The 72,089-nt window shown below is 29.0% G+C and overlaps 5 protein-coding genes and 2 long non-coding RNA genes across 10 annotated transcripts in view; 3 read left to right on the plus strand and 4 right to left on the minus strand.

Annotated features, from left to right (window-relative positions):
* Positions 1-8,925: 8,925 nt before the first annotated feature.
* On the plus strand, positions 8,926-10,506 carry LOC149056315 (uncharacterized). Its single transcript, XM_089228021.1, has 3 exons — positions 8,926-9,107; positions 9,197-9,294; positions 10,337-10,506. The coding sequence occupies exons 1-3, from the start codon at positions 8,997-8,999 to the stop codon at positions 10,458-10,460; spliced, it is 333 nt and encodes a 110-aa protein (XP_089084147.1). The 5' UTR covers positions 8,926-8,996; the 3' UTR covers positions 10,461-10,506.
* Positions 10,507-15,212: 4,706 nt separating this feature from the next.
* On the minus strand, positions 15,213-24,775 carry Dsp1 (Dorsal switch protein 1). The gene is made up of 5 exons (XM_015521066.2): positions 23,677-24,775; positions 19,484-19,651; positions 16,515-16,675; positions 16,261-16,435; positions 15,213-16,173 (listed from the first exon to the last, which is right to left on the minus strand). The coding sequence occupies exons 1-5, from the start codon at positions 24,220-24,222 to the stop codon at positions 15,991-15,993; spliced, it is 1,233 nt and encodes a 410-aa protein (XP_015376552.2). The 5' UTR covers positions 24,223-24,775; the 3' UTR covers positions 15,213-15,990.
* A 13,911-nt stretch (positions 24,776-38,686) lies between these two features.
* Positions 38,687-39,926, minus strand: LOC149056316 (uncharacterized). The gene is made up of 2 exons (XR_016191614.1): positions 39,766-39,926; positions 38,687-39,697 (listed from the first exon to the last, which is right to left on the minus strand). It is a non-coding gene; the product is annotated as an uncharacterized LOC149056316 (long non-coding RNA).
* A 316-nt stretch (positions 39,927-40,242) lies between these two features.
* On the minus strand, positions 40,243-42,617 carry Sap30 (SIN3-associated polypeptide 30). Of its 2 annotated transcripts, none has more exons than XM_089227159.1 (4): positions 42,352-42,617; positions 41,443-41,628; positions 41,176-41,364; positions 40,243-40,672 (listed from the first exon to the last, which is right to left on the minus strand). In XM_089227159.1, the coding sequence occupies exons 2-4, from the start codon at positions 41,611-41,613 to the stop codon at positions 40,538-40,540; spliced, it is 495 nt and encodes a 164-aa protein (XP_089083285.1). In that variant the 5' UTR covers positions 41,614-41,628; positions 42,352-42,617; the 3' UTR covers positions 40,243-40,537. The 2 variants fall into 2 exon arrangements, with proteins under 2 accessions (XP_089083285.1, XP_015376070.1); XM_015520584.2 differs by having other exon boundaries at positions 41,443-41,616; positions 42,352-42,615.
* A 5,117-nt stretch (positions 42,618-47,734) lies between these two features.
* On the minus strand, positions 47,735-54,685 carry LOC107170455 (N-acetylgalactosaminyltransferase 6-like). Its single transcript, XM_015520582.2, has 10 exons — positions 54,036-54,685; positions 53,817-53,961; positions 53,281-53,447; positions 52,723-52,914; positions 52,416-52,593; positions 49,957-50,185; positions 49,406-49,627; positions 49,046-49,141; positions 48,842-48,982; positions 47,735-48,780 (listed from the first exon to the last, which is right to left on the minus strand). Exons 1-10 carry the CDS (start codon positions 54,283-54,285, stop codon positions 48,619-48,621), a joined length of 1,782 nt encoding a protein of 593 aa, XP_015376068.2. The 5' UTR covers positions 54,286-54,685; the 3' UTR covers positions 47,735-48,618.
* A 4,233-nt stretch (positions 54,686-58,918) lies between these two features.
* Positions 58,919-59,577, plus strand: LOC149056317 (uncharacterized). The gene is made up of 3 exons (XR_016191305.1): positions 58,919-58,982; positions 59,108-59,267; positions 59,389-59,577. It is a non-coding gene; the product is annotated as an uncharacterized LOC149056317 (long non-coding RNA).
* Positions 59,578-65,023: 5,446 nt separating this feature from the next.
* LOC107169665 (uncharacterized) overlaps positions 65,024-72,089 on the plus strand; it is a 12,018-nt gene continuing 4,952 nt past the window's right edge. For 2 of the 3 annotated variants that reach the window (XM_015519472.2, XM_015519474.2), the window contains exons 1-9: positions 65,024-65,208; positions 66,879-66,936; positions 67,118-69,727; positions 69,790-70,146; positions 70,247-70,564; positions 70,669-70,829; positions 70,897-71,098; positions 71,178-71,258; positions 72,073-72,089. The exon at positions 72,073-72,089 is cut by the window's right edge. In XM_015519472.2, coding sequence (XP_015374958.1) covers positions 66,898-66,936; positions 67,118-69,727; positions 69,790-70,146; positions 70,247-70,564; positions 70,669-70,829; positions 70,897-71,098; positions 71,178-71,258; positions 72,073-72,089 — 3,785 coding nt within the window. In that variant the 5' untranslated portion in view covers positions 65,024-65,208; positions 66,879-66,897. Of the gene's footprint in view, positions 65,209-65,244; positions 65,714-66,878; positions 66,937-67,117; positions 69,728-69,789; positions 70,147-70,246; positions 70,565-70,668; positions 70,830-70,896; positions 71,099-71,177; positions 71,259-72,072 lie in introns of those variants that run through there. The other variant, XM_015519473.2, reaches the window with a different exon arrangement.

Raw genomic sequence — 72,089 nt, forward strand, 5'->3', positions numbered from 1 at the left:
AGGTTGAAAGATGCTATAAAAAATGATTTTCAAAATTCAAATTCTATAGAGTTACCTACACCCACAAGAATTTTGAGATTCTCAACGATGAAAATCGGGACCATGCGTAAAATTATCGTATTTATGGTCTATTGACTCAAATAATGAGCATTAAAACTGATCTGTATACTTAACTATTTACATATTAAACACTTATTCAAAATCTATTTTATTTATAATTTAGAAGTATAATGTATATATGTGTAGGTATGTCTGTATACTTTAAAGCCATTTCTAAGCAGAGCAATAATAATAAATGTATTGATTTTACAATGATAATGTGTGCTTTTTTAAAAATTTTATTTGTATTTGAAAACACTTTTTAAAGTAAAAAATTTTAATTTTCAACTTTAGTATCTTTTCTGATAGAAAAGTGAATCTAGTTGGTACTTCAGGAGTTGAAAGTAAAATATCCAATGATTGGAATATAGAATTTCCATGAATGAATAAAAAAAATTGGTGAAAAAGCCTGACAATTTAATACGAGGTTCATCATAAGTAGTTTTTTGTTTAATTATTATTATTATTTAAAATTTTTCTAATATATTTTCCTCATCTTAACTAAAAGCTGTTTTAATAGTTTTAAAGCTCTTTAAAAATATTAAAGATACATAAGCAAGATTTTTTTAGAAATATTTGAAATTCAAATTATGATGTAACTTGTTAAAATCATGAAAATTTACAAATTATTTTACAGTTAAAAATCTGTAAAATATTAAATTTGTATAAGGCTTGAACATTTAATACAAGGTTTCTCATAAAAAGCAGTTAATACTTTATTTTATAACCAAAAACCCTAAAATAGAATATGTATGCACGATTTTTTTTTACAGACATTTGAATTTCAAACTTGGACGAAATTAGATTTTTAAAAGAAGAATATAAATTTTTGTTAGTTTGTTGTAAATTGTAGTTCAAAAATATTACCCGCGTAGGACTTTATATTTTATAAAATATTCGATGAATTAAAAAAAAAAAAAACATTTTGATGAATTCTAAACTATTGTCTGTTTTTACCACAATGCTATTCTTCCATTCTTCGACATTAAAAAATGTGATGTTTTCAGAAAATACTAAACTTACCTATATATTATTGTAATACTATTATACTAATAGTGATATAAATTACATTAATATAATTATTAAAAAACATATCATGAAATATCGTGCTCAGTAATATTACAGTAGTTAAAAATGTATTTTCATTACTTACTGTGATGGATAGATATGTTAAAAGAGTAGGAAAATAAAAAATAGTAAAATTTAATATTAAAATTTAGCATGTTTTCATGTTTATTAATTTTTATTGTTTTAAAAATGCATTCACAGCTTAAAATTGCATGATATTTTACTATGAATACCTAATTGAATAGTTCATTATTAGAATTATTAAATAATTTTTACGTTTGATTCAAAATTTAAAAGTAAAAAGTCATTACTTTATATAGATAATTTAATTTTTATGATAATAATCCATTATGCTATGGTTAATATTAATGATATAAACATTTACGAACATTTTTCAAAGAAAACAAAGTGTGTAAAAACTGTGCTGTTTACTGATTCGATATTTTAATGAATTGTATAGGCAAATAGTTTATGATATGCATGTCAATAACAATTAAAATTTACGATTTTAATATTAATATGATTCCCTTAACTCATAAAATGGTTTTAACTATTATTTCAACTGTTTGAGTTTTTATATTACAATTGATTAAATATTTATTTTAAAATAAGGTGCTAGGAAACGCTCATTTCCAATTTGAATAATTGTTAAAACTTGCTTGCGAAATTCACTGAATGAAGATAAATTAGAAAAAATATACAAAAATACAGATGGCCTGTAAGTAAAATTCATTGAAATAATCCTAATCCTTGTATAAGACAGTAATGCATTACTGTAAGTATTTAATATAATGAAATTAGAAGTTTTGAATAAATGTGTTGTACATATATTATTACTTAAATATTTAAGGCCAAATGTATAATGAAATATTATTTTAGGTAGGTATCTAGTTTGGTATGTTGTTGCCTGTTAGTGTTTATAAAAAAAAGAAACAGAAAAGGTATATATTCCGTACCTATATATAAAGTCGCACGGATAATATATATATAGCATAGTGCATACAATATACCTACATGTATTATAATTGTAGGTACCTACAGGATTTTAAAATTATATTTATCAAGTGTACAAAAAACATAATTCAAAAGACGTGACTGACGACCATCTACCTATATATAATAACAAAACATAATAACTGAAACATTTTTAATTTTTTTCGATTTTTTCGTATTTGCAAAAATATTTCTTTCCAGGATTGTGCCAAGGAATTTCCATGATGAGCGCCTGTATACGGACCAAAAGTTGTCCACACATAATCAGATCTCACTTTTTCACGATGTACCGACTTAATAAGACGATTTTTAATAATATCGAAAATCGTAATACTACCCTACATATAGTTTTTGGTACACTATAACAATACAATAAATTTAATGTGAAATATTATTATTTAACATATAAAAATGAAAAATGTTTTGTGCATTTTTTGTCTATTTTAACTCCAATATATATATATATCACTTTCGAGACCTAAATGGATACGCGTATATATTTTGTATTAGTATTATTATATACAAAATACTTATAAGTCAAATCATTATATCATAATATACGCGTTCGACTATCGGACTATAATATATATATAGTAACGGTTTATCAAGCGCTTAAATGATCTTCTGTACTTAAACACTCTGGTTCAGTGTAATACAGGGCGTTCGACTGGAGCACGAGGACTGCTGCGAAGGGTCCGTAAAACGATATGCGATCGACGACGACGGTGGAATAAAAACGCCGAACCGACGAGATTTCCTAACGTTTCCCATTGTGCGGCGCGACCGTGTTAAAGGTCGTTACGCGTTTCATACAATTTATCATCTCTTCAATTCAGAACGGAATTAGGGACAATGATGCGATGTCCGCGTTCAGTATAATAATATAATATGTGACGTATACACACAGATACAATATAATAGTATATTATAATATACACATCATGATGGCAGTCGTAGCGAGCAATACGTATAAATAATAACTATATATAAAATGCAACAGCACATGATGTATATTATAATAATGCGTCATTTTTCGGTCGACAACAATTCGACGAACGCCTCCAGAAACGACGACTTTATGATGTGGCACGTCAATTTTTTTCATTTTTATCCACCGACGCCACTAGAATCCTACTATATTTTGTCCTGCGTGATGAACGACTACACCTTTAAATTACTATATAGCTATTATAGGACAATATTATACCAATATACCCACAGCCCCCTAAACTCATATAACTATTATAAGTCATTAAATGTTGTATCATATATGCATATGGAAGGTGCAGGGGTGGGGAAAATACATCTCTCAAAAAATTAACCGAAACACTGTTCCTCTCGATATTTTGTAATTATAATAAGTTAAATATAATCAAAACTGCATCATAAATTGTACAGGACATTTAATCCAAAAAAATATGTTTTAAACGAAAAAATAAATTTCTTATATTTACACTAATCATTAAAATATTGTTTTCGATCATTTTAGAGAATCGCACTTTTTATTCTAGTAAATGTTTAAGCATATGAGTCGTATGACTTTTTTGAAAATGTTGATATTACCCATCAAAAATGAAACTAAAGCAATTAGTTTGATTATAGATTGATGATCACGACACTCATTAGTTTAAGGAGCCTAACTTCCCAAACTCTCCCTATACATTTTATTTTAAAGCACATTCAAGATAAATTTCAAAAACTAAAGTAAAAAAGTGGGTAAGTGGGTAAAGCTCTTCAGTATTACATTACGTGTCTAAGGAGTCACTCTAATGTATGTATTTTTTAAATTCAAAATAATACAAAATAATTCTGAGCTAAGGCGGTCGATCAGCCTATAATATTTATTTGATTGTATTATATATATATATATATGGTAATATACTTTATTTATATAGATTTTAGATTTTTTGGTTGAAGGATGAACTGTATTTCTATATTTTATGGAAATCGATATTTTAAATTTCAAATTTTTAGTTATGAAAATTGAACATTCTATAGTTTTTTAGCTACAAAATAATTTGAAAGTTGTCGAGATTTTAAATAATTTTGTCAGTCTAAAAGTCTAAATCTTGTATTAAATTTTCAAGCTTTTTAACTCAACAAACGCTCAACAAAATTTATTATAGATTTACTCTCAACTATTTTATTTTTGAAATCCATTAACAACAACTTTACTTATGAAGAATATTTTATTACATTTTCAAGTTTTTTGATTGAACGAAAGATTTTGTATCGACGATAATCTACAAAGAAAACTAATAAAACTACAAAACTACATTTTTCTTATGCCTATGAATAGCTCAAAAAGTCGCAATATTTAAAAAATTTCATAAATCGTTTATAAAAATATCAGTTTTTCCTTGATTTTTGTTTGTTTTACCTGCCATTTTTAAAAACTTTCGACTCTTCAAAGTACCGATTAAATTCACTTTCTTGCCAGAAAGATGCTGTAGAAGAAAATCTAAGCTATATTACTGTCTCAAAAGCTGATAAGAGACACAAAAAACACCCATTATCGAAAAATCAATGCATTCATCGTTCCGCTCAGAATCTAAAGTGTTCGTATCACGATTCACAAGTAATTATTATTTGCGAAATTGATATTTTATAACACTTATTATAAAATATGTATGCAGTTCGTCAATTAGAGAAAATAAGAGTTCTGAACAATAAATACATTATTAGCATGTGATATGTTATGATAATTAATACACTATATTAACATAATAACTTATTCATTATTCAACTGTCAATAATTAATTGAAATGTTTGTTATTTTTGACCTATACTAGTGCAATTAGTTACTGAGTTTAAGCCTTAAAATATAATGTATTACTGCAGGGCTAGTGGTAGCAATCATGAACCTATTATAATTTATAATAGGGCAATAGTGGAAACTAAATTATGGCAATATATGTCAGGTCTCAGGTACATTTGTTTAAATATTTTATGATTTTGAATAAGATCACATCAGGAAAGTTATTTTGTTAATTTTAATAACACAAAGTTATAAAATTATAAAAGTAGTAATTAAAATGTTTTTAGTGTGAAGAATCGAAATTATGAGATTTTAACCCGTGAATAATTGGCAGAAGAAATCACTGAACAGGATGAGTGTTCGCAACTATTTTATTGTAAAATGCATTATTTTGCCAGCAAAAAAAAAAAAAAAACAAACATGCGCAAATGTACCTACTTTAAATTAGATGTTTTGTTAGAATTTCGTATCTTTTTTTATTTATCAAATTTATTTTTGATACGTGCTTGGCAATTGGCCTACTATACAAGGGGGAAATCGTCATTAGTAATAATATAAGTATATTATAAAAAAAAAACAATTAATAACAATACAAATGTTTTGAACTAAAAGTCCAAATTGCTAAATCGAAATGATTGTAATAAACCACTATAATTGAAAATTTCAATCAAAGTTCCAAAAATAAAAAGCAAGTCTAAATATTGCATTCCCTGCAGTATACACCACAATAACCTATCTAATATAAATCTACTCTTTATGACTTAACATTATAAATATTATTTTAATATTATGTTGGCCTGAACGGCTGGATGACGTCTGGTAATGATTTAGAAGTGGTCTGCAAACAACGTCTGGATTGCCTGGATTCCATTGGATCTTTAACCCGATCGTGTGAATGTAACGTATGGACTACCTATAACATATATTATAATTTCTTAGGTAGCTCCAGCCACCCCCCCCCCCCACCCCCTCAAACAGGTCATAATAACTAGACCCACGCCAACATTAACAAAGAAATAAAAATATGATTCATCAACTATATAAAAAATATATTTTTTGACAGTGTCAACAACGGTTTGAACTTTTAACTTGAGGAAAAGTTGGCTTTTTAGGAATATTTTGCTGTGTTCTTAATGAATTTTGAACCGACAATAATTCAAATTTTGAAAAATTATTTAGAAAAATTGTCATGATATTTATGTAATTTATTATTAATACGTACCTATACAGTATACTAGCCGTATTGCCCAACTTAAAATTAATCTTTTTATAGCTTTCTGTTTTACTTCAGTTGACATATTATATGATATGAATACATAATTGCGAATTATGATTTTCTATTTCTTAATTCTGGTCAAATTTTTTATAGTGAATACATAAAGGCGCGCCGTCTAGAAGAAGCTATTTTTGAGTATGAATACAAACAAATTTTCCGGGACTTTATTTGATACCGCATGACAAAATTTCCGATCGACCAAGTAGGCGGTCCACATCGAAGGAAAGTCACGTGACTTGTTCCGCTCTCCTATTCCGCCTGTTTGTGGACGTATTTTCAACGGCTACCATTGAATTGGCTCCCAATTTTGGGTAAATATAAATATTCGATCCTTGAATTGGCTCTTGAAAAATGTATATTCAAATTGGCTCCTTAAATTGTTAAATATTATTTTTTAACCAGGGGTTCTCATATTATTATTATATTATATTATATTAGGCGTTTACTTTTACGACGTAAAATCCAAATATATATTTAACTTTCTAAATATAATATATAGTATTCAATCTGATACAAAAATTATTATAAGGAGTTCCAATACAACAAAACCATACAGGAAAGAAATTAAAGATAAAATAAAAATTTTTGAAAATTAAATTAGTAAATATGATGCTGGTGTAAGTCCGAGGTTTCAATACATAAAAAATAAATTTTGGCCAATAAGTATAGACCCCGAAAAATAGTCTAATATAATATTTTTATTTAACTTATTAATTTGTATGTATAAATTTTATAATGACGCACTTTGCTAAAATACTGTCTGTTTTTTTAATTTTTTAATTTAATTTTGTGTAACTACGATGTAAAATATACGAATTACGAATTATAGGTACTTTAAATTATTAACATTTTGGCAGCCAATAAATTTTTGAAAAAAAACGATAGGGAGCCAATTCAACAGTAAATTCTTGGGAGCCAATTCAAAGGTATTTAGTAAGGGTAAAATATTGACTGCCTGTATTGGGGAGCCAATTCAATTGCTCCGATTTTCGACAAAGCCGCGCGGCAACAGTACTAATTTTTTAAGTATTTTAAATGCCCGCGCCGTGTGGACGTGTATTTGTCACACGGAAAAAGCTACTTCGTCTCGACGTGCCTATGAACACTGATATACTTAAAAGCTAATGGAAATTTAATATCGATAAAATCAGTATACGTCGTTGTGTCTATGATGATAGTTATGTCATAATTGTAATTGTTTATTTTTTTAGACATATTTGTAAAAATAATTGTAATTGACATATCAGGTATTAAAACATAATAAATACTCATACTAAATATATTAAGGGAATTCAATACCGACCGTTTTTTCGACTAAAACATACCTATCTTTTGTCCATCAGTCCGATGGACCTAATAATGCGATAAGACTTTTAAAAACTGATTTGAATTTGTTATTATGTCTTCTTGAGATCGGCCACGCCACTTTTTAAAATTTCGGCCCCTAATCTTTATAATATGGATTTAGAAATTGTGAAATTTAAAAAATTGTAAGTTTTAATTATACTGAATTAAAATTGTAAATTCGAAAAAGTGGCTCGGCCGATCTCAAGAAGACATGATAACGAATTCAAATCAGTTTTTAAAAGTTGTATTGCATTATTAGGTCCATCGGAATGATGGACAAAAGATTGGATGTTTTAGTCGAAAAAACGGTCGATTTAATTTCCTCGCGCGCGCGACGTTGTACGCGTTGACATGTGTATGAGCGTGCGTGAGTGCTTATTTCTACTAACACCGTCATAAGAGAAATAACTATTTATAAGTTTACAACCGGTCCTAATATTTAATAATAAACTATAAACGATTAGGGGAGAATGGGGGAATGATGGTCAAGGGGTAATCGTGGTCACCTTGATAATCACGAAACTATGATAACTAAAAATCAGCTGACTACGTGGAATGATTAATTTTGTTATCAAAACCTTAAAATTTAAATATGGTAGTTATCAGTTAAGTTTTACCGCCAAAAAATTGTTATAAATGTTTTTTTCCCATTATCCTGTTAAAAATTGTGTTCGAAAAACGCTTTTCAAGGCAAGTTTATTTTATTATATTTTCCTTTGGATGTAACTTACATAACAAGTAATTTGTGAGGATTACGAATCTGTAATCGCAAATTTAATTAAACTAATCACCAATAAAAAAAATATTATTTTGTTAAAAATTGCAAAATGGGGTATTCGCAGTCAGTACTTATGGAGTAATGAGAGTCATTTATAAAATGACTACCATTACCCCAGATTGTCATGGTAATCTAACATGCAAAATTAACAAACTAACTTTGAATCTTAAATATAAATAAAAGTATTTTCATGTTTTTTTATGAAATTATGAGTAAAATAAAAAAATTATTATTTTCCCTATTAATTTGCATGGGGTTTTGAGTGACTATCATTACCCCTACATAGGGGGAATGGTGGTCATTTTCACTTTTTTTTAAAAAATTAAAAAAAAATATTTACATTTGTTTTAAAAATCTGAAATGTAAGTATGTTGTACCTAACAAGTTAATACTTCTTTTAATATTATTTAATAGTGTTTTTGACCAACCATTTGCCAGAAATTGAAGATCTTGCTTAGGTGACTGCCATTCCCCCATTCTCCCCTACGATTTCGCGATTACAATCTAATTGTATATTATAATATTATTAGTATATTATATTACCTACTTTGTCTATGATCACTGATCCTATCCTATAATACTGCAGGTTTATAATGTTATATTAGTTACAACTTATTCGTTTTCTTTGTACTATCATTATATTGTTTTATATATTTAAATTATACGTGCTTTAAAAAATGAACGACATATCGACAAGAAAAAAAAAAGTAAGATTGTCAAAAAGAAAAAAGAATAAAGGATTTATTGAATCGCTTACTAAATGGCGAACAAATCGTATAAACCAAACGGTAAGTCAGATATAGTTTGAAATTTGTAAAATGCGGTATACAATTCAGAAAAAATGTACTTTTGTGTTTTTATGGTTTTTTTTTTGTAGGAAAACACTGATTCTGTAACTTGTCCGAATGAAAATCAAAATAATATTGACGAAAATCAAATAAATGATTTGCACTCCGATGAATCTTCGATTGCTGAGTAAGACTAATTATTAATAAGTATTATTTTCCAATTTATGTGAATATCATTTTTTTTGCCAATAGTGGTAAATTGACCACATTATCATTGGTTACATTTTTAGATTCTGAGTGGAACGAAGAATGTATTGATTTTACAATGATGTGTTTTTTTATTTTTTTTATTTTTTATTTTATTTTTTTGTGTCTGTCATCACCTTTTAGGACAGTAGGTAAAAGTGGTTGGATTTTCTTAAATAGTATCTTTTCTGATAGGAAAGTGAATCTAGTTGGTACTTTGGGGGATCAAAAATGTTCCAGTAGTTTTCAAAAGCGCCGTGAAAAACAAAAGAAAAATTAAGGAAAAACGGGAATCTTTACACAAAATCTGTTTTCGGAAATATCGATTTTGGTTTTTGACGTAACTCTTAAAAAAATGACCGTAGGTACATGAAATTTTGACTGAATGTTTATATTAGCATATTCTATACACCATTTAATTTTCAAAATAATTTGACTCTTTTTGAGCTGTTTACAGACAAAATCGTCAATTTTCAATATTTTTAGTTTTTTTTTTCTATAAAATTTTATTTGTTGGGCGAAAAAGCTTGAAAATTTAATACGAGGCTCCTGATTCATTGTTATAATAGCAATCGTAAAATATTAAAAATACATAGGCATACATTTTTTTTATAGGCATTTGAAGTTCAAATTTTGACAAAATTTATCAAAATATCGAAAATTATCAATCACTGTAATTAAAAAATTATAAAATGTTCAGTTATTATAACTAAGGATTACAAATTTAAAACAAAGATTCTCATAAATAGTTCATACTGTAACCAAAAAATCTAAAAAATACATAAATAAAGTTTTTTTTTACAGACATTTTAAATTCATATTTGGACGAAATGTTTAATATTTATATTATTATATTATATTATAATAACTTTTTTGTTTATGTTTAAAATAGCTTGAAAAATGAAACAAAATGATTTCATTTATTTTATTATGTTAGGCATACGTTTTAGTTTTACCAATAAAATTTTTTATGATAATTAAAGGGTAAATTCTGATAGCATAAGTATGGACTTTTATCCACTATCGCCAGAAGCTTCACAGCATATACTAAAACCAACATTCAGCCTCAGTACCGTAACGTCAAATAACGATTCGACTTTAAGGTAAATAAAACATGAAATAGTGTGTTTAATATTATAAGTAACTATAGTCAGTAATCTAAATATTTAATTATTTTTTAGAGTTCAAAATAATGATAACATATTAAGTGGTCGAAGAATAGTCGACATAAGTTATCTTTTTAAATCTATTTCAGCAGTTTACCACACACCATTTAATTGTTCATTTAAAGATCTAATTTTTACACATGAAATTTGCAAAGGATATTTGTCTGAATTTTATTTTGAATGTTCAATGTGTAATAAAAAAGAAATAATTTATTCCGAATCTCCAACCTTAAATGACAAATTAACCGTTAATGACGCAGTTGTTACTGCTACATTAAATACAGGACAAGGTCACTCCCAATTGGAACAATTTTCTGCGATTTTAGATATGCCTTGTATGTCTAATACAAAATACCAAAGAGTGCATTAATATGTAGCAAATAAAACAGAAATGATAGCATGGGAATCAATTGTAGCGGCTGGTAAGGAAGAAGCTCGACTAGCGATAGAAAATGGGGATGTAAATAGCGACGGTATACCCTTGATAACTGTCGTTGCAGATGGTGCGTGGTCAAAAAGATCCTACAAACATAATTATAACGCATTATCTGGTGTGGTAAGCTATTATTTTAATAATTTATCTAAAATGACAAAATAAAATTGACAAATATATAAAAATTATAGTAATATATAATATTATTTTATAACAATTGACAATATTATATAATTGTATATTTATTATTTAATAACATAAACATAATATTTATAGAAACGCAAATAAAAAGAAAATTATTTCACAAGGGCCTGATGAAGACTATGGTGCAGTTCAAACTGAAAATCAAATTGTAGACATGCCATTCACTGAATTTTAAAAAAAAAAAAGTAGATTTTCTAAGTAAATTAAAGCTCACTTCAGATGAAATTCATGTATTAGAAAGGAGAACTGTAGATCAATCTAGTAGTGACGAATGGCGGAGACAACGTAAAATGCGTCTCACAGCATCAAATTTCGGAAAAATTTCAAAACTTAGAGCTACTACTTCTCGGGCAAATACTGTCAAGTATATATTGTATGAGCTATTTTCCGGCAATGTTGCTACAAGGTTATTTATTTTTTATTTAATTTATCAATTATAAATACGAGTACATGATAATAAATAAATAAAGTTAAATATTATTTATTTATTATTTACTTCTAAATAATAATTATTAATTGACACCTAGCTTTTTCGTTTAGATATGGAATTGAAAATGAGCCGATTGCGAAAAAATGTTTAGAAATTAAACTAGGTGTAAATATTCAGCCTTGTGGTCTTTTTGTACATCAAAAATTAACATTTTTGGCAGCTAGCCCCGATGGTTTAATTGATAAAGATGGAATAGTGGAGATTAAATGTCCAGCCTCCATTAAAGATATGACACCAGAAGAAGCTTTTGAAAATAAAAAATTAAATTTTATGAGTCTTAAAAATGGAATTTTGAAATTGAAAACCACACATAATTATTATTTTCAAGTACAGGGGCAATTGGAAATATCAGAAAGAAACTACTGTTACTTTGTTGTGTGGACACCTAAATGTATTGTTTTAATAAATTAACTATTTCTAATAAATAATATTTTATTTATATTGATGATTCTAATGTTGGTATATAGGGATGGTAATTGATAAAATATATAAAAATTATGATTTCTGGAAAAAAATTGAACCTCAGTTAGAGAAATTTTACATGGAATGTTTACTTCCTGAACTTATCGACTCCCGGTTTGACCGAGGACTTCCCCTAAGAACTGGGCTGAATTTATAAAAATGTAATTTTTTATTTTAGTTTTATATTATGACTATTGTTTGACTCCAGCCCTACTACAATAGATTATTTTTTTATATATATGTATACTATATTTTAAATGAAAATATTAAAAATAAAAATAATTATTTTTCTCTACAGCCAACTATTTTGATTGTTTTATTGTTTATGTAATGTTTAACAGGTTCCTTATCGTTATCGAATTATTATTGACATCAATCGTGTCGTATGCTCCGGGCTACCCAATTACTCATGTCGCCGATAATACATATTCGTAATTACCCACATATACAATACACTTATATGAGATGAGTGGTGGTGCGGGAGTCACTCACACTAATAATCAGTTACTACACACACATAACCATGTCTTGCACGCACGTATTATAGAAATTGCCTATATTTAACTCCTTAAAACAGGTCGGTATCGAATCCCCTTAAAAGGTATGTTATATTTAGCCATGTTTTAAAATAAAAATAAAAATGATAGTAATATAATATATTAATATTGTAATAAGCAATAGCTACCATATAAAAGAATATTCAATTTTTGTGAACCACTATATATGTAAACTACCCATAGGCTTATAGCAACTGAGTAACCTATTATTATTGTCACAAGAGGTTGAAAAATAAACTATAAACACCATCCTTCTTATGCTATAGAAAACTATTGACACAATTTTATTGAAAACGGTGCAGTATTTTCAGAGTCCATAAAGAACTACCTATTTATAAAGTAGAGTATATTTAATAATCCAACTTTTTTTTTTTTAATTTTAATGTTTAGATAATCAGCAACCAAATTATTATTTTGTAGATTACCTATCCAAAATTGTAAATTTTTTTTTACCTATTAAACAATGTACATGGGCACATATATACATATACACGGCTATATAATATTTGTTTTAAAAATTTAAACCTACGTTTATACCATTTAGTTGTCTACAATATAACATATTATCTTTCGCATTTTATAATACAAATTAATCGATTAGCATATATAAGATAGATATAACCCAAATAAAATGTTTTCCACGATATTTAAATGTATTTTAAAACTTTAAATTTACCGATTTATTAAATTAAGTAGTAATCAGGATAGCCGCTACTGGTAAAAGCTTAGAATTGATGGAATTGGCGGCACCAGACAAATTTGAAACGGTCACCTACAAAATAAATGCCCAGCGGCAGCTGCATAATAATATACTACCATTAATAATATTGCTAACCGGGTACATGGTATTTTCGTTGACGGTTGTTTTAATATTTTTTATGTAATGTAAACCTATACCGCACGAATATTATATTCTACATTTCTTAATTATTTTAGTAGTTGGACGGTAATCCGCGGCGATGATGTAATTGCTTTTTATGAGTACCAGCCGGCCCTAAGAACGTGTAACGATGATGATGATAATAATAATAATTTTTATTATTGTTATTACGATTTACATGTACAGGTATGCATTACGCAAACGAAATAGATTTTCTTCGTAATGCGATCGGCGTTTAATTACAATAAATTATTATTCACTGCAATAGGGAATGAGTTAATATTATTATTAATTTATTATTCTACACACGAATGGCGGCGCCCAAAAATTGCTGCAGATTTATATTCAACATCATCGCATCATTCACTTGACATTGACCAAACCAACACGAGTTTTCATACTCCGTTGCTGCACTAAACACTATTAATATTTTGAATTGACGCTCACAATCATCTGTTAGACCACGGACTAAAGATACTTGATATCATCGACTGACCGCGTGTACGATAGGTCGTCTGGTGCGTCAGCAACACGAAAACTTAAGTTTTCATACGACGTTATATGCGAGGTATTTTTGATCTGCTACACAGAGAAGCTCAGAACAGAGCAATACAATTAATAGCGATGATATCATAATTACCTACAAAAAAATCAAACCCTGGAGTTTGTATTTAAGCAACATGAACGTTTAAAATACAACTCTAGAAAATACATTTACATTTTCATCTAATGTACATACCATTAATTTCATTAATATTTAAATCCGAAGTATTCACCGACTATTCTATAATTAATAGTAGCACATTTAGAAACAAATACAACCATGTTACTATGTTTTATTGGTACAACAATATTTATTATTGAATGAAAAAGAATAGTTTAAAAAATGTGTGACGGGATTTTACGCAACTGTTTATAATATTAATTTTCAATCGGTTCTTGGTCATCGAATAATCAACAAAGATTTTATAACAATAAATTTTGAACCTCTAAGCTCGTTTTTTATACAAATAAAAAATAATTGTTTTCGTTTTCGAAATGATTATATTATATTCTATTAAAATAATAATTTTAAATACAAGTTAGCAACTGCTGTATGTTGGGTATATTGATTAAAAAAATAATAATTATAATAAATTTAAAACACAAGTTAGCAACTGCTGTATGTTGCGTATACTGATTAAAAAAATAATAATTATAAATTATAATAAATGATGTTTAATATTTTTAAATTGTTCAAATTAGTTCTATTTTTAATAAAAATGTAGCATTTGTCTCAGTCAAAAAATACATCAATAAATTTATCTATACAAATTATAACATAAATTGAGCATATTTAATATTGAAGACAATACAAAATATGGTCAATAAATAAGCTAAATCTAAAAATTGATTTCATTATCATTCTTTAAATTTAACCAAATCGTAATTTACCATTAAAATTAAATGAAAACATACAATGAACATTAATTGTAAATTGATTTAAAATGAATTGCTGAAATTGGAATAGAATTGATTGCTTAAAACTGATATTATGATATATCTAATACAAATGAGTATAAATAAAAACTATTTTAAACCAATGAATTGATGAAATTCTTCAACCATAAATTATTTGATGAGTTTATCAGAATATCATCAACTTATAAAAATAAAAGTCGAAACAATCTTGTTTAAATTTTTTATTATTTAATTTTTTTTTTTTGCGAGAATATTTGTCACACAGCACGAAAGTGCATTTCTTTCATAGCGTACATATAAATATCCTTATTGACAGTATTAAGTTTGTATGTTATGGACTATATCCATTTTTTTTTTATCTGATTACAAATACAAAAAGTGGTTTTCGTCATAACAAAAAAATCAAACTTAACTGTAAAATAAAAATCAATTTAGACAACATATGAATCTCCTATATGAAAATAATGAAATGGTAAAGATCTCGCAATTTATTTCCGCATGCGGTTTTCTCTCTAATATTAAAATTACAAATTAAAAAAAAAAAATTAAAATAAACAAAAAAATTGTATGTACAAAAAATAAAATTACATTTGTATTTAACAGGAGGTAATTTTCAGTTAAAACCTTAATTAAATAAAAAATCCAATGGCATAATTTAATTATTATACTCCTGGAAAATTAAAATGTAATTTTAAAATTCATCATAATATATCAGTCTGTAAAGAAATATTTTTACGGTAAATTTTGTAAAGTTTTAGTAAAAATATAGGAATCTCTAATATAAAAATTAAAAATTTGAATCCAATATTTATTATTATTATTTTTTTTTTTGTTGAGACAAAACCAATTTTCTACAGTTCTTCTGTACAAAATTACTTTTTAATCTATAACTTAAAAATTAACTTATTTGTATTTACAAATTTTAAAATTAATATTTTCGAGGTACGAAAAGAAAAAAAGATTCTGATGTGAATCTGAAAGAGATCACTCGTCATCATCTTCATCATCATCATCTTCGTCACTTTCATCTTTTACTGCCATCATTTGTTGTTGTTGCTGTTGTTGTTGTGCAAGTATTTGTTGTTGTTGCTGTACCAACATCTGATGTTGTTGTTGTTGTTGTTGTAACAAGGTAGGCTTGCCCTTGTTTTTGTACTCGGTCATTTCCTGTTGAGGAATACGAGAATTAAAATTTATATTCAAAGAATGAAAACTGATCTCATGTTAAATAAATTTAATTTAAATATAACATACCCTTTCATATCTGGCTTTATCTTTTTCTGCCATTGCTTCATACTTCTGTTTCACTGTAATATCAGCATCAGACCATTTTTTGCCCAATTCTTTGGCTACATCACCTACACCATATTCTGGGTTCACAGCCTTAACTTTTCCACGTTCATCATTACAGAACCAGAAGAAAGCAGACCTTTAATAACACAATAATGTATTAATTACAAATGTTTTATTAATTGCTTCAAAATAATAATAAAAAAAAAAATACTAACAAGGAACGTTTTGGTGCATTAGGGTCCTTGATTTGCTTCCTCTTTTTACCACGTACTTTTTCACCCTTGGGTGGAATATAGCTTTGCATTTCAGTATCATATCTTAACTTGTCCTTATCAGCCATCTCATGGAATCTTTTCTTTTCCTTCTCATTCATAGTCTACAAAAAAAAAAAAAAAGATAGATATAGTAATAATAATACAATTTGAATATTCTTTTTATTTTAATGTATTGTTATTGTTTGTATTTAAATGTATGTGCTGTTGAAATTAAAATGTAACGTTTTATTATGTTAAGGACAAGTGCATCAATATCCGATGTAAATAATATACATCATTTAAAATAATTGTTCACTAATAGCTCATTATTTAATTACTGTTTGCATTATTATAAATTAATAATTGATTTAAAATTAATTATTAGATTAACATATTAAAATTTCTGGCCTTCCAGACCTTCTCCCCCCCACGACACAAATCACATGGTCTGAAAGCAAGCCAATAGATTTTTTGTGGAACATTCAAAATACACAAAACCCACGGGATACTGAAAATTTAAAACTCAACAATATATAATTCTATTAATTCTAAAAGTAGACAGAATGGTGGGCAGAACTTGCCAACTGGGGACGACCACATTTAAATTAACGCGAATTTATACAGGGACATGACGTAAAGACTCTCAAACCACAAATTCAGAACACGATATATGTGGAGAGAGAAAGGGGAACATGGCAACAGCAGCAGAATTCACAGCGAATTATAATAGAGATTCGTCGATATTATACAACTCGTAACCCTCTACGTATCGCCGCACTACCTCACCCTGCCATAGCTGATGTATCTTTGAAAAGAGCTTAATGTGCGAGAACAGCGTACGCGCGTGTGTGCAGGCTGGCTATTACCGCGCTGCGAGGGTGCGGCGAACACAGAGTTGTATTTAAGTGGGAGAAGAGGGGGGTTAATTTTAATAATTGCGCCAGCGCTCTCAGTTTTAAACTCCGCCGCCATGTTATCCCCGCACCCTCCAGAAAACAACCCCAGCATTTTACACACAAAAAATCGATGGTAGAACCCCCGAGCTCATTCCTACACACACAACACACACACGCATAGCAGTTTTCCTCCCTCTACACCCCCTGTTGGACAACACCAGCAGGCAAATAACCGGGCTACTACGATTCCTGCAGCTTAATTTATTTTTTACGTTTTTAATAACAAATAATAACTCGTACAATAATATTTATAGCAAACTTGACGAAACAACAATAATATTTCATATACGTATAAACATATTAACATTACTACTATGATGTTAAATGAAAAATAAATGATTGAAAATTCGTCTTCCGCGTTACATATTAACTTGCTTATAATATATATTATTTTAAATAAAACGAATTTGTCGCCGCCACTGCCACCACTACCCCCCTTACTACCATCTGTCTTTTTAACTACCACTGAATGGCATTTAATTTGTCTGGTGTGTGTCCCGAGGTTGCGTGTTCTAAGTTCTAACCGAAATGGACGAATAACATATTAAGTACCTGCTTATATAATAATAATAAATAAATGCATGCCCGTGTACAAATTTTATACAGAAAATATATACGTAACGTGCGCATGCGTCACCACGACTACGGGAATGGTTGTGAAACAATATTTATACGGACCAGAAAATATATTAATAAATATTATAATATCGTTTTGTTTTATATACGAAAAACACGGCGGTGGCTGCAACAATAACGCAAGACGACTGTTGAAATATTTATTTTTTTATTTCGATATTATTGTTGGCAGCAGTGGGTGCCGGTTAATCGTGCTTGTGTGCTCGTTCCTCGTTTGTGAGCGCACGACAAGGCCGGGAACGGATCGAGCGCGCGGGGTAACGACGATCCATCGTACAAAAACTGGTTCCCTGGTATGTGCTGGATGGCTGCTGACCCATCCTCTCACCCCCTTAACGGAAAACCAGTCCTACGAAACCCCAGCCGGCCGGCGACTGTAACAGCAACCGCACACGGTCACATAAAGACATGGTGCTGGCGCAACAAACGCGCGCGCGCACATACACACCATACCAACCATTTTGTTTCGACAGAAAAATTAAAACATTAAATTTTCAATATCAAAAAATATATTATTATAACGCACGCAGGAAACGAGTGCAATAATATACGGAAGGCGTTGCTTATAATAATCGAATAGAAACGACATACACGCCGACGCAAAACGTAACATTATAACGTCGGACGGTATACATATAATATTATTTTAGTAGTGAACAGTCTTGGAAATTATTACGAAATCGTTACAATAATTTCTTGTACAACAGTAGTAGAGAGCAGGTGGTGCGCGCAATCGCTTTTTGTGTCTACCTATATATTATATTATTTTGTTATGGGTGTTATAACGACGACGGCGGGCCTAGTATTTTCTTCCAAAAAGAAACGGTTTTGGTTTTTTTTTTTTTTACAGTTCGAATTTTAATGAATTCCAGCTGCGGCAGCGAATCGTACATAAGTTAAATTCACGCGTCATATTTGACTTTTTAATTTGGATTTTAAAACGAATTAAATACAGCCTTCGTGTACTCGTCGTAATCTCGATAATAATCGAGACGGAAAAATTTGGCGAGCAGATTAGGTCGGAAACAGAAAATTTACTGGATTTTGTTTTTAATCATGACATACCTTGGTGGTTTATAGTTAGTTGTTCGCAAGAGAGGCTCGATTTGGGTCTGGGAGAAAGGAAAAATTACGAATTTTTATATTTTTTGTCGGTCATCAGAAACGTGTAATATAATTTGCTGTCGTCATTGTGGGACAACGACGGCACCGTGATGACGACTCGTATGTTTTTTATTTTTATAATTATGCGTGCGGGCAATTAGCCGTAATAGCGCGTGTGTCTGTGTCTCTGTTTAAATAAAAACGTAAATATAAAATGAGTTTTGTGACACTGACCTTCCACCTTTCGGCGCATTTCTTCGAGAACTCGGCGAAAATGACATTCTCATCAGGGTGTTTCTTTTTGTGCTCTTCGCGGCACGTTTGTACGAAGAACGCGTACGCGGTCATACGACCTCTGGGTTTCGCATCTGTCCCTTTTCCTCTAGGCATTTTCCCTCGGTTCTGAAAAACAATAAGCATTTACATTAATATTGTATAGCGCGCAAGATGAACACAAAAAAACATTGGTTGATGTCCTTCCTACTCGTTGCATAGCAGAATTCCATTTTTAAATATACCCAACTGCACACGATAGTCACAGCTCGATTATTTTCATTTACCAACGGTAAAAATTAAACTTATCTTCAGGTTAACCGCTTCACAATACGTTCTTACAAAACATGTGCTTATTAGTTGTTACACAAAACGCATTTACAGAACAACACCTGAAAACTCGTGGGGTTTGTTCACGCTACAATAATAAACATCTGCCTTTAATACACGTTTGTCATACTCACACATATCAGAATAATATATAAACTACAAAAACAATAAAGATTAATATAACCGTACAACAATTTTTAAATAAAAAAATCTGGACACTTACAATAAAAAAACCTGCTCCTTGTTGTCTGAATTCAACAATGTACATAAAAAATGACGAATGTTCAAAGGTCATTAAGAAATACATAATTATTAAATTATAAATAGCGTTGTTGCATCATTAGAGCATAGTTGAGTGCTGTTCCCCAAAATCGCTATGTTCAAATTTATCGGTAAAAATAGTGATATCATTATCAACTGTTCAATTGAACCAATCGTTAACTTATTTATGGATTATTTCTCAAGTAATTTTGGTAAGGTTCTGAAAAATATGTTAACCACTTTTTAAGTTAAACTTTTTTAATATAAATTACTACTTTTAGCCGAGTAATAAGATGACCAATGATACTGAAGATGACTTGTAGGTATTAAATCGCGTCAGTGTTCAGGCTTTAGAAAGGTATGAGGAGAAATAAAAACAGGTTTATTACTTTAAAGTTCTACTACATAAAATACTATAGTTTGAGTGCCTTATAACAAAAACTGAAAACACACATTTTAAAATATTTAAATAATTGTATACATTTACTTGAAATAATTAATAATTATACGAAGGAAAATTATATCCGACATTTTTTAAGTGGTATAAATAATATTTTAAGGACAGATGAAATAGCACAAGAAAATTACTTGTATTAGTTAGTGTTATAGGTCATCAAATGTTGAATTTAAGAAGCGAAAGTTTGAACGTCTTAACGACTTAATTGTTGTATGGATGAAAACAAATAATATTAGTGAAAAACAATTAGTACTTGAGTATTTTTTTGAAAAAACAACAAGTTACGTTTGAGGATACTACTAGCATATTTTAAAAATCTTTAATAATTTGTACGATTGCTATATTATTATATTTTACTATATAAATAGGATTATTATGAAATATACCGAGTCATCAAAATCTATTTCGATTCTTATAATTTTGGGAATATCAAATTAAATGATAACAATATACTCCTACGATGGAAGATGTATTAAATCAGTGGTGTATGGTTGTATGGAAATACCAAGATATGAATAATTCAAATTCTATGTTAAATGAGCATAATAATTTAGACAAATTAAGAAGCGCAAGTGCGTTACATAATTTAATATAATGTAAAACACTACAATGATTCTCTTCTTTTCATTCATTAGTAGTGTTTTAACGTGTTACGTGATTTCGCATTGTTCTAAATAATAAAGTGAAACAGTTTTATTGTAAATCGACAATTATTGAAAGTGAAGGCTAATGACCTGGGCCAATCAATATAAAACTAAAAATCATTCTTCACATTACAGCCATATTATAGACAACGCGCAAATAGTTTGATCAATGGTATAATACTTTTATCAATGGTTTCCACAATTTTATGATAATTCGAGAATAGCTTATCGTTAAATTATAACAGACAACTACTGTGTAATAAATGTTGTGTATGAAAATAATTTATCGTTTTTTTCGTTCATTCCTTATAACTGAAGTTAATAAGCAAATATATTATCAATTATACCTGCTTATCTTATATGTAATAGATAATTAAGTATAACTTTTGACACAATCAATTAGTTAGTTAAAACATAAAATAAAGCACCAACTTTTAGGCCAAATTCGATAAAACCGAAAAAACTGGTTTAACTGGCAGTAAAATAGTTATTAAAATGAAAAATAACAGTAAAACCTGTAACTACTCTAACAAAAGAAACAGGTTCTTGTTCAATCCTTTCCCTGGCAGTAAATTATTTGAAGTTCTTAAAATATTATTTACTAATTAATGTATGATGTCAAAACCACGAGCGGAAGGTAATAACATTTATTAACATATACAATCGATTGTACCTATTTAAAATCAATAAGTTTTGGCAAAAATAGATTTGCCCAAGTATAATTTATCGTACCTTTAATTAATAATAATGAAATTTTATTTTGAACAAAAAACACAACCAATAATATTTAGTTATACAGAATAGTATTTAAAATTTAAAACGCGAATGCAAACGACTAGCAGTGAATAATAACTCATTTTCTTGGAACTGCTGGACCAGAAATAATAATCCATGAAGGCTATAGAACCCTAAAAAACCTTGGCATTGGTCTGTCTTTGTGAACAATTAACATCTGTTTTGATATCATTGGTACTCAAAATATACAACAGTAATTTATAAAAATATTAACTAAATGAATTCGATTAGTTAATTTATAATAGTTATTTCAATTTTGAAACACACTGTAGGAAAAGTAGAAAAATACATGGCCTCTTAGAAGTGAAAACTGAATACACCGAAAACAGGCATAGGAACCGAATCGTAAATTTGTTTCTAATTATTGTGCATTGAAACGGCAACTAAAATTACATAATATTATTGTCCAACTATTTATAAAAACAATAAAGTCTATTTTTGGGAACAAAACTAACACAACAAGAATTAATATAGGACAACATGCCTGGTCATTAACCACATGCAGTCGGAATTTGTTGGTTTCCTCGAGGTAAATCAATGGGTCTCGGTTAATAACCGTTGGCAGACGATACCTACTACACAATTTTACAACCATCACATAATCGACGGATAATATTGGAAAAAAACAGAAAAAATCATAATCCGATCACATTGACCACTATCACGGTTTTACAAGAACAATGTCATAATATAATAGTAATAGTAATAATAATAATATAATGTGGGTAACTCGTGCGTTGTTCTAAGGCCACATAACTTTCTATTTATCTACTCAATGACAAATTTATCAGTAGGAATTGCAAGAAAAATGCGTACGTTTCGACGTTTTACGCGATAGATTATGTGAACACGAAAATACAACGTAGACAGAATATAAAATAAAATACCGACCTGATCGGGTTTAGCTAAATCGTGGAACTTGGGACGGACAGGCGCGAAAATACATCGTTGCCCACGCGTGGACGGGTGGGCTCATTCAAAGAAAAAGTGGAAAACAACAAACAAAAACCGAAAATGCATTCTACGAACATGCATTGTCGTCGTCAACACGGTTAGGCAGCAGAAAAACAACATGTGGACTCAATATTGTGAATGAAATCATCAAAATGTACAATGCACAACATATAAGAGATAAGGTTAAGCGGCATCGCTCGCTCACACGACTCAGCGTCACGCACGCGGTCAGTGATAATTAACCGACGAACGTCGGGACGTACACACAACAATAATTATTGTTGTTATTATTGTCGTCATTTGATCAAAATATCAACGGGCAGAGATCCGCGGTAACGGCGTTAACATCGGCCTGAACGAAAATAAAAAGCGATGGTCGTCGACAACGACACAACGGTGCTGCTGCCGAGATTATCGACTTCTACTAACCAACCGGCAATACGAATAACCCTGACCGGAAGCGAAAATACGTTACATACGCGCAAAATAATATTACTATTTATCAGCTCTCTACAGACAAACGCGCGTAATATACAATATACACTGCGATGAATACATTTTGCTGTAAACACAAATGATGATAAATAATCGTGTGGCGCGCGCGCGCGTCGTCGCGTTATCAGACACACGCATACGATGTATGTGCCCACGTACGTACGTGCATGGGGATAATAAACGCAAACGGCTAACACGTAAACAAGACCACCAATTACCATGATCGAGTTTGGCGATGGAACGTTGTGCACATTTTGAATGTTGTTGTCCATGGCTCCCGGGTACGACCACCATTGAGCCGCGGCGGCGGCGGCGATACCGTAGCTGTCCGCGTAGTTGGCCATCGGGTTCCTGGAGCTGCTCGTGACCGTCGTCGACACGTTGCTGTTGCTGTTGCTGGTCGACACGCCGCCGGTGTTGTTCAGCTGCTGTTGCTGTTGCTGCTGCTGCAACTGCTGGTGCTGCTGATGGCTGAACGACGACGCCATCTTATAGAACTGCTGGGCCGCGGACACCGCGGCAGCCGCCTGCTGCTGTTGCTGCTGCGCGGCCGCTGCCACGGCGGCCAATTGCTGCTGGTGATGCTGGTTCAGCAAATGCTGCTGCTGCTGCTGTTGCTGTTGCTGCTGCTGCTGCTGCTGCATGTGCTGTTGTTGCTGTTGCTGCTGTTCCTGGCTGCTGCCCCACCACAGGTTGGCCGCAGCGGCCGCGTGGTCGTCTCGGTTGCCCCAGCCGACATTGTTGCCCGCGCGGTTTTCGGACATGCCGCCGGACTGCGAATGGTGCAGGTTTTTTCACACGGATAATACACTCGGCACACGATCGGACACCAGACGTGACGCACACACGCGCGTACACTGGGCACTGTTGGTCGCGGTGTGTGTTTGATACGCGGCGGGTGTCGGTAGTCAAATTATGTGTATATATTATAATATTATATTAAACGAACGCGGCGCACACGTTACGTGGTCGGCGTGTGCGTGTGTATGTATGTATATAATCGGACGGCTCGGGTACGTACGTATGTGGTGTGCCGCCGAGTGCGTAGCGGGGCGAAATCGAATGTATATATGTGTGTGCACCACGCGAGTATGTGCGGAAAAAAAAACAAAGGGAACGACGGACGCGTGTGTATAGTATATAATATCTCACTGTAAACGCGCGGCCGACGGTTAAAACTGCGGTGGAAAAGGCGGAGAGAAGGAGAAAAAAATAACGAGGCAGACCTGCGTGTTGCCCGCCACTAGCCGAACGACGACGACGTCGGCGACAACGGATGTTACCCCCACCGCCCGTTTCGTAAAAACCCAATGGCGCGGCCGGCCCCTCCGATCGTGGTGTAGCTACCGGTAACCGGCATTGCCAACCTCATCTCTAGAAATCGTGAGCGGCCGAACAAAGAACATTTATATGCGCGCGTACCGAGGGAGGGAGGGCGGGCGACCGACCCGGCTGGCTGGCAGGCAAACGGACGGGCGCGCGCGCAAGCGAGCGAGAGAGAGGAAAGAGACGCGGCAAGAGAAACGAAATAAAAACCGCGCTCGCGCAGCCAAGGCCACCGGTCGTTCAAGGTTTCCGCAGTTCACCACCGCCGACGTAAGGCGCGCTCGGACGGCGGCAAACGCACCAACGACGCACGGTGGTGGCGGCAGCGTCCTTTCCCTTTTTTCGCTCCAGCGACACACGCACTCGCACGAAATATTCTCTCGGAGGAAACGCGGTTGTTGTTGATAGTGGCGAGGGGCACAATAAAAGACGTTTAAAACGAAAAATTACCGTATCAACGAGTAACGAAAAAACACCACCACCAACATTACCGTACACACTGCCGCCACCACTCGCACAGACTGATGAAATTACGTCGGATTAATAATAATAATAATATGTATATATATATTATATATACTAAACTATGCGCAACCGTGATATTGTTTTTGATACAAAACGTACGTACACGACGGTTAAAAAAGGCGGGATTTTTGGTTAGGAAATTATTTTTTGTTCTTCCCGCACCTTGCCCGCCAATTTATCGTTTTTGAATACAACAATCGATACACGGTGACCGAACCGTCCGGCATCGTGGTTAGTGGTTATGTTCTTCGGATATTTTGCGCCGTACGACGCTCGGTGCGCAAACTGGGAAACACGCGGTTCGGCGTCGAATTGGCGACTGTCGCGGGCGCCCGCCGGCGTAGAGTACGCTTGTACACGGCTATGGCTGCGCGACGGCGTCCTCTCGGTCAATAATAATAATAATAATAACGTATTTTAAGGCATAGGGAGATAATATAAGTGTAATATGTTCTTGGTGTGTTTGCGCGCGCGCGCGTGCGTTTCGCCACCGCCGACGCCATAATAATCGACGAAAACAGGGGTTTTCCGAAACTCCAGACCGAGAATAATCCCCTTAGAACAAAATAATAAAATATAACGAGTTCACAGCAAAACAGCAAAACAGCAAATAGACCTCCACACAAACGACGCATGACGCAGACTTCATATTTAGACCTTTATAAACGTTTTGCGACGTCGGCGTTTACACCAAATCTTAACAATTCCAAAGAACGATAAAAAAAAACCGTTATCCGATACCGAGTAACAATATGTCTTCACAGCACACAACAAATCGTGCCACAAAATGATAAAATATTACTGTGCGTGACATAACATGTGCCATACTTAAAATATTTTTTTTATTTTTAATCTAGATTTTAAACAATCTGTACATAAAAAAAAGTACAATATGCATAAGTGATAATATATTTTTTTTAATTATATACATGTATTAGCTTGAGTGTCTAGAGGGAAGAACCAACCAGCGAAGGTACTTCGGCGTGAATATTAAATTATTATTTCGCGGGAGGGAGGTTGTGGCTGCAGGTTCGAATCCCTACATGGGCTCGTTCGTCATCTACAGACGACAAAAGAATACCATATTTTAGGCAAAGAACAAATTCCAACGTTTTATCAACACAATTTCGGATCGTTGTTGAACCTGACACGAATGTTTGACCGAATCTGCGATTTTGGACGCCCTGTGGTGTAAAACGGCGTAAAGAAACACAGCACAGCCCGGCCGAGCACAGCATGTGCTGCCACCGGGGATGCAAAAAGTTCATTACTGCCCGGGCTGTGCGCGTCCCTTTATCATTGATTATAAAAACACTAAGCCATTGAAATCTATGATTTCGTGCACACGGCTGCACGAAATCCTGGACAATTTGAAATCCGAAACTAATCATTGACATTAGGATACACTTTTTAATCAACGAGATAATTATTTTAAAGAATAATAATAATAATAATGATTATAAATTACATAATTTATTTATATTTAAAATATTTTAATTACCATTAAATATACCTAAAATATCGTGCCAACTGCTGAAATATTATTTTGAATTTTTGTTTATTTTGAATTGCAATAATTATAGTTGTTACATAACTTTTAATAGCTAATACAAACCGCAGAAATAGTAATAAAAAAATCGTGTTATGCTAAGTCAGTAGAGGCATCACATACCATGTTTGTATAAGCACCTATTATTTCAAATATAATAATTCTATAAATTCTAAAAAACCGATGATAACTAATGAAGTTACCTCGAATAGGCGGGTAATAAATTATATTAATAAAGTAAAATATCGTGTATTTAAAAAGTATAGCAAGTAGTTTTATCAAATTTTTATGTAATTATATATAAATATATATAAACTACAATTCATTTTCTCATTTTTTTGTCAATAGTTTTCCGATATCCATAGACATATAGATAGAACAATTATATCAAAGAAACAAGTAGGTACGATTGTAGTTTTTCTTAAAAATGTGTATGTATAAAAATACAATAACTAATGAGTTATAAGTAATGAGTAATAATAAAAATTATATACCTAGCATAAATTATAATCAGCTACCTACTTATTAATCAATCATTAGTTAATTTATTTATAAACAGTAAGGCATAAAAGATATGAAAATTATTATGATAAACCAAAGTCTATTAATCTAAGATTAAATGGTGTTAAAATAAAATTCCTAGAAAAATTAATTTTTCGAAATGGGTAGTAGTAACGACGTTTTTATACATAGGACAAAATTCAGTGATGTGAATAAATAATTATGAATTTAATTATTTTAATAACTTATAAAGTACCTATAATCTTAAATTGCATTTATAAGTACTTGGTTTGGTTGTTTTGTTAAATTAAAAATGAGATATTTCACTTAATAGATACGTTAATGGCATTTCAATATTTGTAATGTATTCCAATATTCCAAATGACGAATCAAATACAAAAATTGTGACAAAATAGAAAACACAGTTAACTAATAATACACCACAAGCTTATTTACTATTTAAAACTATCAATAAAATACTGGTAGTGAATAACGTTGTAGTCTTACAACTATAGATATGCACATGAGTATACGAATATTTTTACCGTCACAGTCTTATAATCAATACTACCTTATTATTGAACACACAATTTTGACATAAATTTACTTAAAAGTTTACAATCTTATAAACATTAATATCTATTGAGATAACAATTAGAACCGTTTCACAATAAATAAATATATATTAATCTTAAATTTTAGATTCTTTAACAAAATGTTACAATAATATTATTTACAATAGGTACTAAATGTGTTTACTAAATCTATATATAATAGTTCTTGGCCAAAAAAACAGATTCAGTTCCACAATAACTATCGCACTATCTTAAAATATAACCAGACGGTCAACAAACGGCAATTAAAGGATAATACATGCTATTTATATACTAATTTGTTCTGAAACTAATACAATATTATTGTTTAATTGTTTATCTTATATTATCAAGTAATTTCTTTGAAACCGAACCATCCTAAAATAGTTATCATGTTAATGTAGAATCTATTATTTTTTTTCCAGAATACTGCAGCAATCCACACAGAAAACCACCATTAACAAAAATGAACCAAATTAAAATTAGATTGACAAAAATTAATTCGTGATAATTTAACCTACCGAAAAACAATAGTACCTATAAGAAATGTTTGTAACAAAATATCTACTTACAAATTTACCTTCTTCCGGAAATCGAAAAAAATTTTAAATTAAAATATTAAGGGCTAATGGACGACGAGCTAAGTGTAACACGTTCGTAAACGACAATAATATTGTTTATCGGACAGCAATAATAATCCGAGAACCGCTAATGAGACAGTATTATGAGAATATAACGTATATATATATATATATTATATATATATATTCAATAAATGTATATTGTATATTATTATGGTATATAATAATAATATTTTGAACTAAAATAATAATTACTATTACGTACCGAAACGAGTTTTTGAACAATCTTCGTCGATGAAAACTAGAGAGAAAATAAAACGAACACACGATTTGTGTACAAGAATTTAAAAACTGTTAAAACCCACGGAAATGGTTCGTATTATTTGCTTATGATGTGTAGCGGCGGCGTCCCCATTAGTCGACGCCAACGTTTCGGTGGTAAGTAGTATCAATGGTTTCATAATGTTTCATGCGCGGTAAGCTAACGCCATCTGTTGGACCGAAACGCATCTAACGGTCCCCTATCAATCTACCAACCGTTTTTCGGCCGTTATGTAAACAGACGTCGTCCCCGGTACACAATAATGGTACGTCCCTACGAGCGTTATTATAATAACAACGACGCTCGACGATAATACTTAAACTTGACGTGGAAACAATACAAGGAATAGTGTACGTTCATATTATTATACGTTATCGTACAGTTATTATTGTTGTTATTATTATTATCATTACATTAAAGATTAAATCGGCTGTAGTTTTGGGACGAAAATCGTAGAGGTACGCGACACGAACGATAAAAGATTATATTATAATTGACATTTGACCGGCCGATCGATCTCAGACCAAGACCGATACTGTCTGGGAACAATATTAATGTCGTCTGCAGTTTTGAACACACATACATAATAATAATAATAATAATAATAATAATACCTGCCAACATCACCGCGACAAAACCCGTACATGGTAATGTGCGAACGATAAAAATAAAGAACTGACGATAAAGATGACAATTATATGACGTCGAGTGTTCTTTGGACAACATGAACGCACAATAATCTCGTTACAATCTATAACCAACCACTTGCACACAGCAAATGTAGTAAAATATGACCGCAATGCAAATAAAACATCTGCCTGCAGTAGTTGTTGAAAAATAATATAATAAAAATTTGCCGACTTGCCAGAGTTAACACATTATGTAATATCATTAATACATTGATGATGATAATAATAATAATATATTATGTAGGCACCTCCTAATTGTTTATGATAATAATGATAAAATAATAATAATAATAGTAGAAGTAATTACAGTGACCATGGCGGTTTTAATCGTCGTAGTCGACGAACGTCTACCGCAAACGTGTTAACTTTGATTTTATAATATATGATTGTAAATATAGAAATTAAACATAATATACTTACATGATATAATATATTTTGATTTCAACTCCACTGAGAACTCTCTGAGATCAAGTCTGCACTACCTGGTCGATTCTGGAGATTATACACCGTCAATATTACTTTGTTCTGGAGCTAGAAACGAACAAAACGGATAAAAGAAATTAGACCATGGCCGATAGTATAATAAAAGATACGCTTCGTTAGCAGAAACGATGTTAAATGACAGAAAACAAATAATAATAATAATTGATAATCGACGACGAAGACGAAGACACGATGATAAAACACTATCCCAACGACCGTTTTTCGTAGTGTCAATTATCATTGCCGTCGGTAACACCTTCCTCCATGCGTGTTCTCCCCTCCACACGGACGAACCGGAGGCGGCGGCGGCGGACAGGTTTAACGCGCGTTTTCGGTTTCAAAATTGCTCCATGACAACGACAATGAATAATAATAATAATAATAATAATAATATTTCTCGGTCTACCACCTACCACCTACCTACGCGGTGGACACCCCCATAATACTCGAACGTAATAACATCATAATACTAAATTATTATGTAATAACAATATAATTCGAGAACGTCATTAATCGTGCGGTCGAGTGCCCCAAGCCCGTGGCGGCGGCAAAACGAGCAATGTAAAAACGATATTATAACGTTATACCAATAAAATATAGATAACGCGTACGGCGGTACACGGTTGTTGTTTTTGTTGTTGTTGCGCGCGGTGACCACCCGCGGGCCTACGCTTCTGCTATCACTTTAGCGGGGGGCCGCCGCTATACGATGGTTCTGCAGCCACCGCCGCCGCCGCCGGCTGAAAGTCGTCGTCGTCTCGGCAAGCAAATTTCAGATACCGCGGTGGCGACGGCGAGAAATCGGAGGCAGATCGGCGGAAAAATCGACGGGGCAGGCCCGACGAATCCGCTTCGAAATCGGTTTGCCGCCATTTTTATGTGCGCGCTTGACAAGAACAACGGTCCTATGCGCCGTTGTGGGTCACGCGCGTACAAAAACGATGCGGCGGCGAAATGTGGTGATAGTTTCGGTACCGTCAGCCGGCACGTTTTGCTCATCGAGAGAGATGTCACGGAAAACTGTAAAGTGTAAACATAGCGAGTGGGCAGGCGGGCGGGTGGATCACGTAACGTGTAAACGGCGGCGCCGACGACCGATAGATAAGGCGTACCTATACCGAGAACGTGCCCGTAAATGGTCGCTTGGAAAGCGTACGAAAAGCGCCCTGGTTAGATCCCGTTTAGCCGCGAACATACGACCGTATCATTTTGTTTTAAAAGATTATAATAAGCATTGTTATTACTAAATCATTATTACTATTATTATTACTAAAATTACTATTAATCATAAGCGAGCGGGCCGACGAGGCGTCGCCGTCTTGACATTCGGAATGAATACGAGTGTAAAACTATGATGAAATCGCTGGTTTAAGCCGTTGACTATAGGCCGTCGCTGAACGAGCAGCAATCGCGGGGAAAGGTCGCGAAAACCGAAAATTTCGGTGCGTTTTTTTTTTCCACCCAAACGGACGGGAGTATGTTAGTGGTACGTACCAGTAAACCATACGATCTGAGATGCCGTGTTCGTGGTGTGGACACGCAAATACGTGAAAACGTAGCCGAAGCAGCAGCTGTGGTAGAGCAGGCACTAGGCGATAATACAATATAGTGTTATCGCGGTGTCGGAAACGAGCGAAAACGGCGGTATCGCGACGGCAAGAAAAAAAACGGACGACGCGCGACAACGGAACGACGGCGATATGTTGTTGTTGTTGTCGTCGCCGAAATGAAGCGACGGGAAGACAGTAATGCGTTGTGCTGTCGCTGAACGTACGTACGTACCGCCGTAGAGGTAGAAAAGCGAGAAAAATTAGGAAGAAAAAAAAAGCGCATATATAAATACCTGGCAGATGGACGTGTGTATATCGGTCGGTCGGCAGTACTGTTGTATGTACGCAGCGCGGTGAACAGGGGGTCCGCGCGGCACTCGACCCGTCGCCCGGCCGCCATTGGCCGATTTTATATAGACCGCGGGACCCGGCCAATCCGACGGCGTTATTTCGAAATCCGTTGGGCCGCGCGCGAATAATTCATGAGCCAACACACACGCACACACACGCGCGCGAGCGCGCGCGCGGGCCGCCGTGTAGCAGCAGGCTCGCACAGCATAAAATATAATATTATACGTATATATATATATATACGTGTATACTGTATATTATTATGTATAATGGTATACCGTCCGCGCGCGCACGCGCTCGTGTGTGTGAGTGTGCGTGTGCGTTCGAGCATACGTATATACCGTGCGTGTATATCACACACGACGGGTGCGCGCACACACGTATATGCTATATATTTTTTTTTCTCTCCATAGTCATATTGTCCTTTTTTCCACCGTTTATAATGCCACTCTTCCATCCGCCACCCTCCACCCCTCGCGCCCAACAGCGACTGTCGTTACCGCTGCCGCCGCCGTATAACGTATAACAACGTACGGCGCGCACACACATCGTACATTTATAATATAATATATATATGTGCGAGGGCATTACACACATACACTCACGCGACGACACACGTTACGTGTACGTATATTGTATAATGCATTATAATATAATATTATTATTATTATTATTATATTGTGTTACATACCCTTTCGGGCGAAATGCACGCCGCACCGCGCGTACACGAAAATGCTCGTTTCGCGGCCGCCGCGTACGAAATAATTTGGAATATTTACAATGATACGAATATGAACATATTATAGTTAGTAAACTGCATAAAAATGTGCCTCGATTCGTTGTCGATACACAGGTCTACATTAGATAATTTACAATACGATGACGCCGAATTGATATAATATCTCAATTTCCATTTTCCAACGTAACCTAACTTATTCTTCTGCAAACACAAAATAATCTACAATGAAATGCATCACGAGGAAAAGACTTTGCTAGGGTCCACCGCTGTCCAGTTTTTTCGATATTGTTAGATGGTTGGTCGTGCACGGGTTTAGTACGAATATACGATAATGATATTAAATGAATACCTGTTAAACTCTACGCCCTAGAATTATAGTCTGCACCCTATACCGACAAAACCCAATGGATAGTTGATCGCTGATGCACCATTACACAATTACGAAACGTGTTTACTCTCATTACAGTATTACACACACTCTTAAACATAATGTAATCTAATTCCATAACATAAGAATAAGATGCAATATAAATCTATACTTTACCCATACTACCTACTATAGGCAGCTTTAGCTGCAACCTACACGCTGCAGCGTTTAACGACTGCGATGTGCATAGTGCATGGTCAAAAGCGCGCGTCAAATCGTAGACGTTGTAGACAATCGCAAATTGCAATTTTCGTTTTCAAACCACAAAGATAACGGTAGTTTTATAGACGTGCACACGCATGTACGCAACGTAATAGGCGAACCTATTCCATATCTAAAGATACAAATACAATGAATGTTGAAATGTATATTAATATTAATACATTATGTTGCGTGTACATTTCAGTTATTTGCAGACTAAAAATATATTCTATTAACATATTCCAAATGCCATATTATACGTCCTAGCTACTAATATTTTTTATTTGATCATTATAAATAATATTATATTAATATATTAAAGCTTTCGAGCTTTCGATTAGGAACTGACGGTAATATTTAAACAGAATATTAATTTAAAAAGAGAAAAACTATATTGTTATGAAGTATGACTAGGTACTGAATAAAGTACTAACACTATTAGAGTTCTATTTAATGAACAAGATTATAATTTATAATAATGAATCTAAATTCTTATTATCTAAATTTATAATCATACATCAAAATCATAGACCTAATAACTAGTTATTAGGTCTATGATCAAAATAAATAAATACGTATCTAAATAGAATTGCGTGAAAAAAATGTTTTTAATATTTTAATAATAAAACTACGTAGGTACTAGATACGCTCGTCGCATATTTTACATACAAATTTAGTTTAATATTAATATATTATGTATTTAATATTATTTTACCTATTCGTGTATCTAAATATTATAAGTATATAAACACGATAATATCTGTATGACTATAATATGCGCCCGTATATGTGGTCCTGCAACATGCAGAACTTACAAAAACGATATATAATTAAATATTATACTTACCTAAATCATATATACCTACCAGGGGTGACGGTATTTTTTTTCCTTCGATATTTCGGTTTGATATTATTTTATACCGGTATGAGTCGGTATACCGAAAATATCGTTATACCAAGGGTTATACCGGTATTTTGATTCGATAATTTCGATATTTCGGTATTTTCAATATTATCGGTATTCCGGCATTTTCAATATTTTGGTTATATAATAGATTATTAGATTATAGACTATAACTATAATTTATAGTTATGATTTAATTTATTATAAAAACAATAATATATTTTTATATTATAAAATTAATATGATTTAATTTACTTCTTATTAAATAAATAAAAAAAATAAGATCACCAATCCATATTTAAATATTTTATTTTATTATTTTGACACAAATTTTAAGCTCATAGCCAAAACTAAAGTCTTCAGCTTGATCGGTTGAAAGAGATGATCTATGACCAGTTACTGATCGATCGGTTATAAATGTTATAATATTTCCAGCACAACTGAACACAAGTTTGCTTGGAACATTGGTACCCTGTATGCATAAATATTTTTTACCAAGAATGGCCAAAGTTGGAAATTCATTTTCCGGTTAAGTGTTTCTATATCGAAGACCCGTAGTAATTTACCACTGGAAATTTTGTACAGTTTAAAAATAGACTATAATATTAAATTACTAATTTTGGCGTAATCGATATTTTCGATACTTTGGTAATTCGATATTTATGATATTTTCGGTATTTTCGATATTACCGGTATACAGTTTTTAAAAATTGGACGGTATACCGACCTCTGCAAATCGATATACCGGTATTACCGTCACCCCTGATACCTACTGGCTACTTTTCGTTACCTATGTATAAATAATTATACTACACGTCTGCAGTAGGTGTTATTATTAAAATATTATCGTCTTGTGGTTTTGTTTTTCTTTTAGAAAATTATGCGTCGAAGCATTATCCATGTTTGATAGGCATTAAGAACTTATTTAGAACATTAAGAAAATTAATTTATAAAAAAAATTATATAAATTTCAAATGATTTTTTCTGTTAGCTTCTAGAAATATACAATATCACCTAAATCTTATGGAAAAATGATGAGCTGACGGGAGATTCAAAATTAACCAAGACAAATATTGTATCACACTACATTCTGTATTCACTCTAAAAATGAATCCATTTCCAAACGTTATTCTTCATGGAAACCAAATTTCCTCTACCCAAACAATTAAATACTTATAATTTCTATTAGATTGTCGTCTAAAATGGGTCAAACATATAAAATCAAATAGACTACAATTAAAAATTAAACTATCGTCTACCTATGCTAAACCTACTACTACACAGAAATACATAGTAGGTTACCCCAAACATCAAACTGATATAATACACAACACAACAAAAACCTTTTAAAACCTTTTAAAACCCATCTGGACCTACAGGCTATCAAGCTCTATGGTAGCGTAAAAGAATCAAATATACAAAGCATTCAAACTTTCCAAACATTTCTCTATTATAAATTAAAAATACCCTTCCCTTTGTTTTTATTCTTACACTCCATAATGACTTTAATAACAAAATAACAACAAAACTTGATAAATCAAAATTTTTTGCTAGAATATTACACATACTTGCAAACTATATCTCCATATTCTAATTCACTTAAAATTGTTTTTAAATTTAATTTATTTTAAAACTAAATTAATTTTATACTAGTATATTAATATAGTTATTTTAAAGTAAATTAGTTGTTACATTTTTTATTATCTCAATTAAAAATTATAAAATCAATATCATAATAATTATATATTTAAATACCTACCTATTCAGGCTATCAAGCATTAGACTTAAATTATAGGTTATACCAGCCACCAGGGGTGTCATTATAGGAGCGTGCAGGGTGTACATTTATTACACCAATTTTTTTTTAAAACAACTTCTTTAGCCTGCCGAAAATAAATATATGCACCGATACATCTAATCATTTTATGCTATATATATATTATATTTTTTTAGTATTTAAAAAAAAATGTTATGTTTATTCGTTTTATTGTATTATTTTTATAACTGTAATTTTGCCACTGTGAGCATCCGTATCCATTCAATAAACTATAGGTTTTATTAAGCTAGCTATATAATGTAATTTAATGCCATGAAAAAAAAAGTTTAGGTTAGGTTCAGTTAGGTATTTTATTATTGAGGTACCCGTAAATTTATTTATCAAGTATAAATACCACTGGTAACCACAAAATAAGTATAAATATAAATACATTAAAAGTACAAATATGAAATAGTTAGACAAAAATAGTAACCATTGTTGTAATATTTTCAACATAGTATATATGTGACATTATATTATGTATTAGCTATACAAATATCCTACAATTTTTCTTCCTAATTGATCACCCCCTGCCAAAAAAAAAAAAAAAATTGTAGCCTGGTAATGATTTGAAATGGGCTTCATAAATTTTAGCACTAATAATAAAAAAGTTGAAATTACTCCCATAGGTTATACCATCTATATTAAACAAAATAGTAAGTAAGTAATAAGCGAATCCGTAATTATATAGTTTAAAGCCATATATCATATCAATACAGTGAATTAGTAACACAATGGTAAATAATAGTAATAATTTTTTGAAAAACTATTAACTAAGAAAAAAAAAACCTGTGAATTATATTTATGTATAAAGTAGACACTTGTTATTATGACAAATACCTAGTATAATAACTATTATATAAATTTAAATATTTAATACATATTTTAAATTTCAACTAAATTATAAATTACAATATTTTAAAAATATTTATGAAAAACAGTTGCATTAATTTGTAATTGTATTTTATTAGGTATATTATATTATCTATTAAGTATTTTAAATGTAAACTTCCTGTTGTGTTTAATAATGTCCAAAAGGGTTTTATATAACATTTAATCTAAACTATAGTACCTATATAAGCTCAAAATTCTGATTACACATGCAATACTATAGAGCTTGGTCAGTAAACAATTAACAATTAACAATTGACAGTAACAAATCATAGTTGACTTTACATAATTTTATAAATTCAGTGTTAACAGATAAAATAAGTTCAATTTTTAGTTGTTGAAAATCTTTGTACAATATTTAAGCATTTCCTACACAAATGTAATGGGGTGTTTAAAAACAACAAAAAACCAATTCATTTGATGCTTTGCTAGAAATCTAAAAATTAAATAATGGATGCAAATCATTAATAAATATGTAGCAATTATTCATTCTCTAATATTTATGGTATTTGCATTATTTTAAGACACAATTGACAAATTAACTAACATCATATTAAATATTTTTAGTAATATGTCATATAATTTTTTTTTTGAAATAGGGATCTTTATATTATTTTTTCTTTATGTATATAATTTTACTATGCGTGTGTATGTCACTGAACTCCTCCTAAACGGCTGGAACGATTTGAATGAATTTTTTGTGTGTGTTTGGGCGACATTCACAAATCAATTCCCTTCCTCAACTACTAAACAGACATTTTGAGATTTACGATGGAAATTTTTCTTTATAGATGGTTTCCCTAAATTTTTATTATTAATTGTTTCCATGGTATGTGCGTCTATGGCATTACAAGTTTTTATTGAAAGTTTGTATTTTTTGTTTTTATTGTTATAATAACGCCATTTCTATGCAGTTATGCCTCTTACAACTGAACAACGAGATGCAAGATTGAAAACTGATATGAAATATATGACTGTACATCCATAATCTAAAAAATGATGCATCACCTGATTTTGCAAAACTATTTTTGAAAATGGGGAATGGTAAACTAGCTATGGATGAATCAACACAATGCATCACATTTCTGTAAAATAACAGCTACAACCAATGAGTTAATTGACAAAGTTTTCTTAAATCTACCACAAAATTACGGAATGAAGTATTAAACATTTTGTAGTCAATCTGACTATTAAATATAAGGGCATAAAAATCATAAGATAATTCAAATTTTGTAAAATATTTTAATACAATTTTGTTCAAAAAATAAATACCTATTTATAATGACTTAAAAACTCAATAAAAATGACAAATACAATTCATTTATTTTAAAACAAATTAAAAAGACATAATTAATGTTCAGTTGAAGATTGTTCTACCAAATGTTTTTTTTTTTTAAATTTAGATTTTAATAAAATGAGAGTATGATATTTTAATGTAAGTTAGATTATTATTTGCTCAATCTTTCCAATTTTGTGCTAAAATATCAATTACTAGAGTGAATTGATGTATTATACAACTTAGAGATAAATGTTTAAATAATAACATTTTACATTATCATAACTTGATTAAAAATTGAGATGTATTTAAAATCCAACATTTACAAATATATGGATGTAAATTCATCCCATACAGAAACAAAATAACAGTATTAATGTGAATTAAGTTAGTTCCTACTGTGATCGGAAAATGTATTTTTTAATATTTTACTTAGAGAGGACCTCAAAAAACAAATAAAATAATCACAAAAAATTGTAACATTGAAAAGTATATACACATAGGTCATATTAAATTAGATTTATTAATCTCCTTATACATTTATATACCTAAATTACATATATTTTAAAACTTATTGGTAGAGATTCAATATTTTTCTTAAAAATATTAAATCACGATTACAATATTATCAAAGATTAAGCATGTTTTTTTAATTTATTTAATTGTTTGAATACTACAAGTATATTTATAATGTGAATTTAAAGTTTACAAATAAATTTTAATTTGATTACGAGTCTGGATAGTCCTCACCTTGAGTTTCAAGGAAAATATCTTGTGGTAGCTGTGGTTTTAGTTATAATTTGGAGATTTTTTTGCCAATATTTTAATGGAGTGTAGGAGTGCTTTTAAGACTGAGGAGTTCTTTGGATAAATGTTTAAACTGTTGTGTTATCCATGTTGATAGTTATCTTAGGCCCGTATCATTATGTAATTGTATGTTTCTCATGAGCCACAAGTCCTTTAGGACTATTTTCAAAAATTTGTTTTGAAGAGTTTGAAGATTTTAATTTCCAGCTTGCCAGGCAGCAATGATACTGGCATTTTATGCACATTAAGCTTGTTATATATAGTAGTGCCATATTTACAGTAATTTAAATTAATGGATGGTTATTTAAGAGGATATGGCCGCCGTATGTACTTTCTCCGTCTTACAAATGTACATCATACATTTTTTGTTGACTATAATTCATTTACAGTGTCATTTTAAAAGTTAGAGGATTGATCCATTATGAAATTTAAAGGTAAAATTATTATTATTATCTGTAAAATTTTGATAATTCTAAAATTATCATAACTTTTTGAAAATAATATAAATAAACCTCCGTTGTTGCTTATATAATAACCTTTAAATTGTATTTAGGGCCAATTCACTTTAATTTGCTATGTTTCATGTTTGTAAGAATTTTTAGTTTGGGTTTTTTTTTTGGCTATTTCATCTCCAAAAAATGGCATATCGCCAACGACTCGTACAATTAGTGCATTTTGTTATTAATATTTGGCTGTCATTCAAATAAACTGTGGGAAAAATAATTTTTATATAAATAAGTAAGTGTTTTTAATGTATTTAAAATTTAAATACTTACCTCTTATTGAAGGATTTCAAGGACTTCTAGAAATATTGTTTACAAGTATGAATATCAGAGTTATACCTACCTCTTATGATATACACTTAGTAGTAAGTAGTAATAATCAATGATAATATATTAATATGTTTAACTTTTTTATAGCTAATCTCAGAGAACAACATGTGTATTAATATTGATATTATATTTGTATAGATTAAAAACCATTATAAAATGCTTATATAAACATATTATTACATAGTTCTATTATTTAAAGATAACAAATTTTCATGATAGACAAACATTATTATTAATAATTTAACAAAATTATTGATAATTGAATTTTTAATCACATTTTAAAATTTTAATTAATTATCAATGATAATATTAAGACTATACTTGAAATATCAATAAGTTATAAATGTATACTAAATAAAATTGTGTTACTTACAAACTTACTTAAAAATTTTTTTTCTAAGTTTGAACTTAAAATAAATGAGTTCATTGTTTATTAAGGCATATAATTTATAACATAATTATTAAATTAAAAAAAAAAAAATGTTTTTAAAAACTACATTTTTAAGATAAGTAAATAAATAAAAATATTTGCTTGAAACGAACCATATTATTTTAAATCACTAATTTGTAGAAAGTTCTATTAATTATTTTCTTAATTATTTGAATATTTTGTACACATTCTAAATACATTTTAATACTAATGAATAATGATAAAAATACATATAAGAAAAATAAAAATAAATAATTTTGTACAAATTAAAAATATATAATAACCCTATGACGGTGTATCTGAATTATTATTTCCATTTTTTTGATCTAATTTATTACCATTAGTCTTGATTGTATATATGAAGAATGTAAGAGCTTCTTTTTCGTTCACTGATATTGTCTTGAAATGGTTTAACAATGTCTAAAAAAAAAAATCACAATTAATAGATTATCTTTAAAATAATATATTTATTATTCAAGTTAAAATTAAAATTAAATGTTAAAATAAGTGGTTAAACATTTTATAAAACTAAAAAGATTTAGGTAATTTAACATTAGATAAAATCATGAAAACTTAAAAGATATTACATTAAATTAAGATGGTTAAATAATTTCAAGATATATATATATATATATATATACTATATAAATCAATATTCTAATACAGTATACATATTTTTTTATATAATATGTATGATAATTTGTGACTAACCAACAAATCCTAATCCACAAAATGCATATTTGTCAAGTTATTTTTAGTGATGAATAACTTAAATATTTGAAAATATTTTTGCCATTGATAAAAAAAAGAATATTTTGATTTTGTAGATTTCTTAATATCAATATTTAACGATTCAATAGTATTTTAAAAACAACTAATAAAAAACATATTGTAATGAATTAATATAATTTATGAAATATTACCTCTGCCATTTGAGCTTTATTCAGACTGGGTTTAGTCACTACTTTGAAATGTTTTTTATAACGCCTAAGGGTATTCATCTGTAGCTGTGAAAAATCTACCTCTGGTGCTTCATCTTGACTAGATGGTTTCAGTGTTCTAGCACTTTGAATCATACTCTTGTGATGATCACAAATATAGATATGTCTTGCCTAATAATATATTATTCAGTAAGAAACAATAATAACTAGTAGTATACATTTAAATAATAACTAAAAATTATAACATACAACAGCGTCCAAATGTAATTTAAGTTGTCTAACAGTGTTGCGAATTTTTTTACTATAAGAAGCATTTCCAGCTTGTCGTTGACACCGAAATCCGTCTTCCTGTAAACAGCAAATTTTGTCAAGTGGACCACGTGAATCTTCTTCACCAGTACTAAAACCGTTTTGATTCATTTCCTAAAAAATAAACTATTAATTAGACTATTAAAAAAAATATATATATACAGAAGAAAAATGAACATACTAACACCTAATAAGAACTAAATTACATAATTTTCTTATTTATATTAAGAATAATAGGCAAATGCATTTAGTTTAGAAATAAATCATAAATCTCAAACATAAAATTTCATAGACGAATTTTAAATTATATTGAAGATTGAAGATTAAAGATATCAACTTTTTTAGTTAACATGTTGGTCAATACTTTTCAATTAAAATTATAAATTAAAATCATCAAATGTTTGTATTAAAATTTGATACAGTTAAAAGCTATTAATTCAATACAATAATCAAAAGATTTCAAATAAAATTACATTAAAATTACATTAATAAGTATATTGTGTACATAATATGTTATATTATAATAATTGGTTTTTTAATAAGTTCTAAGTTGAATTTATTGTTATCAGTGGGCAGCCTAGCATTACTGGCTTTTAAAAAAATTATAACTTTTAATGGATGAAACATTTGAATGGAACTTTGCATGATAATTTAATAATTAATTGATGATGCACATTTGCATACTAAATACGGAATGTTTAAATTTTCATTTTATCAATACCTGGAGTAAATTTTCTAATATTTGAGTGACAGTAATCACTCATTACTCATAATATTTACACTATTTAAATTTTAAACATACTGAAATATCAAAATCAAGAGTGACACAAATACATGATATTATCTTACCTGTAACTATATTAATCAGTTACATATAATTCAAATATAACAAGTATAAAGTAAAATTATAGGTATTTTTTTAAATTACATTTACTAAACAGGAAAAATGCAATGTAGAAATATTATTTTCACACTTAATCAAATAAATAACGATCGTCCTTACAATATAGAAAACCTAAAGAAAATATGCAACTACGATTTCGGATTCAACTTTATAAATTATTAAATAAGTAGAATAAGTATTAAGTAGAGTTGAATACTTGAATAACTAACAAAACAATTTTTTTTTTATAAACATGATAATAAACTGAATTACTGATACCGTAGTTGATACCACGGCTTAAGATAGAATGGTTGCACAACGAGTCATTATTTTGTGATCACCAATTGTTCTTATCAGAAATCTGTTAAAAGTTACGTTACACCGCTATCTAGTTGCTTACATATACATCATCAAAATTCTATTCTTATTTTATATTGTGGTATTCAAAGAGTACTAATTAGTAATTTACAAATTTTATGGATAATCCGATAATCCTTTAAAGTTTCAAACTCATCAAATTATAAAATGAAAAATTATTTCATCAATAATAATAAGGTGCTTATAGTGGCTTCACATATGTAATAAAACTTTATATCCCAAAACAAATAAACACTAATTTAAAATTTACTATTTGGTAAATAGCAATGTGTGTAATAGCCTCTATATTATTAGTAAAAGATATAATATCTATCAGCAAATTTTAATTGCTATTTACTCCAATATCCACTGGGTCCACTGCGGGTTCTGGAGTTTCTGGTTCACACAATTTTAATGGAATTGCTCCCTTTCTTAATTTGTGTTTTTTTAAGCATATCTATAAATTAAAATAATACCTACAGACTACAACATATTTTAACACATAGGTACATAGTGTATTGAATAATATCATATCATTCATAATACAACAAATTCTTATTGTATGTAACTCAATAAAGAAGTAAACTTATGGTGTACTTATTAAGTCCTTCACCAGACTCCCATGTGCTAATAATATCACATTCTTTAAAATGTGAGGCGCACACTCTAAAACTTTTTTTTAATTTAATACCTAGAGCATCCTCCCAAAGTTTTTTTATTTCGTCCTCTTTAGGAACGCCAAAAAGAGTTTTGGACGCACAATGTGACTCGTGAATTGCACAATAATTAGGCATAATGACCAAAAAGGCAATAAACGTAATTGAATATTCACAAAACCAATTATCAAACACAGACTACAGTGATGAGATTTCGTTTAAAAGATAATACATAAACATAACATTGTCATTTAATTATTATATAGATAGAGTATGAGATCAGTGAATCGTGATTATAATAATTGAGTTACTTATTAACTCAATTATATTATATTTATTATTGAAAATGCAATAATTTAATATTATGGCGGGAAATGGGAATATTTTAATACTGTAGTACCAATTAACAACCACCAAGAGCGTTAGTAGTAGTTCACTTTTTCGTTTGTTAGATAAGAACTCTCGTATACCGCCTTCTAACATTGCGTAGTATAGCCCGATGTGCAACCATTCTATCTTAAGCCGTGGTTGATACTGTCTACTTGTTTGTTTACGAGTGGGAACCATAATACTTATAGATAATAAATAAAATATGAAAAAAATACTTTTGATAAGAAGAATTAAGCCATCAGAGAGAAAATAATAAATAATATGATGAAAGGTAAAAGTTCATGTAGCCATGTAGGTACATCATTAAACAAGTTAAAAAAGTTAGGCTCACGTTGCGAGCATCACGAGCATAGCAATACCCAGTTTCTAAACGCATTTTAATATTGTGCAATCAACTATGATTCTATATTAAATTAAAAAATAAAAATAATTTGGTTCCTATTTTTTTTTAATTGGCTTGTATGAATTTTATTTTGAATAGGACATAATAGAACTGTTATAAGATTATTTATTTATTCAACTGTAGTATTAAAATGTATTTATTATTAAGTCTAGATAAATGTATTTCTGATTATTTGTTTTGAACTATGAATATTAAGGGAAATTTTTAATTTGGATTTGACCTATAACCACCTATAACTAAATTATGGACAAGAAAATAGTCAATACCTATTGAAGGAATGGTTATTGGTTTTATTTTATTAATTAATTATCAACAAAATTGTTCACATATTTCAAAATTTAGATTCCTGACAGAACTATTTGTAAATTACTTCTGTTTCTTTGAAACAAAAGTCAATCTGATCCACATTCATAAAATATTTGAGTTAACTTATTGTAAAATTTAATTTAAAAAACTAAATATTTGATATTTCTCAGACGAATGGTCTTACTGTTAGACTTTTATATTGGAAGCTAAAGCTCTAAAATAATACCAATATATGAATATAATAATAAGTCGATTCCCCTGCCCTCCTATATAAACTTAATTTCAGAGTTCCAAGTTTCTATTCCAGATACTCTTCCCTTTCCAAATTCCTTTTAGCCAGCGTAACTCTTTAACAAATCATCCTATTATCCATATGATGAAACTGGCCAATGAGGACCTACTAATTCTTAGTACTTAGCATTTAATTATTGTCTGTTCATTATTTATATCATTATATCTTAATATTTGTAATTTTTGTAATTTTTCTCAAATTATTAAATATACAATATACTATACTATGTAATTTTTTTAAATAATGAATAAATAAATAGATAAATATAATCCAAGAATTTGCTTCCATTATACCATTACATCATGTTAAAAAATCATAAATAAATAATATCTGCAATATATGGATGTACAGTGGCGTGACGAAGGACTATATTTGAGGCACGTGCCACAGTTTGAGGGGTGGTGGTGGGTGTCCTCAAAGATCATCTGATGTGTTAAAAAAAGCATTATTATTTAAATGGATAAATATATTTTATCTTAAAAAATTTTTTTAATGTTTTTTTGTGATGGGTGGTGGGTCTAACAATATAACTGTGCCTCATAACTTAATAAAGTTTGCCACGCCACTGTGGATAATGTATGAACGCTCTTATTCAATATGTTCTATGCAAAATGTAGAAATAGAAAAGATATGTAACAGTGATACTTATCAAACTTAAACATTGAAGCAGGTCTGATCATAATATGAATTTATTATTAAATATGTTTTAGCAAATGTTTAGTATTTAACTTATTGAGTGAAAATCTTGTTTAGAATGGGACCTACAATCTGCTATATCAGAGGTCACCAACCAATTTCTATGGAGGTTCATTTTGAAACTTAACAAACTGGCTGCAGTCCTTAACAGTTTTATTAACTTTTACATACATTAACTGATTTATAATTATTAATTAACATTCCAACATTGACTTCCCCATTTATAAATACAGAAATACAGATTATTTTCCATTACTTAAATAATTCTGTTGTCGTAATATAAATTTTATATAACACACTTATGTATATTATAAAAATTTTAAAAACTTAAAAATTACTAAAATAACGGATAACTCAAGATAAGGGCCCATAAACAAGTGTTCGCGGTCTACCATTTGGTGTTCTCTAATCTATATTATATATAAGCAACTAGAGCACACTACAGCTATGTGGGTACCAATCTATTAAAGGTGAGATACATTTTTTGAATAAATTTGGCATATTATATTATAATAGACGAGTGTATTCAATAATCAAAAATTTTTTTTTAAACTGATTTTGGCTTTATTAAATGTGATCATGTATTAAAAAGATCTCAAAGATCATCTGATGTGTTAAAAAAAGCATTATTATTTAAATGGATAAATATATTTTATCTTAAAAAATTTTTTTAATGTTTTTTTGTGATGGGTGGTGGGTCTAACAATATAACTGTGCCTCATAACTTAATAAAGTTTGCCACGCCACTGTGGATAATGTATGAACGCTCTTATTCAATATGTTCTATGCAAAATGTAGAAATAGAAAAGATATGTAACAGTGATACTTATCAAACTTAAACATTGAAGCAGGTCTGATCATAATATGAATTTATTATTAAATATGTTTTAGCAAATGTTTAGTATTTAACTTATTGAGTGAAAATCTTGTTTAGAATGGGACCTACAATCTGCTATATCAGAGGTCACCAACCAATTTCTATGGAGGTTCATTTTGAAACTTAACAAACTGGCTGCAGTCCTTAACAGTTTTATTAACTTTTACATACATTAACTGATTTATAATTATTAATTAACATTCCAACATTGACTTCCCCATTTATAAATACAGAAATACAGATTATTTTCCATTACTTAAATAATTCTGTTGTCGTAATATAAATTTTATATAACACACTTATGTATATTATAAAAATTTTAAAAACTTAAAAATTACTAAAATAACGGATAACTCAAGATAAGGGCCCATAAACAAGTGTTCGCGGTCTACCATTTGGTGTTCTCTAATCTATATTATATATAAGCAACTAGAGCACACTACAGCTATGTGGGTACCAATCTATTAAAGGTGAGATACATTTTTTGAATAAATTTGGCATATTATATTATAATAGACGAGTGTATTCAATAATCAAAAATTTTTTTTTTAACTGATTTTGGCTTTATTAAATGTGATCATGTATTATTTTATGGTTGTATTATAATAAAATATTAAGTTGTAACAAAACAACATAATTTTATGATTTTTAATTTGACTAAAAATTTTAAACAAATAGTCAATACAATAGGTCACATTCTGAAAGAATACTTATTGTTATAATTTAACTTCTTGATCATCTTTTCATATTTACTCAATTTTGTGATACATTGAGTAGTATCAATGAATATGTTTAAAGTATGTTTCAGTGGAAAAGCTGTATTTATGAATTTATATTGTAGTGCCAACACAAAATAAGATAAATGATTAATGATTAATTAGAATGTATGATTAAAATTTCACCTCACCACTAATAAACTAACATCATAATCACCTGGAATTAATATTTTTTATATTAAGTTATAACTTACAAGAGAAACTATTATCATTGGAGGTCAAAGGTGTCAGTAAATATTAACATTTGTCTGTAATTCTGAAATTATATGTATCTGACCTCCAGCGCCCATAGTTGATTATCACTAATACACTACATAACCACCGGCCAGCATAAATTAATATGGTTTTACATGGCGCTAAATAATGCACTGAAATAGCGCGGTAATGTAGCGAGAATTATTTCATTTTTTTTTCGATGTATAACATATTCTTTTCAAATATAATAGTAATTAAAATTTAGAATGACATTGAAAAATATGCTTGGCTAACCAATAATACATATTGAGTTATCAATAGTAGTCACATGGCAGTCAACCTGTTAAATAGGTTTTGCTATGCCTACTTCCATTTTACATGTATATTGAATTATTAAACAATTAATATAATTAAGTAGTATATTTATTATTTTAACGTTTAATTTACAATCAGCCAAATCAAAAATATTTTTAATTAAATAATTTTAAAATATTGCTTTATACAATTTCAGACTGTAATATAAAAGTTTATTTTAGTTTTAAGACTAAAGAATGTAAATTGGTAACAAAATATAATTTAAAATTCAAAATAATAATATCACAGACAAAATGTTAATGATATAACAAACAATTTTTGGTACAATAATCAATGCTTTATAAACTAATTGATGTTTGTATGGTATTGCAGAATGAAACAATTAATTAGTTTCATTTTCAAATTTATTTATATTAATTAATTGACATAGGCTTGTTATGGTCTGGGGGATAGTCATAACATTTTTTGAATTTCAGCTAAGCCAATGTAATTTAAGGTTGAGATATATAAGCATTAAGTGTAAAAAAATAGATATTTTCTATGTTTGTTAATAATTTCACTAATGTATATTCTATATAACATAATAATATTTGTAATGTCAATAAGTTAGGCATATTTTTTGTTCAATAGTTTTTTAGGATTCAAATTTTTTTGTTATCTGTTATTATTTGATTCTTTTTGCATTGGTATTAAATTGTAATTTTTCAATGGAGTTATTTATTTTTAAGTTTTTATAATATTAAATTTGTATCATATGAGCATCCTGATATTGCATTATAATTTATATTCATTAACATTATTTAAAACAACTAAAAAAATGATAATTATTTATTTTATCACTTAAGTTAATAAGTAGAATAATATGTATTAAGTACCTATAATAATTAATACTTATCACATAAGTTTTAGCAAGTAAATAATTTGTTCAAATAATGTATTACTTAAATCCTAAAATAATATTTATTGTTCCTTAATTTGCTAATGACCAGTTAGTTGATTTGGAATTAAAATTTTCTATTATCCATTTTTGATCTTCATTGTTTTGCTTGCATTTGGTTACATAAACTTTTCTGGTACTAATGTCATGTTCCATACATCTAGGATTTTTTCCCTGAACAAGTTTCATTTTACCCTGAAATATTGTATGATAATTGATTACAAAAATAATTTTACAATTAAATCAGTAAATATACATGATCATAATGCCACAGTTGGTTTCCTCCACCATTATGGCATCCATAAAGGCTAATTTTTGCTTTAAATGATGAGTCACTTATATCCAAACACATATTATTTCTTGATTTAATGTCATTCCGCCAACTTAATATAAAATTCTAAAAAAAAGTTACAACATTTAAAACTTAGTACCACTAATCACTAAATCTTTTAACTATTACTTGATTTTTATCATGATTATCAGTACATTCTTTTATATTGAGCAGATTTTCTGATGTAGCATCTAAACATAGTTCTGGAGCAGTGAAAGTTCTTATCTAAAATAATAAATAAAAGTAGATCTAAAGTTACTTTATAGAATAGGTATATTATATTTATACTGAAATATACACTGAAATATAAGAACAATTAAAAAACATTACAATAAATATAAAATATGATTGATTTTTGAATGTAAATATGAAAGCATCCAAATTTTTTTGCTATACCTACAAAAAATTAGTTTATATTAGAATATTAAACAATAAATTATTCATTATTTTAACCTAAAAATAGTTATTTTTATGGAAATTTTTAAATACCTTTCCTTTGAACACATTTGGTGGCTCAATAGGCGGATATTTTTCGACTAAATCAAATGCAACTTTATGCATGAACCATTTAAATGGTTTACATTTAAGATTTTTTCTTATTTTTTTTTGTTTAGTTAGATCTCCAGTATTAATATTCCTGTAATGTGGTCTACGGAGATACAAATATTCAGCATACTCATCCATCCATACTTCTGCTACACGGCGATAATTCTGGAACAATGTTTTAAATTTTTATTAAAAAATTATAATTATTTATATAGTATTGAAACCATGAATAACATATTATTTTTTTCTTTAATTAAATTTTAATGTTGTATAAATTGTAAATTACTTAAAATATAATAATAATATATTCGAAAAAAAAAAAATTAGATTTAGAAGTAATAACTTTCTTGGATGAACAAAACAAAAAAAATTTTAATTAAAGTATAATATTGAGTATAACATAGTTCCCTTTATACTGATTAAAATAATTTTCAATAGTTTACAAATTTTGTTAAACAATATATAATTAAATAACATAGCAATAGTGTATTCACCTTTCCAACAAAATCACCAATTCCAGGATTCGGGAATGGTGCAAACTTTCTGTAGATATGGCCTACCCTTGAACAAGGTGCATCTAAAATAGTACCACCACATTGCCATATTTTAAATGATAATTCATACTGTTCTCCACCCCATATGTCTAGACCAGGGTCATAACCTCCAAGTTCCCAAAACCATTTAGCTGATATAGCAAATAAACCACCTGCCATTACAGGACTCCTTTAAAAAAATAAAATGGAACTATTAAATATATATTATGAAATACAAATTTAACATAAAACGAACAGAAAAACATTAGTAATATTAATATGGCATATCATGTTATAAATTATGTAGAAACATAAAACTAAGTTAGTCTATGATTTATAAACAATTTAATTTATATATATATATATATATATATATATATATATATATATATATACAGTGAGAGAGAGAGAGAGAGAGTAATTCATCAGGCATGCTCATGGACGTTTTGTTCTTTAATTATAATTTTATTCAAATGTTGATATTTAGAATTTATATGTATACTTTAAAAAAGTTAAAATCATATTTTTAAATTCATATTTAAACTCTATAACAAAACTTAGGAGTCTAGAAACTTTTTTCCTTATAGTTTTAGAAAAATAGAAAATGTTTACTTATTTATTTATTTATTACATTTTTTAATTCGTTAAATTTAAATCCATCAAAATAAAATAGGTAAAAATATAAACAATGGAACTCAATGATAGACAATGAAATAAAAATAGTAATTTTGAAAATTTTACTATCCATTATATTAATCAACTACCAATAGTAAATTTATGTTAAATGTAAAATATATTGTTTATTGGTTAAGTGTGATGAATTGTTTACAGACAATAGTTTAGCAAATCAACTAGTATTCAAGAATGTTTACAATATTAAATAGGTTTTATTATTGTATTTTAATCTTTTTCCGGTGTTCTGAACAGTAAAGCCAAAGTCCAAAATTGTACCTATGAAATGAGACACCTCCACATACAATTTTGAAAACCACCTAATTTTTATAATTACCTACCATACACCAAATAAAGTTTTTTATGTAATATTATCGACTTTTAGTTCACAATTGACCGTAATGTCTAATACAATTATCATAATGTATTTAGAATGACAAATACAATTATATATTTTGGCGCCCCTGGTCCTGAGGCAATTCCAGCTTATTATTTTTTTTTTTTATAACCTTACCTACCTTACCTACCCTTTTTATATATAAATCAACAAGAAAAAGGTTATATTTTAAACTTTGATGTATTAAATCAAAATTTTAACAAGTAGTTTCTGAGTTGTTTTTAACTCAATGCACTAAGAATATTGCTTAAGAGGACTATAATATATAATATTCTTCTCATTTTAAAAGTGTTTGAAATACCACAAAACACTCCTTAAATAGCATAAAAAATGAAGTTTTTTATAAAATGGTATTTATGTATATCATGTACTTTTAAATTACAAATTTTGAATTTTGAGTAAACAGTGTGTTCACGATATTAGGTACTACTGAATATCTCATCTGAGTAACCTTGTATTTAAATAGGGTGGTTCAGAGTTGATAGGAAAAACTTAAATACATATTTTCAGACCAATTAAAATTTTGTAGCTCTCTCAACGCATATGCACAATACAACTTACTTTTTTTTAAATGGCAATCTAAATTTTTTTCTGCAAATTTAGGTTTTTTTTTTTAAACATATTTTATTGTTTAAAAGATTTTTTTCTATTTTTAAAACTGACCAAGTTAGAGTAAGTCAAAATTTGGATTTATGCATAATTCGTGTTTAATATTATTTTCATTTATAACCACTAAAAATAATAAAATAAGGGTGAAATAATTAAACATTATTTTTAGTGTATGATATTTTTTCAACTGTATTAATACACATGAATTATGCATAAATCCAATTTTTGACTTACTCTAACTTGGTCAGTTCTAAAAATAGAAAAACTTTTTAAACCAACAATAAATGATTAAAAAAAAAATAATACTTAACCAAAATCTACAGGAAAAAATTTTAGTTGTCATTTAAAAAAAGTAAGTTGTATTGTGCATACACATACTGAGAGTTAAAAATTTGAAATTTGTCTGAAAATATGTATTTAAGTACTTCTTATCACCTCTGGAAAACCCTATTTCAATACAAGGTTACTCAGAAGAGATATTCAGTGGTGCCTAATAGCATGATCACACTGTATACTTAATTAAAGTATAAAATGGAAGTAAGCATGCTTAGTGGTATCACTCTGTATAAAATATTAATTATATTGTTTATTATTTAATGAAAAAGTACCTTCATTGTAAGGTATCTACACTCTGCACTTCTTGTAATTAATTATCATTTAAGCTTATTGTTCTATGCATGTAACAGACAGCCTCAATAAAAAATTATGTTAAAAAAAATTTGTCGATTTATATAAATATTACCGAAATGGTTTGGTAGGATACAATAGATCTTCAGGTAAGAGTGGCAACCTTTTATAAAAAAATTCCCAATCAAATGCACCCCGAGCACCTTCATCTTGTGCTCTATATTCAAAGGTTTCAAAAGCAATGACATCAATGAATGGACACACACATGTTCGATAATCTTCAGTAATAGGTTCTATAAATTAAATTACATTATGAACAAGCAGTACTACATTTTATCCATATTATATTTAACACAACAAAGGAAAATTGTATGAAGGTAAATTGTACATACAATATTTAATATGCATAAAAAATATCATACCTAAAAGTGGAGGTAACCAGTTAACATTTGCTTCTGTATGGGAATCTAAAAAAAGTAAAATTTCACTAGTAGCTTTTCTAGCTCCAGCTAAACGAGCTCTAATTAAACCTTGTCTTTTTTTCAAGCGTATTATTTGAACAGTATCAGCCAAGTTTTTAGATAAAAAATTATCTAATGGTCTCTTTAAACTAGCTAGAAAACATCAAAATTATATTTTATTAAATTATTTGATTAAGAGGTAGGGGCAGGGCCGTATTTAGGAATTGGACACCAAGGGGCAACAAAAAAAATACGCCTCATTAATCATTATACAAAATACAAATTTAAATTACAAAAAAATTAGCCGACCTCTCCTACTCAGCCGCCCAGGGCAACAGTACCCTGTTGCTCCCCCCTAAATACGGCCCTGGGTAGGGGATAGGTAATTAACAATTAGTTAATTAATATAAATTAGCAAGATTGTAAATTATTACTGTTAAAAACTCATTTATCAATAAGTCGAAGAATTTAATTTCAGTGATAAAAGAATAAAACAAATTAAGTATACATATTACATACTTTTTGTACTTGAATCATCCACTAAGATTATTTCTTTAAGTAAGATTTTAGGTGAACGATTTAAAACACTATACACGGTTCTAAGAAGTGTTGAGAAATGTTCATTATGAAAAGGAACAATTACACTAACTGTGGGTAATTTATTACTATATTTTTTTAAATGACACCTGTAAATCAAAATAGAAACAAATATTTCAACCTTTGAAAAACAAATTAAAATTATGACATGGGCAGTTGGCGCCCAGACAGATTGTCAAGTAAAGCAACTGCATGTACCCTTAAAAGAGAATGGGTATAAATAACTGAAGCCATATAAAAGTTTAAAAAGCATATTAAATTAATTTGATTTTGTGGACTACTTATGTGAATACAAATGTTGCCATTATTCAAGAGCAGTGGGAATGTTTTTTTACATATAAAAAAAAAGGAGTGGATAGCAATAATTTTGTATGCAACAAGAGCTTTCAAAATTCTTCTGTGCGCCACTGGACATAATTAAAATATGAAATAATATTTAAACTCTGGTAAAAAATTACAATTTGTGCCGTATATCTGGTATTGAGCGATTAACAGATATGCTGTCGCTTAACAAAGCATTAAATCCATTTACTTTATACAATTCATCATATTTATGCCGATTGAGTGATGAAAGGGAAGCGCTAACTCCTTGTTCCCCAATACCTAAATATAATTATATTTTCTAATATCAATACAATACAATAAAATAAAATTCATTTCACTAATAAATATATTACCAGTTCGTTGTTTCTCTAAATTAATAAATTCCCAATCATGCCAGTCAATCTTATTATCATGTTTTTTATTTACATAATATAACTGTTTGTTGGTATTATCCATCTTCCCGTGTATAGATTCATTATTTTCATATTGATTAAATTGTTTAGACAATTTAAAAATCACAGTTGTCACAAGTGCAGTGATCACAACAAAAATTAAATACTTAAATATGCTTTTAAGATTTCGTTTCATTTTGACTTGAGGCATGAAAAGTAACCAGTCATAGTAATTGTATATTATTTTATACCTACCAATATTTAAACAGATACTGTACTTGATCACAAACGACAAGCAATAAAATAGGTACGTGTATTTGACAAAAGTACTATAGAAGTAGGAGGAATTTACGTTCCCATAGCAATATAAACGTTATGAACGAATAGTACTGAAGTAGTAAAATTGAAATAACAACATAAATTAATGATTAATGACTGATGCCAGTGACGAAAAATAAATAGACAAGTGCATCTTTTTTTTCAAAGATATAATAGTTTAGAGTATTGACTATTTGACTATTGACTATTGAGACAAGGTGCAGCTGCAAGCCACCGAGCGCCGGCTAACGAGCACCGAGTCTCCCATATCCGCGGTTTATCTTTATCACAACACTATAAATTATATATATTTTTTTATCATCGATAATAATGGCGAAGGAAAATCATGACATAATATGACAAGACCACGAAGACTATATATATTATTATATAGATAAGAATAACACTTAAAAAATGTTAATATTATATTATTTTATAAGTATTAACATCAACTTTAATAACTGCAGTAGGTACAAAAATAAAGCATACATTATTGTCTATTGACGCATTAGACACTTTCACACGTTAGTTACTACTCTACGAGCTATGTGTAGTATAATAATATACTGAATAGTGATTACTATAAAAAAAATATAACTGATTTAATCATCGATTATATTTTAGATTCTGAGCGGAGTGATGAATGTATTGATTTTACTATGATGTGTGTTTTATTTATTTTTTTTTTTTTTTTGTGTCTGTCATCACGTTTTGGGGCAGTAAAGTGCTTCGATTTTTGACTTCAGTACCTCGTTCGATCAGAAAGTGAATCTAGTTCGTACATTGGGGCGTCAGAAGTGAAAAATTCTTAATGCTTTTCTAAATAATCGAGAAAAACAAACTAAAAATTAAGGGAAAAACGGGAAATTTTACGCACACTCATTTTTCGGCAAAATCGATTTTGGTTTTTGATGTAATTTAAAAAAAAATGACCATAGATACATGCAATTTTCACCGAATGTTTATATAAGTATATTCTATCCACCATGCAATTTTCAAAAATTTTCAACTTAAGTTGAACTATTCATAGGCATTTGAAATTTTCAATCATTATTAGTTGTTTTTAAATTAATACTGATAAAAATGTATTTGTTAGGCAGAAAAGCTTGAAAATTTAATACAACACTCTTAACATATTGTTACAATAAAAGAAATTCATAGTCACAGTTTTTTTTTATAAGCATTCAAAATTTGAATTTTGACAAAATACGTAAAAATCACAAAAATTCACAAATTATTTTAATACACGGTTCCTTATGAGTTGTTCTTATTGTAGCTAAAAAAAATTAAATATCTTAAGTCACAATTTTTTTTAATGAGCGTTTACAGTTCAAAGTTTTACGAAATCTGTCGAAAACGTGAAAATTTGCAAGTAATTTTGAAGTTGAAAAATCATAAAATTTTTTTCGTTTATAACTAAGGATTAAAAATACAATACTAAGTTTTCCATAAGTTTTCCTTCAAGTAGCTATAGAGAAAACTCGAAAGCATCATTATATAATTTTTACGAAATTCCGTAACGATAATAACGATTTATCATCAAACGATTTTAAACATTTGTTATTATTCAAAAAGTATAAGTCGTAGATACTTGAAAATTTTATCAGTTATTGAGATTGGCATTTTCTTTACATGATTTAATTTTCAAAATATTTTGACTTTTTTTGAGATGTTTATAGACGACTGAAATTTTCAATTTGTCTCAAAATTTTTTTTTGAAGTGTCGATAAAAATTTTTTGGTCGTATCTAAATACTTGAAAATTTAATACACAGTTCCTCATAAGTTATTCTTATAGTGATTAAAAAATTATAAAAATACATAGGCACGATTTTTTTTTATTAGGATTTGAAGTTCAAATTTTGACTAAATACATAAAAATTACGGCAATGTTCAAATTATCTTAGATCGAAATTCATAAAAGTTTTTCTTTTTAATTCTAAGATTTGAGAATTTAATACAAGGCTCATAATATAGTTCTGCAATAGCAGTTGAAAAATCAAGAAATGTATAGTCACATTTTTTTTTATAAGCATTTAAAGTTAAAATTTTGTCTAAATACGTAAAAATTACGAAAATTCGCAAATTATTATAAGCTAGAAATTCATAAAAAATTTTCTTTTTTAAACTAAGCTTTGAAAATTTAATACAAGATTCCTTACAAATTTGTCAATCTTTATCACAAAAAAATTTCCACCGGAAATTCAAATTAAATTTTTATTAGCATTTGAATTTCAAATATTGACAAAAATTCGTCAAAACCATGAATATTTGCAAATTATTTTGTAGTTCAAAATTCATAATATTGTTTGTATTTATATCTAAGGTTATAAAATTTAATACCAAGTTTTCCATAAGTTTTGCTTCAAATAGCTATAGAGAAAATTTGAAGCGTCATTATAGGAAAAATGTTTTGAGCGTTTGAGTTTTAAATTTTTATGAAATCGCGTAATGATAACGATTTATCCTCAAACCAGGTATTCGTATATCTATGATAATATAAGGTATTATGAATTATGATAACTACATGATAACTACACTAATTGATTAACCATGCCATATGCAAAATGCGTCCTAATTGAAAAATAAAATATTTGTTTCAAAATAGAATATATGACAATATTTAAATATAATATATCCTAGGCTGACAAATCATCTCCGTTCAGAATCGTTTTTCGTATACAATGATACCTATCATTGCATTCAAATTTAATCCCATACATTACAGTAACCTACAGTACAGCAGAGCGACATCTACGACTAACCCGCTTTTTTTTTTATTGAACATTTGAGAAATGTTTTTTTTGAGATTTAAGATGAAAATAAATAGTTGCTTTTGGTTACAGCATACAGATTATCGTAATATAATAGTAATAGGAGAAAGATAAATCATTGTATTTTATTCGCTAATTTCAGAAACAAATAGTTATTGTTCCCGGACTTAGGATTAATAATAAAAATTATATCATTGATAATAAAATATACTGTATAGTATTTATAATAAATGCTTATGCATTTAAACAAAAAACAATTTTTGTCCGGGCAACGCTGATTGGAGACAAAATATATTATTATAATAAATACATAACAACGAATGAGTTATTATTTGATTCAATTGAAACGTTAATATTATTGTTCATTTCAATACATCCGTTTACTTTGAAAATAGCATTAAAAAAAATGTCAAGAAGAATTATCTGTGCAAGTCTTGCATTTGGGGCTATTAGTGCAGTAGGATTTTTGTATAATTATATAACCAAGCAGAAGAAATTGTTAAAAGATGGTGATTTAACAAACTCAATCATTCAAATCGATCAACCGATCAAGCCAACGGCCGTGGAAATAGTTATGCCATCAGAATCGACCATAGTGGAAGAGATTACAAGACCAGTGTCTCCATCTCCAACATTCGTGGTAACAATTGATTTTAGATTATAATAGAAAGTTTATACTCTATATTGTAGTTTTTGAATAGTATCTAAAAATTTAAATTCTTAATAATTATCTTGGGGGACGAGGTGGCCGAGTGGTCTACCGACGCGGCTGTGGCTCAGCAAGTCACGGTGTCCGGAGAACAAGTACTGCCATCCCCCAATCCGGAACATGGCAGAAACCTACGTGTACCCCAATAGAAATTCTGCCAAAACTCTCACCCCCGTGTAAAACCAACCTACAGTTCTTTAAGAACCTACAGTACTACCCCATTCCAAATGGCCTTAGTTGCCGTGGGAAAATTAAAAAAAAAAAAAATTATCTTAAGAGCCGGACATTACATGATTTAATGATCTATTCTTATATTCAAATAATTAATTTAATGTAGATACGGTAATTTCTAAATGGCTGTTATGGCAGAGAAACAATGTTTTGTAATAAAATAATAATAGTTTATTATTTTTATAAAAATGTTAGATTATTTCTGTGTATAACATTTTAGACAAATTAATAAATAAACATAATAATTTTGAATATCTTATAAATAAGTTTGGTACTTATAATATTTTGTTTATCCTGTAACATTACTCATGCAAACATACAGGATTGTTTCGTTCACTGTACAGCTCACCACCTGTGGACGATGACTTCTAAAGCTAATTTTATAAACCTATATATATATAAATGGTTTTCTGTCTGCTTGTCCTATTTGTATTTCTAAATGGCTTAATTAATTGCTATGAAAACAATTTGGTACAAAAATATATTAGATTTATGGTCAGAATATACATAGATTAAATATAAATATCGATACACATAAATATCTTTCAATCGAATATTTGAATTGTCCATACTGTTCTCGATAAATGAATTAAATTACATTATGTTTAACTAAATTGAATATCGTTGTATATATACATATTACTAAGTATATTTTAACCGTTATCTTTCTATATATATATATATAAAAGTATACTGCAATCAAAACCACATAAAATGAATAAGAGATAGGATTTAAAAAAAAACTTGTGTAAATTATCAAATTTATTGCACATATCATTAATCATAAATGGTATGTAATCTGTTTTAGAACATTCCAGACGATATGAAATCAATTACGAGTATACCGAGCAACAGACCAATAAAGTCGATACCGAAGGTAAATAAGAATAGATTTTATATAAGATTAAGAATATGAATGTTAATTCGTAATATTAATTGCCTGTTTGTTGTTAGTAATATAATATATTAGTAAAAATTATAATTTGTGCTCTTTTATTTTAGAAGATGAAGATCATTGATGATAAGAGAAAGAACCATCCGCTGCTTCTTTTAAATGAGTTATCCCCCTGTCTAAACATTATTACAACTCTAGAGGACAAAGATTATCCTCCACAGTACAAGGTTGAATGTGAGATAGATGGACATTCTTTTTGTGCATACGGTAATATTTTTGTATTGCATCATTACCACCAACAAATATTGGTTGGATGAATTTTAGTATTGATATTTAAAATTGTTCTATAATAATTAGTTAACATTGCCTTTAATTTTTAATTTTGCAGCACCATCAAAAAAAGCGGCCAAAAAGAAGATTGCCATTTTAATTCTCAATTATTATTTTGATGAATAAGATGATGTTTAATGAAAATATTTTAGACTATTAATCGGTATATTTATACGTGTACAATTCAAATTTAATTAGGTTAAGTATCTACTCTGGCGTATGATATTTAATTCATGTACCTGCTTTTATTTTATTGTTAATTACAATTAACAAAAAAATAAAAGTAGTTACATTAATTAATGTCATACACCTCAGTATAATATCTTACCTAAATAAATTTAATTGTACATGTTATACAGGATGATTTGTGAGGCGTAAAACACTCACTATTAATAAAAATATTTACTATTTTCGAATTTTTTTTTTTTCAAAATTTTATTAACATGCTGTTCTAAAACTATATAAATTTTCAATAGTTTTTACCCTTATATTTATTAGGTAAACCACTATCAACTTTTGATTTTTAAATGGCAACCTATATTAACAATATCATAAATTAATAAGGCTATTTTTTTAATGAATTTAAGCGTGAATTTCATAATAATTCATTCTAACCTAGCCTTATTAATTTATGATATTGTTAATATAGGTTGCCATTTAAAAATCAAAAGTTGATAGTGGTTTACCTAATAAATATAAGGGTAAAAACTATTGAAAATGTATATAGTTTTAGAGCAGCATGTTAATAAAATTTTGAAAAAAAAAAATTGAAAAAAGTAAATAGTTTTTATAAATAATGAATGTTTTACGCCTCATGAATCACCCTGTATATGCAGTTTAATAGTCTATAATTTCATTTAAAAAAAGTGCCCATTGTTATTCAAGTTTTACACTTTCTAAAATCGAGGATTGTAATGACCACCATGAACTGATGTTTGTGCCAATATATAATTATGCAAGAAAACTATCATTCTAAAAATGACCGTCTCGTTCGCGTATGGGAAATCGAACGGTCTGAAATTGTTTATTTATGGGAATGAGATCGGTATGAGATACGTGATGAAACTATCGAAGAAAATTATGTCAAAAAAGACGTCACAAACTTCTCGTGAAAAAAAATTGTTTTTTTGACCCGATAAGGTAGAAAACGCGGCTAAAGTTCCAAATTATCGCAGCCAGTTTAAATTACACAGAATGAGATGTTATGTTTAGGAAATTATCATATTATGCTATAAATGTTTTCTTGAAACGATGTGTGGACATTCGATGTACCTGTTTGTAAAATATAATATATTCGAAATAAATTGTGATTAATAAATACTATTACTTAATATTATTGCACTTTTTGTTCTAATGTTTATTGAACTAATTGTATGTACTTGTTTGATTCACAATAAGATAAAAAGAATTTGTTTATCAAAATTATGTTCAATAAGTAATAATTATTGTTTTATAACAAAGTATTTTATTAGCGGAGTGGTTGCTTTTAATACTTCGCCAAGGTATAACTATGGATGAAATCTGATAGTACGCATGCGTATATCATTGTATATACCTGCAGGTGAGTTTTAGGGAACTGAAAAGTATGATAATTGTAAGGCAGCAAATTTTTTCAAGGTATATGCAAAAGAGCCAACATTTGAAAAAAGACGTGATCTTGTTCGTTTATTCGTTTATATAGAAATAATGTATTGATAATAATAATAATAATAGTAATAATATAGTATTTTTATACCAAAGTATTTTTTGAGTACACAAGAAAGAAAATCAAACAAATCTGAGATGACAATAATATTATGTTATAGATATGATCGGTCGGTCTGATAGCATAACTTCGTCTTCCGACAATCGATGTGGAAAGAATATTATTGGGTGAAAAAAATATGCCACAAATCAAACGCCATTCCCCGAGGATGCGGAAAATTTAACGCTTTATTTATTTATTTCGATAATAATGCCATTTATGAATCTTAATAAATTTCACAATAAACCGACCAAACGGTATTTTATGCTATTATATTTCTTAAACAGTTTTTGGACCGGTACCGTGTGATACCTACTAAAATGATTTATCGGCTCAGCGAGTAGTCAAATTGTATATATCTCATGAATACGAATACCAATGATAACAAACGAGTATCCCTTAGAATTTTAAACGTGTCCGATTTCCTCTTTTTTTTTGCTCTGTCAATTAATAAGGCACAAGGACAGACAATGGAAGTTGCAGAAAATGACATCAGCGATTCCTTCTTCACTCATGGAAATTTTATGTTGCCTGCGCCCTGCTCCCAGAAAAAAACTTATACATAGGTATATGCCCCTAGTGAAAAAATTAATAATATTGTCTATGAAGAAATATTGGTTAATTGGGAGTTATGTAGTATTTTTTCAACATAATAAAAATTACTTTTCAAAAAACGTAGTTTTTTTTTTAAATTTTAGTATAAAACGTGAGGTATGAGTTTTATTAGTTGTCAGCCTATTTCAATTTAGATATTATGTTGTATTCATTGCTTTCTTTCGACGTATTAGTTTCTGAACGGAGTGATAAATGTATTGATTTTACCATGATGTGTGTTTTTTTTTTTATTGTTTTTTTTTGTGTCTGTCATCACGTTTTGGGGCAGTAAAAGTGCTTCGATTTTTGACTTCAGTACCTCGTTCGATCAGAAAGTGAATCTAGTTGGTACTTTGGGGGGTCAAAAGTAAAAAATTCTTAATACTTTTCTAAATAATCGAGAAAAACAAACTAAAAATTAAGGGAAAAACGGGAAATTTTACGCACAATCAGTTTTCGACAAAATCGATTTTGGTTTTTGATGTAACTTTAAAATAAATCGCCATAGATACATGAAATTTTCACCGAATGTTTATATAAGTATATTCTATCCACCATACAATTTTCAAAAATGTTTGACTTAAGTTGAACTATTCATAGGCATTTGAAATTTTCGATCATTATTAGATTTTTTAAATTAATATCGATAAAAAATTATTTGTTAGGCAGAAAAGCTTGAAAATTTAATACAAGGCACTTAACATATTGTTACAATAGAAGTTAAAAAATAATAATAGTCACAATTTTTTTTAAAAGCATTCAAAGTTTGAATTTTGACAATATGTGTAAAAATCACGAAAATTCGCGCAAATTATTTTAAACTAGAAATTCATAAAAAATTTTCTTTTTAAATCTAAGATTTGAAAATTTTAATTTAATCTATAATATATTCTAGACAGATAAACCGTCTTCGCTCAAAATCGTTTTTCGTATACAATGACCTAACAAAAATAATTTCATATTTAAAAAAGCGGGTAAGTCGTGGATGTCGCTCTGCTGTACAGTAGGTTACAAGTGGGTAATGGATGGAATTAAATTTGAATCCAATGATATTATATCATTGTATACGAAAAACGATTCTGAGTGAAGACAGTTTATCTGTCTAGGATATATTATAGATTATTAAAAATTTTCAAATCTTAGATTTAAAAAGAACAATTTTATGAATTTCTAGTTAAAAATAATTTGTGAATTTTCGTGATTTTTACTTATGTTGTTAAAATTCAAACTTTGAATGCTTGTAAAAAAAAATTGTGCCAATATATTTCTTTTATTTTTCACCTGCTATTGTAAAAATATGTTAGGAGCCTTATATTAAATTTTCAAATCTTATATATAAAAGGAATTTTTTTTATGAATTTCTAGCATAAAATAATTTACGAATTTTCATGATTTTTACGTATGTTGTCAAAATTCAAAATTTTAAAGCTCGTAAATAAAAATTGTGACTATATTTTTATTTTATTTTTCACCTGCTATTGTAAAAATGTGTTAGAAGCCTTAAAATGAGTTTTATATAAAAAAACAATTGTTTTTCAACAAAATTTATATTTCACAATTTTTTTTAAAGAACCTTTAAATTTGTTAAATAGAGGTTTTACTTTATTTAAATAAAATTATTTGTTGTAAATACATATTATTATTTTGATAGGTACTATGTATAATTTAGATTTGACTGATTTGAAACTATGTGTGTAGCACGAAAATTTGAATATTTTAGGGACTGGTGCTATATACGCATATATAGTCGTATAAGTTAATACTTATTTTTATTTATTACTACTATAACCAAAAGAACCGGCACTAAAAGAAGAGTTCATTTTTATTTTTGAATCTCCTGACGAGATAATTATATTACAAGATTATAGTTAATAATATTGAATTTTAAATGTAGACAGCGGCCCACCGGGAATTTTCCAATTTCCCGGTGGGCCAATCCGTCCCTGGGTCTGTATCCTGAAACGATGAAACACATTTTTAGCTTACTCTGATATTTTTTAAGTATCTTATAAATGTGATAGATATAAATTCATAAGAAATATACAAATGCTATACAATACCAACCCTGCTCTTGGATAATATTTTTAAATTATAAAAAATCAATCAAAATCGTTATTCTTCATTTAAATATCTATTTTTTTTTCTATATTTGAACTTGAAATGTTTATTAACTAAATAGAGCCGTTCCAAACGTTCCGATATTTTTTATTTGGTAGGTATATTGTGAACAATTTATGAGGAACATTGTTTTCATTTTTTAAATTTTTTGATCTAGAAAAATCACTTATTACTTAGTAAATAATAATAAACTAAATATTAATAACTAATTACATAAGTCATTAATTCATTTAGTCTGTGGTAATAAAAAAAATAATTATTGAATTCAAATAAATAGATTAACAAAAATCAAATTTAAAATATCCATTATAAATTTATAATTTATACCACTATAAATATTTAATAATATAGTTATTCAATTGAATTCAAGATGGATTTATAAATTTAAAAGTAAATGAACCCTTCAATTATTTATCATAAATGTCATAGACCATAGTCATATAATATCGGATTTTTTGTAATATTGTAAATTTTTAACGTTTTCCGTAGTAATTTGATGAAAATTTTCATGTAATATATTATATATATGTTGTAAAAATGGTTCATATTATTGTATTACAACGTATAGAGTTGATAACCACAAAAAAAAAGGAAATTAGAAATCTATATTAATCGGAATATTAATAATATCAGCGTGCACACTACACGACTACACGCATAGTGCATGCCATCAGTGGCGTGACGAAGGACTATATTTGAGGCACGTGCCTCAGTTTGAGGGGTGGTGGGTGTCCTCAAAGATCATCTGATGTGTTAAAAAAAGCATTATTATTTAAATGAATAAATATATTTTATCTTAAAAAAAATTTTTAATGTTTTTTGTGATGGGTGGGGTGGGTGGTGGGTCTGGCAATATAACTGTGCCTCATAACTTAATAAAGTTCGCCACGCCACTGCATGCCATGACAAAATAAAATTAACAATGTATTTATTTTGTTAGAGTGCATAGTGCATATTCAAAATTTTGAATTTTGAGATCCTTCCACTTTGCACCCGCCAGTGTCACAGTGGTAGTATAGATGAATAGAATGGAATACGCAGTCTCATCACAGCATCTCACTCATGAATCATGATATCGATTGTTTCACTCACAGTAGTGCATGCGCAGCATGGCTCGTATCATTTTGTTTACCTATAATATTGCCTCATGCCTGATATCTCCGAACGCCGGCCGCTGCATCGCTGCGGTCGATCGTCAGTGGCTAGACTCGGGCATGCGCCATGCAGCCAGACCGGCCAAATCGCTCAGATCCCACCATCCCAGACGCCCTGACCGGGTAAGAGTGGCGGCTCGGACATAGTCAGATGCGTGTCACTATTACCATGGATTAGATGATATTTAATTATTAAATAATATTTAATCCGTACTACTACGCCATATAGTCGGCACTTCGGCAGCCGTTGTTCATACCTACTCGTCACGTGAGTACACAACTACGAAGTAAATAAGTGTTAGCTATTGCCTTAGGTGATATGCCTACGGTGTTTCACTGATTAGGACTAAATCAGACAGTCTACGAGTCTATCAGTGGCGCGTGAAAACCCTCTCTTTTCCATTTCTGTCACTAAAGAATTAGGACCTAGGAGTGAAACTGTACCTAGTATTGGACATTAATGCATTATTATAACAATCGATATAGAAGTATCTGCATTTGCGCATTAACTGACCCTCATTGTCTTATGCCACAGAGCACCAACACATTAACGCCTATAAAGATGATGGCATAAAGTTTATATTTTCATACTTTATAGACGAGTACACAGCCTTAATAAGTCTTCTTACTCGCCTCTCAATAGTCTTACAATCTGTCAGATAAATTTAACTACCTACCAAAAGTAGGTGTCTATATCAATTTTGTTGTATTGACTTCCTAGTTCTCTCAATTGACAACGTCGTTAAACACATTGCACGCCCTGAAGTACGGCGGTAAGTTCATATTATTATATTAAATTGATTTCAAATCATTTATACAAATTGGGGAGTCACTAATTCAATGTTGAGTTTTGGAAATGTGTTGTGGTCCAGCAGATAGGTAACTAAATTCAGGATGGGAAATTGAAATCAAATATTCAAGCCATCCAGTAAATTGTTTTCAATTAGATATAAAAAAATGTTGGCTCGCTTTGCTTGAATACATTTTTCACTTTCCTATGTATGCAATTTTTAAATAACAACTGATGTAGGCACTTGTGTTAAATCAAATTTAACCTAACAATTATTCCTCCAGATGGTTAAAAACTAACATTATGTTTCAATAAGCTTATATCTATGTCTTACATAAAACAAAACATCATCAAATAAAATTGCTTTATTATCAATTTTATATATATCTAAATTAAAAAAAACCATTTTGAAGCATTTTTATTGAATATTTTATATTCAAGCGAGAAAAAAGAATATTTTTTTAATAGTTAAAACAATGGTGTATTCATCATAATTGATTTTTAATTGTAATATAAACAGCAACAAACATATACTCTTGATTTTTAAGTTAATAAATGTATCAAAAATTATTTATGATGAAAACACCATTGTTTTTAACTATTAAAAAATATTCTTTTTTCTCGCTTGAATATAACATATTTGATAAAAACATTTTAAAATGGTTTTTTTTTAAATTTAGATATATATAAAATTGATATTAATATATATATATATATATAATTTAAAGAAAATTACTATTTCTACAAAACTTTCAAGCTGTACATCAATGTGCTCTCCAAAATGTATTCACTTAACCTGTGAAAACAATATTTTAATAATAAAATTGAATAAAAAACTTTAAAATGAGTTATTTTGATATTCAGAAGAAAACCAAAATATTAACCTTGAACTCAAACAATGTCAAAGACAACTTTTTACAATATTCTAAAGTAAAGGCATAGGTATTTTTAAAATTAATTTCAGGTTGTGTTTAGTCTATAATTTCTTAATTTATATAATACATATAATATATTATTTATACATGTTTCAAAGAATTTGTTGTATGATATTAAGCTTTGGTATTTATAAGGATTTTTATTTTTTTAAATTATTTAATATAAGTAAAACTAATTTGTAGTTACTTTATAATATTTACTCAATGTTACAGCTATTATCAATTTATCATTATGGAAAACGAAGCTGATAAACTAATAAGACATGCGAGAGTAAGTTATTATTTTTACATAATAATTTAACTTGAATTGTTATTTATTTTATCTCAGGCATTAGCACAATTTACATTGAATTTTAACAATGATAAGTTATGAAAACATAGTATCAAATAAAATTTGTATAAAATATAAATATATGTATATATATATAATAATTACATTTTTTTATTTTCAGGTATTGTTGAATCTTGGCCATTCATTTCTAGGCACTGTTGAAATAGAAACTTCAGAAGAAAGTGAAGAAACTGAATCTGAGGTAACTGATGGCGAAGAAACTGAGATTAGGGAAAAAGAAGTGCAAAAAAAAATTAAATCAAGTAAACAACACAACACTGAGGAAGAGAAAGGCAAATTTGTTAAACAACATAATGATAACATAATAATTAAACAGCAGAAATTGGAGAAAAAAACAAATCTAGGAGATTTTCCACTACAACTTAATAGAGATATACAACAAAAGTCTTACAAAACTTTACCCGTTAAAGTTGGAACAAAAAAAAATAACCTTGAAAAAGAAGTTGGAAATAAATCTAGTGATAAAAAGCATGAATTAAATATTGACTTACCAAATAAGTTAGAATGTGGAGTAGATATAATTGGGGAAGTGCAAGAAGAGTTAAATAAAAAGCTCCATACAGATGATCAACCTAAAATTGATAAAGTTAAGGAACATGAAGCCGATGAAGAACTAATTAAAGATTCTGAAAAAGAAAAAAATGAAATACAAATTCAGTTATTAATTGAAGTTCCACCAATGCCTGGCGAAGAAGTGGAATTATACCTAGATGTGCAAGTTGGTTCTGAGTGTCAACAAGAGCTTGATATAAAAAAGCAAGAAGCACTTGGAGAAAAACAACAAAATATTGGTAAAGAACATAAAAACATATTAGTCAGGAATATAAATCTCATAGATCACAAAGATATACAAGTGGTAAATAAAAATGTAGAGATTAAATTTGATAAAGTAAACATATCACAAGACAATGGAGGAGATATTCAAGATAAAATAATCAAAGGATCAAAAAAAAATATGGAAGAAGAATGCATACAACCAGAATTAAATGAAAATTCACAATTTGGTAATTATGTAAAGCATAATATTAAAGAATCACAGCAAGATGATGATGAAGAAACACAAATAAATATACATAAAGAAACTATGGATGAAAATTATAAAAGAATACTACAAGAAATAGAATCACTTATATGTGATTTGAAAAATAGAAAAAAGATGGAAAATAAAAAAAAAAAGCACAAGGTGAACGAAGAAGAAGAATGTGACGAATTAACAGCAATACGAATTGCAAAAATAACAAAAGAAATTGAAGAATTAGAGATAGACATGGAACAAAAGTACGATGAAGACCTAGAAAGGGAATATAATGAAGAATTTAATCAAATGTTTTCTTCAATAATCAAAGAAAAATTCTTAGAAAAACTACTTCTTTCATTCCAGGAAGATGCTGCACCTTATTATAAAAGAATTGAAAATTTGCTTAACAATTATTTTCCAACCAAATTAGATACAATTAAAGGTAAAATATTGATAGATCCTATTCGTTCTGAATGTAATGAAGATGTTATAAAAAAGGCTGATGATGGCAATGATTCAATTGAAGAATTACCAGAAGAATCTGATAAAATAACTGAAAAAGTAGAACAAGGGTCTGATATCTACTTTTTTGAAGTGGTACCAGAAGAATCTGATATTGAAATGGAAAACTTGGAGAATGAAGTAGTACAAGCAGTGCCTGACATTGTAAATGAAGATGGAACACAAGAAGAGTCTGATGTAGATGTGGAAGGATTATCAAATTCTGACAATGAAGTAACAGGCGGCTTGGATTGGAACTTACAGATAGAGTCTAAAATAAATGTAGATGAATCTGATGGACAGTCATTACAAGAAAGTGAAGAAGAAGTAGAAGAATTAAATGAAGATGTAAACATGGTAACCGAAATAGTTTATGATTATGTAGTTGAAGAAGAAGCAGAATCTAGTTCAGTAGAAGAATTTAGTCCAATTGAAAAATTTAATTCTACAGACAAAGAATTTAGTTCTGTAGAAAAAGAACAGTATAATGAAGAATTACAACAGAAGAATGATAAAGAAGGACAAGTAAAATGTATTGGTAGAATACATGAATTACAAGGAGATGTACAAAAAAAAAGTGATAATGATAAACCTGAGAAATTTGAAGATTTACAACTACAAATGGAAATAGAAAATATACAAGATTTAGACGAAATACCATTAAAATTGAAAATTCAACAAGAACAATTAGAAGAAAAATTACATCAACAAATGAAAACATTTCAAGAAGAGTTTTATAAAAATTCAAAACTAGAGTATGACAAAGAACAACAGTTAAAAGGTAATACACTAAGTGATCCAGTTTATGATAGACAGCAAAAATTGTTTTATGAACTTAAAGATAAATTTCTAAAAACAAAAGAAGAATATAAAGATTTGGTACAAAAAAAAACGATTGAAGCATTACAACAAAAAGTTGATGAAAAGCAGTTACTAGAAATGAAAGAATTTCCAGAAGAGTTTGTTGAACCAAATATAGAAATGGAAGATCTCCATAAGGAAGTTCTGCAATTACAACGTGAATGCACTGAATTAGAGCCAGAATTTAGCTATAATATACCATTAGTTGTTGATGAAAAACCAAACAACAATGAGACTAAAAAAGTCGAGTATAATTTATATGATAAATTATTTGAAATACACAGAAAAAAATTACGTTTTTTTGCCGATTCTAAAGAGTGGCCCTTAAAAGTATGAAAAATAAAATAATAGGATAAAGTTTCTATGTTATATACATTTTTAATTTGTTTCAGCATTTATATCCATCAAGTTTGCTGGATGAATTATTTGATGATCCTTCAGAGGTTAACCCAAATGTCTTTGTGATCACATTGTACACTATTGATATTGGTTATTCAATTAAGATAACCATGAATAAGGATCAACCACCAGTTGAAACTTTTTATAGTTACGCTGAAGATTCAATATTAGAATTTGTGGAAAAAGAACAACTTCCACCATGTTTATTAGATTTACTTGAAAAAGCTAGACCTAGGTTATTTTATAATGGACGTGTAATAGCAGAAATTCATAATAAAATCCCAGAAACATGTGAATATAGTGTAATGGCATTAAGAGTAGCTCGATTATTATTGCATCCTCATCGTTTGGTAAGTTGGTAATTAAAATTTTTTAACAAAAAATATGTATATTGTGTCAATTTCATACTTTATTTATTAATAAATTATTTTGTATCATGCATTTTTTCAGTCTATTCTGAGAGATGTAGATCGAATAATTGAAAAATGTAAACCTACCTATTGTTCATATGAACGAAGACTTAAGATTGAGAGTAAATTGCTTAAACTAAATTTTCCTGTCATGTGCATGGATCCGTCGCCTGTTTGTGGTTTAACTGTGAAATTACAACATGATTTGTTAAGTCGTCGAACCATGTGTCTAAACCCTCTAAAAAAAAAAAAATATGATTCTTCTAAGTTTGAAATGGATTTGTCTAAAAAATCACAAGATGACAAATTCCCTACAACAAAGTTGAATGAGTCACAACAATCATCTTCAAATTTGACGGTAAGCTAAAAATATTTTTAGTGTTTTTATGACTTTCACATACAATAATTTTAATTAAATAAATATAATTGTTTTTGAATCTTATGCATTTTTATGTTTAAAAGGATACTGCAAGTGACAATAGGATTCATCATCTTTTATGGAAGTTTGAATTCCGTATCAAAACTTTTAAACTCATCAAATTATATGTTTTTGTTACTGAAACTCGAGAGTATTCTATGTTATTGTGTATGAATTCAACTGTTCCATTTTCTAAGAAGATGAGGTATGACATTTCACATTTATATTAGATAATTTAAATTGCCAGATTTTTAATGTTTGTGTTGTTATAGGTTTAAAATAAATCTTGAAACTAATAAATTAAAACCTTATATTGATGTGATATTAGAAAATCTTAAAAAAAATGTTAATCCTGACATATTAGTGGTTCGAAGATATAAAAGTGATGATAAAGCAGTACCTCATCCTTTAACGTGTATTCCATCATTGTTAAATGACAATGTTTACGAACCTGATTCAGCAGATATTCATAAAGTATATTTTGCATACCAAATATTGTGAACAATTTTTTTTTAACATTAATTTTAAAACAATTATTTTGTTTGAATTATAGTTTCTAGAAGAGCTGGTAGAACATATACCTAAAAATGAATCTGATGAAGAAAATACTGATGAAACAAAAATGAATAATAAGGTAAAATTAAAATAAATAAATATATACCTACATATATTTAAGCAATGGTGCTGAATGAAATACAAATTGACAGATTAAATAGTTTTATTGACCCACCGAATCTTCCTATTTACCACCTCTTTAAACAACTTTAAAATGGGCTTAACTAATTAACAATTATAAATAATATAAATAAATAATTTAATACCATCCCTTTGCTTAATAAAATTATTGTAGAAAAACTCTGAAGTGGACTTATTGTATTATCCACTCACACACGTACCCAATAGGGCCAAGTTATGTTTTAAACACTAACACTTGCAGAATACTAGCAAATGATTGAATATGTTTACACTAACAAGTTTCTTGTGTGTTTCATCTGAAACTTTATCACTATATTCACATGTTCTCACTAATCCGCATATATTGTAATTTATCTATATCTCAAAAATATATAACATGGCAAATTTGCATTGAGAAATAATTAAAAATAAATTAATGAATTAAACCGACACTTAAGTATCAGTGCACATAAGCATTTTTTAGTTTTATTTTACATATTTATAACTCGCTTTAAAATTAAAATATAGTAAAATTTAAGGAAAACTAGATAAAACACAGATAATATTTTTTGTTGATGCTAATATTATCTCAAGATTTTCAATTTTATGAATTTGATAGCTTTCTATCAAAATCCAAAATAATTTTAAAAAAAAAGTTGACCCAACTTTGCTGTTATTTTAATTTTAATTTTGTTATTTTTCTTTGCTTATTACTGTTTTTTACTATACTTAATGATTGTTGTAGTTCTAATAAAAATATATTTTTTTTATAGATGGAATCAGAGAAGAA

This window comes from Diuraphis noxia, unplaced genomic scaffold (assembly GCF_037042655.1).
Source record: "Diuraphis noxia isolate RWA-SAM2 unplaced genomic scaffold, SU_Dnox_SAM2 contig0004, whole genome shotgun sequence".
Lineage (NCBI taxonomy): Eukaryota > Metazoa > Arthropoda > Insecta > Hemiptera > Aphididae > Diuraphis > Diuraphis noxia.

What these genes read in the sequence shown, in the direction of transcription:
- LOC149056315 (XM_089228021.1), top strand. Translation starts at nt 8,997, where the DNA reads ATGAACGACATATCGACAAGAAAAAAAAAAGTAAGATTGTCAAAAAGA. An exon ending in CAAATCGTATAAACCAAACG is followed by an intron (nt 9,108 to 9,196) that starts GTAAGTCAGATA and finishes TTTTTTTTGTAG; the next exon opens with GAAAACACTGATTCTGTAAC. An exon ending in GATGAATCTTCGATTGCTGA is followed by an intron (nt 9,295 to 10,336) that starts GTAAGACTAATT and finishes TGATAATTAAAG; the next exon opens with GGTAAATTCTGATAGCATAA.
- Dsp1 (XM_015521066.2), bottom strand. Translation starts at nt 24,222, where the DNA reads ATGTCCGAAAACCGCGCGGGCAACAATGTCGGCTGGGGCAACCGAGAC. An exon ending in AATGCGCCGAAAGGTGGAAG is followed by an intron (nt 16,676 to 19,483) that starts GTCAGTGTCACA and finishes TTTTTTTTGTAG; the next exon opens with ACTATGAATGAGAAGGAAAA. An exon ending in AATGCACCAAAACGTTCCTT is followed by an intron (nt 16,436 to 16,514) that starts GTTAGTATTTTT and finishes GTGTTATTAAAG; the next exon opens with GTCTGCTTTCTTCTGGTTCT.
- Sap30 (XM_089227159.1), bottom strand. Translation starts at nt 41,613, where the DNA reads ATGAATCAAAACGGTTTTAGTACTGGTGAAGAAGATTCACGTGGTCCA. An exon ending in AATTACATTTGGACGCTGTT is followed by an intron (nt 41,365 to 41,442) that starts GTATGTTATAAT and finishes ATATATTATTAG; the next exon opens with GCAAGACATATCTATATTTG. An exon ending in ATAAAGCTCAAATGGCAGAG is followed by an intron (nt 40,673 to 41,175) that starts GTAATATTTCAT and finishes TTTTTTTTTTAG; the next exon opens with ACATTGTTAAACCATTTCAA.
- LOC107170455 (XM_015520582.2), bottom strand. Translation starts at nt 54,285, where the DNA reads ATGCCTCAAGTCAAAATGAAACGAAATCTTAAAAGCATATTTAAGTAT. An exon ending in TTTAGAGAAACAACGAACTG is followed by an intron (nt 53,962 to 54,035) that starts GTAATATATTTA and finishes AATTATATTTAG; the next exon opens with GTATTGGGGAACAAGGAGTT. An exon ending in CCAGATATACGGCACAAATT is followed by an intron (nt 53,448 to 53,816) that starts GTAATTTTTTAC and finishes TTTGATTTACAG; the next exon opens with GTGTCATTTAAAAAAATATA.